Source organism: Pristiophorus japonicus, chromosome 3, assembly GCF_044704955.1.
Source record: "Pristiophorus japonicus isolate sPriJap1 chromosome 3, sPriJap1.hap1, whole genome shotgun sequence".
NCBI classification, from domain to species: domain Eukaryota; kingdom Metazoa; phylum Chordata; class Chondrichthyes; family Pristiophoridae; genus Pristiophorus; species Pristiophorus japonicus.
The window spans coordinates 274,240,587-274,312,675 of record NC_091979.1 but is presented as its reverse complement, the minus strand read 5'-3'; the positions used below and the strand labels follow the sequence as shown (position 1 = coordinate 274,312,675).

Genomic DNA, 72,089 nt, shown 5'->3' with positions numbered 1-72,089 from the left:
GGTGTTAATCCCTTTGCACTCTGAGAATAGCAATATGAGCGGCTTATGGTCAGTTTCTAGCTCAAACTTGAGACCAAACAGATACTGAGGCGGTAGGGAGCCTTTCTTTCCCTGGTGGACCGCCTCGGTACAAATGTCTGTTCTGGTGTGTTGGCTGTGCCCTCGCTGGGCTGGCGTGTTGTTGGCCCTGCAGGGCTGCTTGGTGAGCCTGGCCTTGCTGGGCTGTTGGGCGTGATGGGTTCGATTTCCTGGTCTGGCGTTGTGTCGTTGATCCTTTGGGTGTGTGTTGTGGGCTCGAAAAAGGTGGTATCTCTGTGGGTTGTTCAGGGCAGTCTGTGAACTGCAGCCTTGTTTGGTCCAGGTGCTTTCTGAAATGTGTCCATTGTCTAGTTTGACTACAAACACCCTACTCCCTTCTTTAGCTATCACCGTGTCTGCGATCCACTTGGGACCATGTGCATAGTTTAGCACATACACTGGGTCATTCAGATCAATTTCCCGTGACAAAGTGGCGCGACCATCGTTTACATTTTGTTGCTGCCGCATGCTCTCTACCTGATCATGCAGGTTGGGGTGAACCAGTGAGAGTCTAGTTTTAAGTGTCCTTTTCATGAGTAGCTCAGCCGTGGGCACCCCTGTGAGTGAGTGGGGTCTTGTGCGGTAGCTGAGCAGTACTCGGGACAGGCGGGTTTGGAGTGAGCCTTCTGTGACTTGTTTAAGGCTCTGTTTGTACTGCCCTCTCATTGGAGGCTGGTTTAAACGGGGCTGAGGTGACATGTTTGATCCCATTGCGGGTCATGAATTCTTTAAATTCGGCACTGGTGAAACATACCCGTTGTCACCGACCCTTATCTCAGGCAGGTCGTGGGTGGCAAACATGGCCCTCAGGCTTTCAATGGTGGCGGTGGCGGTGCCTTCCCGACATTATTTCACATTCAATCCATTTTGAAAAAGCATCCACCACCACCAGGAGTATTTTACCGAGAAACGGGCCCGTATAGTCGACATGGATCCTCGACCATGGTCTGGAGGGCCAGGACCACAAACTTAGTGGTGCCTCTCTGGGCGCGTTGCTCAACTGAGCACGTACGCTGCATTGCCGTACACAGGACTCGAATTCAGAGTCGATACCGGGCCACCACACGTGGGATCTGGCTATCGCTTTCATCATTACTATACTCGGGTGTGTGCTGTGGAGATCCGAGATGAACATCTCCCTGCTCTTTTTTGGTCGCACCAAGCGGTTACCCCACAACAGGCAGTCTGCCTGAATGGACAGCTCGTCCTTTCGCCGCTGGAATGGCTTGATTAGCTCCTGCATTTCAACGGGGATGCTGGCCCAGCTCCCATGCAGTACACAGTTTTTTACTAGGGACAGCAGAGGATCTTGGCTGGTCCAAGTTCGAATCTGGCGGACCATGACAGGTGATTTATCATTTTCAAACGCTTCCATGACCATCAACAAGTCTGCGGGCTGCGCCACCATCAACAAGTTTGCAGGCTGCGCCATTTCCACCCCCGTGGTGGGCAATGGTAGCCGACTGAGAGCATCCGCACAGTTCTCAGTGCCTGGCCTGTGGCGGATGGTATAGTTATACGCTGATAGCGCGAGTGCCCACCTTTGTATGCGGGCTGAGGCATTAGTATTTATCCCCTTGTTTTCGGCAAACAGGGATGTGAGGGGCTTGTGATCGGTTTCCAGCTCAAATTTGAGGCCAAACAGGTACTGATGCATTTTCATTACCCCGAACACACACGCTAATGCCTCTTTATCAATCATGCTGTAGGCCCTCGCCTTAGGCAAGCTCCTGGAAGCATAGGCGACAGGTTGCAACTTCCCCGCAACGTTAGCTTGTTGTAATACATATCCGACTCCTTACGATGACGCGTCACATGCTAGCACAAGTTTTTTTACACAGGTTATACAATACAAGCAACTTGTTGGAGCATAAAATGTTTCTGGCTTTCTCAAAAGCAATTACTTGTTTTTTTCCCCCCATACTCAGTTCTCACCTTTGCGCAATAACACATGTGGGGGCTCTAAAAGGGTGCTTAACCCCAGTCGGAAGTTACCAAAATAGTTGAGAAGTCCCAGGGACGACTGCAGCTCCGTGACGTTCTGTGGCCTGGGCGCGTTCCTGATAGCCTCTGTCTTGGCATCTGTGGGCCGAATGCCGTCCGCCGTGATCTTTCTCCCCAAAAACTCCACTTCTGTTGCCATGAAGAAGCATTTCGACCTCTTCAGCTGCAGCCCTACGTGATCCAGTCACTGGAGGACCCCCTCCAGGTTTTGTTGGTGCTCGGCGGTGTCCCGGCCCATGACCAATATGTCGTCCTGAAAGACCACCGTGTGTGGTACCGACTTGAGTAGGCTCTCCATGTTTCTCTGGAAGATCGCTGCAGCCGACCGAATTCCAAACGGGCATCTGTTGTAGATGAACAGTCCCTTGTGCGTGTTGATGCAGGTGAGGCCCTTCGAAGACTCCTCTAGCTCCTGCGCCATGTAGGCCAAAGTCAGGTCGAGCTTGGTGAACGTCTTGCCTCCTGCTAGCGTCGCAAATAGGTCGTCTGCCTTAGGTAGCAGGTATTCGTCCTGTAGCGAGAAATGATTAATAGTTTATAATAATTTATAATTGCCGCAAATCCTGACCGTGCCATCACTTTTGAGTACTGGAACAATTGGGCTGGCCAACTCGCTGAATTTCACTGGGGAGATGATGCCCTCGCGTTGCAGCCTGTTCAGCTCGATTTCCACTTGCTCCCTCATCATGTGAGGTACCGCTCGCGCCTTGTGGTGAATGGGTCGTGCCTCTGGGACCAAACGGATCCGCACCTTCGCCCCGGAAAAGTTTCCAATGCCTGGCTCAAAAAGGGAAGGAAATTTGTTCAGAACCTGGGTACATGAGGCCTCATCGACATTTGATAGCGCTCGGATGTCATCCCAGTTCCAGCGGATTTTGCCCAGCCAGCTCCTTCCAAGCAGTGTGGGGCCATCGCCTGGGACAATCCAGAGTGGCAGTTCATGCACCGTGCCCTCGTAGATGACCTTGACCATGGCGCTGCTGAGGACAGTGATCAGCTCTTTGGTGTATGTTCTCCGTTTTGTGTGGATGGTGCTCAGGGCTGGTCTGAATGCCTTGTTGCACCAGTCTCTCAAACATCTTTTTACTCATGATGGATTGGCTAGTGCCAGTGTCCAGTTCCATGGTTACGGGTAAGCCATTCAATTTCACATTTAGCATTATAGGTGGACATTGCATCGAAAATGTGTGCACCCTGTGTACTTCAGCATCTGCCTCCCCTCTCTCAGGCTCGAAATTGCTTTGATCCACCATGGACCGATCTTCCTCTGCCATGTGGTGGTTAGCAGGTTTTGCAGAGCTTGCAGCTCGTTGGAGGTGCCCCATTGTTCCACAGCTCTTGCAAACATATCCTTTGAAGCGGCATGAATAGCCTGAATGGAAGCCTCCACAATGCCAACAAGGTGTGAATTGCCTTGCATTCATCCTTTGTTGGGGACTCAGTCATCTGGGTCACCTGAGGCCTGCTGGCAGTTGCAGACTCGTGGTTTCTGCCCTGTACATTTCTGCTCGCAAACACAGTTCCAGTTAATTTATGAACACTGCTAGCACTTGTGTGCTGAAAGATTTGTTTGGTGTTATCACATGTGGACATAAACGCTTGTGCTATCGCAATGGCCTTACTGAGGGTCGGTGTCGCTACAGTCAAAAGTTTTCGTAGGATAGACTCGTGGCCTATGCCCAGTACAAAAAAGTCTCTGAGCATTTGCTCCAGGTAGCCATCAAACTCACATTGTCCTGCAAGAAGCCTTAGCTCGGTGACATAGCTCGCCACTTCCTGACCTTCAGATCGCTGGCACGTGTAGAACCGATACCTCGCCATCAGCACGCTCTCCCTCGGGTTAAGATGCTCCCGAACCAGTGTACATAGCTCCTCATATGACTTATCTGTGGGTTTCACCGGAGCCAGAAGATTCTTCATGAGGCTGTAGGTTGGTGTCCCAAGTGGTATCACTGGTCTAGCCGTTCGACATAGGCTTCCCAGTCCTCACCCTCCGAGAACTTCTCCAGGATGCCCACAGTTTGCTGCAGCTTTGCGTTGGATTCGTATTCTCGTCGCTAGTTATTGTGTTCCTAACACAGATGAGGCTGCACACAGGGAGGTTAAAGTAACAATAACCTCAGTCTTTAATAAGACACTCCAGAGTGAGGAACAGGCCTTAAGGGCCGGCTTATATACAGTGCTCCCAAGGGATGCTGGGATTCCTTGGGACTTCAGGGGATGAGCTCCCTGGTGGTGGAACATGGGAATGCATGCTTTACAGATACACAACACATTTGTTCAAGGAATCCATCGAATTCGCAATATCCTGCAAGGTGCCTTAGTTTGGTGACGTAGCTCGCCACTTCCTGGCTTTCTGACCGTTGACATGTGTAGAACCAATACCTTGCCATCAAAACGCTTTCCTTCAGATTTAGGTGCTCCCGGACCAGCGTACACAGTTCTTCATAGAATATGGTTGTGTGTTTCACCGGAGCTAGAAGATTCTTCATGAGACCATAGATTGTTGCCCTACAGACGGTAAGGAGGATCGCCCTTCGTTTGGCAATGTTCTCGTCCCCTTCCAGCTCGTTGGCCACGAAGTATTGGTCAAGTCACTCCACGAAGGCCTCCCAATCATCCCCTTCTGAGAATTTCTCCAGGATACCAACAATTCTTTGCATTTTCGCGTGGTTGTTTGTTAAGTCATCGCCAATTGTTACGCTCATAATAAAGTGATATAACTGAGTACTGTATGTAATGACCTTGGCTCCTTTAATTAAACTCCAGAGTGCCGGTACAGCATGGGAAGACTGCTTGTATACAGTGCTCCCAAGGGATGCTGGGATCCCTTGGGACTCCAACAGGTCGGCATTCTGGTGGTGGTATGATACAGGTTGTCAAGGGTTACATACATAACAGCCTCGGTCCTGAGGGTTCTGGATTCTTGACGCTGCACCTGTGCCATCATAATAATCCATAGATAGTGTGCGTGTAAGCTTGTGAGCACAGTTACTTGAACAAAAGGCATTGTACCTGGACTTTAAAAAACCTGCCAAAGAAGAGCTTTTTAGATAGTTGCCTGGAAACCAAATTGGATGTACAGCTGCAAAATGGTATGATAAGACTCCGTTTTTCACACAGAAAAGCAGCCCAATTAGGAGTTGGGAGCAGATGAGATCAGGGGCATGTTAGATGCCATGAAACTTAATTTTTAGGCTACGCTGGCTGTAATGGAAATGTACTGGAGGGGTGTGGCTACAGTCAGTCAGGTGACAGAAGGAATCAAGAGAAAAGAGGCAGATTTGAGTTCACTATAGGCACAAAATTATATAAAAATAGACATTTTGTGTTTTAAAGTTTAATACAATGTTAGGACGCATGCTTACGTCTATTGTACTTTGTCTGCTAATCTACTCCACTTGTAAATTGCTTTGCATTCTGAAAGAAGAAATAAAGTTATTGAAACTGAAGCAATGACTATTTTCATTATTGTTCAATTAAGGGACAACGTGGGTCTCTTTACCAACATCATTTTACTTCACTCTTCACTTGTCTGGATGAGTGCAGCTCGAACAACACTCAAGAAGCTCGACACCATCCTGGACAAAGCAGTCCGATTGATTGGCACCCCATCCACTACCTTAAGCATTCTCTCCCTCCACTACTGGCACAATGTGGCTACAGTGTGTACCATCTGCAAGATGCACTGCAGCAACTCGCCAAGGGTTCTTCGACAGCACCTCCAAAACCCGAGACCTCTACCATCTAGAAGGACAAGGGCAACAGGTGCACGAGAACACCACCACTTCCAAGTTCCCCTGCAAGTCACGCACCATCCTGAATTCAAAATATATTGCCGTCGCTTCAAAGTCGCTGAGCCAAAATCCTGGAACTCCTTACTTAACAGCACTGTGGGAGTAGCTTCACCACATGCACTGCAACTGTTCAAGAAGGTGGCTCATCACCACCTTCTCAAGGGGAATTACTGATGAGCAATAAATGTTAGCCTTGCTAGTGACACCCCGTCCTGAGAATTAATTAAAAAAATTTAAGTGTAGTGTCAGTTTAAATTGATTTTAGCTATTGTAAGTTGCCAGTATAAATCAGAAGTCAACACCTGGCCCGACTTCATAGGAAGTACAGCAAGACTCCCTGGAGGAGTTAGTCTCAAACTGCTTTGGTTTGACACAGCATGGACTATAACTCCAGTGCAGTATCAAACCTGATTTGCAAAGTGCTCAAGGGTCCAATGAATCTCTTGAGTATGTTGTAAAACAACTTATTTGTTTAAAGAACAGGGTTTTTTTCCTTCCTGCTTTCTAAACAATTACATTTTGCACTGTTGGAAGAAGCCTCTGCTGGAACCTGTATCTAAGCAAGTACTCTTAGATCTCTCAGAGAATATAAATGCACTCCTGCAACTTAGAACAGGGAAATGGCAGAGACTTTGTGTCCCTGACTACTATGTGTGATGGAAGTGTGTCCAGCTTCAGATCCTGACAGACCGCATTGCAGCACTGGAGCTGCACATGGATTCACTCTGGAGCATCCGCGATGCTGAGGATGTTGTGAATAGCACGTTTAGTGAGTTGGTCACACCGCAGGTAAAGGTTACACAGGCAGATAGGGAATGGGTGACTAGCAGGAAGAACAGTGGAAGGAAGGTAGTGCAGGGGTCCCCTGCGGTCATCTCCCTCCAAAACAGATATACCGTTTTGGGTACTGTTGAGGGAGATAGCTCATCAGGGGAAGGCAGCAGCAGCCAAGTTCATGGCACCATGGGTGGCTCTGCTGCATAGGAGGGCAGGAAAAAGAGTGGGAGAGCTATAGTAGTAGGGGATCCTATTGTAAGGGGAATAGATAGGCATTTCTGCAGCCGCAATTGAGACTCCAGGATGGTATGTTGACTCCCTGATGCAAGGGTCAAGGATATTTCGGAGCGGCTGCAGGGCATTCTGGAGGGGGAGGGTGAACAGCCAGTTGTCGTGGTGCATATAGGTACCAACGATATAGGTAAAAAACGGGATGAGGTCCTACAAACTGAATTTAGGGAGCTAGGAGTTCAATTAAAAAGTAGGATCTCAAAGGTAGTAATCTCAGGATTGCTACCAGTGCCACATGCTGGTCAGAGTAGAAATAGCAGGATAGTTAAGATGAATACATGGCTTGAGGAATGGCAAGAGGGAGGGATTCAAATTCCTGGGACATTGGAACTGGTTCTGGGGGAGGTGGGATCAGTACAAACTGGATGGTCTGCACCTGGACAGAACCGGAAACAATGTCCTAATGGGAGTGTTTGCTAGTGCTGTTGGGGAGGGTTTAAACTAATATGGCTGGGGAATGGGAATATATGCAGGGAGACAGAGGGAAGTAAAATGAGGGCAGAAGCAAAAGGTAGAAAGGAAATAAGGAAAAGTGGAGGGCAGAGAAATCAAAAAGGGCCACATTGCAACATAATTCGAAAAGGACAAAGAGTGTTAAAAAATAACAAGCATGAAGGCTCTGTGTCTCAATGCGAGGAGCATTCGTAATAAGGTGGATGAATTAACTGCGCAGATAGCTGTTAACGGATATGATGTAATTGGGATTACGGAGACATAGCTCCAGGGTGACCAAGGCTGGGAACTCAACATCCAGGGGTATTCAATATTCAGGAAGGATAGAGAAAAAGGAAAAGGAGGTGGGATGGCGTTGCTGGTTAAAGAAGAGAGTAACACAATAGTAAGGAAGGACATCAGCTTGGATGATCTGGAATCTGTATGGGTAGAGCTGCGGAACACCAAAGGGCAGAAAACCCTAGTGGGAGTTGTGTACAGACCACCAAACAGTAGTAGTGAGGTTGGGGATGGTATCAAACAGGAAATTAGGGATGCGTGCAATAAAGGTACAGCAGTTATCATGGATTACTTTAATCTACATATAGATTGGGCGAACCAAATTGGTAAAAATACGGTGGAGGAGGATTTCCTGGAGTGTATAAGGGATGGTTTTCGAGACCAATATGTCGAGGAACCAACTAGAAAGGTGGCCATCCTAGACTGGGTGTTGTGTAATGAGAGAGGAGTAATTAGCAATCTTGTTGTGCGAGGCCCCTTGGGGAAGAGTGACCATAATATGGTAGAATTCTTCTTTACGATGGAGAGTGACACAGTTAATTCAGAGACTAGGGTCCTGAATTTAAAGAAAGATAACTTCGATGGTATGAGATGTGAATTGGCTAGGATAGACTGGCGAATGATACTCAAAGGGTTGACGATGGATAGGCAATGGTAGACATTTAAAGATCACATGAACTTCAACAATTGTACATCCGTGTCTGGCGTAAAAATTAAACGGGGAAGGTGGCTCAACCGTGGCTAACAAGGGAAATTAGGGATAGTGTTAAATCCAAGGAAGAGGCATATAAATTGGCCAGAAAAAGCAGTAAACCTGAGGACTGGGAGAAATTTAGAATTCAGCAGAGGAGGACAAAGAGTTTAATTAGGAGGGGGAAAATAGAGTATGAGAGTAAGCTTGCAGGGAACATAAAAACTGACTGCAAAAGCTTCTATAGATATGTGAAGAGAAAAAGATTAATGAAGACTAATATAGGTCCCTTGCAGTCAGAATCAGGTGAATTTATAATGGGGAACAAAGAAATGGCAGACCAATTGAACAAATACTTTGTTTCTGTCTTCACTAAGGAAGACAAAAATAACCTTCCTGAAATACTAGGAGACCAAGGATCTAGCGAGAAGGGGGAACTGAAGGAAATCCTTATTAGTCAGAAAATTGTGTTAGGGAAATTGATGGGATTGAAGGCCGATAAATCCCCAGGGCCTGATAGTCTGCATCCCAGAGTACTTAAGGAAGTAGTCCTAGAAATAGTGGATGCGTTGGTGGTCATTTTCCAATATTCTGTAGACTCTGGATCAGTTCCTATGGATTGGAGGGTACCTAATGTAACCCCACTTTTTAAAAAAGAAGAGAGAATACAGGAAATTATAGACCGGTTAGCCAGACATCGGTAGTGGGGAAAATGTTGGAATCAATTATTAAAGATGTAACAGCAGTGCATTTGGAATGCAGTGACAGGATCGGTCCAAGTCAGCATGGATTTATGAAAGGAAAATCATGCTTGACAAATCTTCTAGAATTTTTTGAGGATGTAACTAGTAGAGTGGACAAGGGAGAACCAGTGGATGTGGTGTATTTGGATTTTCAAAAGGCTTTTGACAAGGTCCCACACAAGAGATTGGTGTGCAAAATTAAAGCACATGGTATTGGGGGTACTGTATTGACGTGGATAGAGAACTGGTTGGCAGACAGGAAGCAAAGAGTAGGAATAAACGGGTCCTTTTCAGACTGGCAGGCAGTGACTAGTGGGGTACCGCAAGGTTCAGTGCTGGGACCCCAGCTATTTACAATATGCATTAATGATTTAGACAAAGGAATTGAATGTAATATCTTCAAGTTTGCAGATGACACTAGATGAGACTGGGTGGCAGTGTGAGCTGTGAGGAGGATGCTAAGAAGCTGCAGGGTGACTTGAACAGGTTAGGTGAGTGGGCAAATGCATGGCAGATGCAGTATAATGTAGATAAATGCGAGGTTATCCACTTTGGTGGCAAAAACAGGAAGGCAGAATATTATCTGAATGGTGACAGACCAGATTAGGAAAAGGGGAGGTGCAATGAGACCTGGGTGTCATGGTACATCAATCATTGAAAGTTGGCATGCAGGTGCAGCAGGCGGTGAAGAAGGCAAATGGCATGTTGGCCTTCATAGCGAGAAGATTTGAGTATAGGAACAGGGAGGTCTTACTGCAATTGTACAGGGCCTTGGTGAGGCCACACCTTGAATATTGTGTACAGTCTTGGTCTCCTAATCTGAGGAAGGACATTCTTGCTGTTGAGGGAGAGCATCGAAGGCTCACCAAACTGATTCCTGGGATGACAGGACTGACATATGAAGAAAGACTGGATCGACTAGGCTTATATTCACTGGAATTTAGAAGAATGAGAGGGGATCTCATAGAAATGTATAAAATTCTGACGGGATTGGACAGGTTAGATGCAGGAAGAATGTTTTCGATGTTGGGGAAGTCCAGAACCAGGGGTCACAGTCGAAGGATAAGGGGTAAGCCATTTAGGACTGAGATGAGGAGAAACTTCTTCTCTGAAAATTGTGAACCTGTGGAATTCTCTACCACCGTGAGTTGTTGATGCCAGTTCGTTAGATATATTCAAAAGGGAGTTTGATGTGGCCCTTACAGCTAAAGGGATCAAGGGGTATGGAGAGAAAGCAGGAATGGGGTACTAAAGTTGCATGATCAGCCATGATCATATTGAATGGTGGTGCAGGCTCGAAGGGACGAATTTCCTACTCCTGTATCTATTTTCTATGTTTCTATAATGAGAGGTCTGGACAAGATGTTGCTGAAATTATATTTCCACTCATGGGGGAAACTAAAACTAGGGGACATAGTCTCAGAATAAGGGTCCGCCAATTTAAAGCTGAGGTGAGGAATAATCTCTTCTCCCAGAGGGTCGTAAAGCTGTGGGATTCTCTGCCTTAAAGAGCTGTGGAGATGGGGGTCATTGAATATATTTAAGGTGGAGATGGACAGATTTTTCAGCGATAAGGGAATAAAGGGTTTTGGGGAATCGGCAGGGAAATGGAATTGAGTCCATGATCAGATCAGTCATGATCTTATTAAATGGCAGAGCAGGCTCAAGGGGTTAAATGGCCTACTCCTGCTCCTATTTCTTGTGACACAAACTGTAGCTATTCGTACCTGCAGTGTGATTGTATATACAGACATTGGAGCAATACTGAAAGCAAAGTTAACGTAGCTGAATTTCTATGGTAATATTTTTGCTCTTAGATGTGCACAACGTTGTACATTACTCTCTAGTCGCTATTTATAGGGTGCAGAGCGAATTTTCCACATGATCTTTTGCTACCGATCCAAAAGTAGTAGCTGATACAAGTACATGAAGCGCTCATAAGTTGAGCCTTCCAAATTCCACATAATTCAACCTTTCATTAGTAGCAGAGAAAATAAATCAAAGCACACCACATATCACCCTCTGTTTTGAACAACAACTTGTATTTATATAGCACCTTTAACGTAGTAAAGGTCACAAGAGCGTCATCAAACAAAATTTGACACAGAGCCACATAGGAGTTATTAGGACAGATGACCTAAAGCTTGGTCAAAGCAGTAGGCTTTAAGGGGTGTCTTAAAGGAGAAAAGAGAGGTAAAGAGGCAGAGAGGTTTAGGGAGGGAATGCCAGAGCTTAGGGCCTTGGCAGCTGAATGTACGGTCATCAATGGTGGAGCGATTAAAATTGGGGATGTTCAAGAGGCCAGAATTGGAGAAGTGCAGATATTTCAGAGGGTTGTAGAGCTGGAGGAAATTACAGAAATAGGGAGGTGTGAGGTCTTGGAGTGATTTGAAAACAAGGATGTGAATTTTAAAATCAAAGCATTGCTTAACCGGGAACCAATGCAGGTCAGCAAGCACAGGGGTGATGGGTGAACAGGACTTGGTGCGAGTTAGGACACGGACAGCAGACTTTTGGATGATCTCAAGTTTATGTTAGATAGAACATGGGAGGCTAGCCAGGAGTCTGTTGGAACAGTCAAGTCTAGCGGTGCCAAAGGTATGGAAGAGTGTTTCAACAGATGAGCTGAGGCAGGGGTGGAGCCAGGTGATGTTCCGGAGGTGGAAATAGGTGTTTTTGGTGATGGCGTGGATATGTGGTCGGAAGCTCATCTCGGGGTCAGATATGACACCAAGGATGCGAACAGCCCTGGTTTAACCTCAGTTTGCTGTGGGGACCAAAAACAATGGCTTCGGTCTTCTCACTATTTAGCTGGAGGAAATTTCTGGATGTGGGTGAAGCAGTGTGACAAATCATAGACAGTGGAGCGGGTCCAGAGAGATGGTGGTGGTGGCGGGATGCAGCTGGATCTCCTCGGCGTACCTGCAAACATTGACCAGCTTACCTAAAATGTCACAAGCTGTTTTAAATTTTAGAGACGATTTGTGGGGGCGGCTATCTTTTTTGTTTCTGTGCGAGTTAGGACACGGGCACCAGAGTTTTGGATGAACATGGGGAGGTCAGCCAGGTATCTGTTGCAACAGTTGGTGCGATCATTCCCTTGCTACTTGACGCTGAAGCAGTTGGTGACATAGCTCCTTAACTTCAATCGGCGGCGCGCGCGGAGAGGCGGCCCGCGCCCGTCACGTGGACCCGACACGCGGCTATTTAAACGATCGCCGTGAGCGTGCGCGGTCCAGTTCCGTTGAGATCGGAAGGAGCAGAGGTGGCAGCGGGTGAAGGTGAGAGTAGCACAGCACAACACAACACGACACGACACGAACTAGACTAGATCGGATGGGACCGGACCCGATACCCGTGCTTTTGGTCGGGTTCCACCTCGAGTCGAACCTCACCGGCCGGGTTTATTGCAACTCGCCTGGAAATCCTGGTTGGCCCGTGGCAATTGTGAGTCGGCTGGGCCTGTGCTGCCTGTCTCTCCACCTCAGGCGTGAGCCGCAGGAATCTGCTTATTCAACACTTCCCGTGTGTTCAGCGAGTGGCCGCCGCTCTCTACACGAGTGGGAACATTGGGAGGGAAGTCCCACCCACGCCGGGGGCCGGTTGACATGTCAGTGTACATCGAAATAAAATCAGGAGAGGAAACGCGCAGACCGGTTAACGTGGGCGGCAGGCACCTGTGTTGGAGCTTTGAGTTGTTAACGAGCTGGGGAAAGTTAGGATGCGGAGAATGGCGCAGTCTGCATTTGCAGTTTATTTTAAATCTGTTTTAAGGAATTCAGTCGTGAGTTCTGGATGTATTTTGTTTTATTTTAGGGTACGTTGGGGTGGATATAGATCATGCAGCTCTTGAGAAATGTTAAGAATGCGAGATCGCAAACCCATGTAATTTTTAACTCAAATTTTGGAACATATTAAACCAAAGTGCATCTGAAATGTAGGTTTCAGGTTACAAGTTGTAAGAATTTTGCAGGAAGCTGTTGATTGGTCCGCACAGTACTTGCCCCCCAACTGCTCCACTACTAAAGATATTTGTTACAAAATACGCACCAGACTTGGTTGAGCTCCATCTACTGTTAGTAATTTGGGGAATGCTGGGGTGCATGTGAAACATTGTTGGATTAGCTGCAAGATCTCAGTTTAATGCAATCTGAAGTTTATCATTTTTTAACTGGGCCACTGAAATGCTGGTTTTCGTTTAGTTTGGTTTTGAGGAAGGTGGTGAGTTATTTCGTTTTTTTTAACGACTAATATTTTGAATGCAAGTTGTGATTGATCGAATTAATTAACGTAACAATTTGAGATTTTAAGATTATGGCTAGATAATTTTTCACTGGTTAAGCTCAAAGTAATCGCATTGGGCTTAAAGAGCCCCTCATTAATTTTAACTGGTTTGGTATTTTCAAAACTTTGTTACCAAGAATGCAGTGGTTTTGTGCAGATTAACTAACACCATTTTTAAGACGATGTCTTCATTCTCAGTTGAGGTAGATTGAATCCCAAATGCAGAATAGAAAGGATACTATTTTAAATTAGACTATGCAGCTCTCTGACTATTATAAGCTTTTATCCCCTTGTTGCAACGAATGGAAAGTTGCTCTCTGGCCATGCTATCTATCACACATGTACTGAAGGTGGCCAGTAACAAATCGTGGGATTAAATGTTCTGAATTACTTGGAGCCATAAGTATCCAGTGGCAAACAGAATAAATCTAAATCTTGGCATTATAGGCAAAACAATTTGTACCATGTTTGAAGTTTGGCATACACCCTACAGTAATTTTGTAATGTCCTTTTTCACTGGTGTTGAAGGGGGTCAGAACTTGCTGGCCAATCAGCAAACTTTAGTTGCTGAGATTGGGTTGTGACGAAAGTGAAAGTCAATCAATGCTTGATAAGTATTGGGTGGTTCTGTCTAGATGTACTTCGAAAACATAGTGTAATGAAGCAGGGTAATCAAAAGCAATTGTCCTCCCCAAATATACTATTTAGATGCAGTGTGTTTGTGATGCTGGGGATTTTAATTATTGTGCCCAAGCAATGTAATGAAAGCTTGATATAAATAAAAACAAAAAATGCTGGAGATACTTAGCAGATTAGGCAGTGTCTGTGGAGAGAGATATAGTTAACAATTCGGGTCAGTGACCTTCGTCCGCTTAATACAATCTAGTTTCAAAATATGGATGCTGTTTATTTTAGTCAACAGTTGTATGCATGTAGTGCAGAATTTAGATGATTTTGGGCGTGTGAGTTGGAGTAACAAAAGGATAGTAATTGTAACTTTCCTTTCAATTTTGGCCCTGGAGTGTTCAAGTTTCAATGAAAACACTTGACATTCTGATGAACTAATAGCCCACAATTTGTTGCAAAATGTTGACTATTTGTAGGTCACTTTGGATGTTGTTTGAAATGGAATTATAAAGTTTAGGATTAAGTATAGTTTAACATGCAAATCTGAATTTTACTGTCTAATGTTTTCAATAGGATGGACCACAAAATAAAACAGATACTTTATATTGAATAAACTATTTGTTAGAATCTTGTGATCAGCAAGTGATATTTTAAAACTTCATATCTAGGAGCTTGTTTTAATAATTGCTGCAAATCTGCAGTAGTAAGAAAGGCACAAATGGTCTATTTTGCATCAGGAAAGTGTTGCAAATTGGGAGACTGCGCAGGATCAGGGGGAGGGGGAGGGGGAGGGAGAGGTACGAGTATAAACCAGCAAATACTTTAATGCCTTCCTGTTGGTTATCTTTTATAGCCGTTTTAGTTTGTCTAGTAAAATATAACAATCAGTGTGTAAATATTTGTACATCTGTGCTTACGTCAACAGTATTCATACTTGGCTGTACAATCTAATTCTCTCTCAAGTAGAGCAATGTTTAGTGCCTATTGCATCATGGAAAAATACATGAAAGTCCTTAACCACAGACTACTGTCTGCTCCAAGCTTCACTGACACTGAAGCAAGCCTTAATGTAGTTAGGTTTAGCTTTACAGGTATCACTCTATTAACTCTGTATACACAACTAACTAAATACAACATTATAATTTAAAAAAAGGAGTTGGGATGGGAATAGGGCCACTAAGAGATGGATGGGATAAAATCACAGGCAGTGATAGTGAAATGGCAAAAATATTAAATAATGACTTTACTTCAGTATTTACTAGGGAGACTGATTGGGTGAACATGATATCAGGAGATGAGATTAGAAATTATATAACCACATTTTAAAATAAACATAAAATGTAAATAAACTAATTCAATTCAGAGGATAAAACCTCATGTATGGATGGATTGCATCAGTGCATTTTAAAAGAACCTAGAGAAAGAAAGAAGGACTTGGATTTATAAAGGGTTCTTTCATGACCACCAAATGTCTCAAAGTGCTTTATAGCCAATGAAATACTTTTGGGGTGTAGTCACTGTTGTAATGTAGGAAATGTGTGCAAATTGGCTGCCGCAAGTAAGCTCCCACAAACAGCAATGTGATAATAACCAGATAATCTCTGTGTTGATTGTGGGATAAATATTGGCCAGGCCACTGAGGAGAACTCCCCTGCTCTTCCTCGAAAGTGCCATGGGATCTTTTATGTACACTTGAGACAACAGACAGGACCTTGGTTTAACAGCTCCTCCCAACAGTACAGCACTCCCTTAGTACTGCACGAGTGTCAGCCTAGATTTTTGTGCTCGAGTCCCTGGAGTGGGACTTGAACCCACAACCTTCTGACTCTGATGAGAATTAAATAATTACTTTGCTTCACTATTTACCAGGGAGACAGGTTGGCAGAGAAGAGATTGCAGTGGCACTATTGCACACACTTAATAATTTTAGAAAAAGCTGGAGTGCCAGAGGACTGGCACATAGCTAATTTTATATTCTTTTTATAGGAAAAATAATGGAATCCCCACTAAAGGAGAAAATAGGAAAAACATCTAGAAACCAAAAATATACGAATGAATAGTCAGCAGGAATTTCAAAAGGGAAAGTCTTGCTTGACCAACCTCAATGAATTCTTTTGAAGAGGTAACTGAGAATAGACAAGTGGATGTAATTTATCTAGATTTTCAAAAGGCCCTTGGTAAGGTGCCACAAGACCATAAGACTGACTGCAGAGCCAGGGGACATCATCATAGGCGGTCCCTAGAAATGAGGATGACTTGCTTCCATGCCAGAAAAAGGATGAGTTCACAGGTGTTTTGAAAGAAGAACCCAAACTACATCCTCAAGGGTGGAAGATGCCTGTGCGTGGATTTTTTTTAACGTGGTGGCCGTTGCACACCAGCTACCATACCGGCTTGATAGAGCTAGGTCTTGGTCCAGTGGCAAGGATTAGCAAAGACAACTGGAGTCCTGCTCTGCTGCATGGACCTGCGATATGTGTCTAAATGTACTATGCAAAGAAATAAGGGTTCAAGAGCTTTTTGGTATGAGATGGAACTGGTTTTTGTCACACACACACATGGGCACCAGTGACACTGGAATCTTGAAAGGTGTGTCACTTCTTGGAGAGCTGTCTATGCAAACAGAGAGTTGGCTTGTGTTTTATGGCTCATATGAATGTCTGAATAAAATACACGATCCGGCCTTTGCTACAACTGTGTGTGTGCACGTAATTTGACGTTTAAAGCAACGAAGCAAAAAGAGCAAGACAGCCTTACAACAGTTGTAATCTACCAAAATTCCCTGGATTCTGGGGTGGACTCGGGGGAATTGGAAAACCGCAAATATAACACACCATTTAAAAAAGGAGGCAGACAAAAAGCAGGAAACTATAGACCAGTTAGCCTAACACCCGTTGGGGAAAATACTGGCTTCCATTATTAAGGAAGCAGCAGCGGGACATTTGGAAAAGCATAACTCGGTCAAGCAGAGTCAGCATGGTTTTAGGAACCAGCAATAATTTTTTGTCAAAAGTTTGACAAATTTGCTGGAGTTCTTTGAGGATGTAATGAGCAGGGTGGGTAAGGGGGGGACCAGTGGATGTGATGTATTTGGTTTTCCAGAAGCATTCGATAAGGTGCCACATAAAAGGTTACTGCACAAGATAAAGGTTCACAGGGTTGGGGGTAACATATTGGATAGAGGATTGGCTAAATAACAGAAAACAGAGTGTCAGGATAAACTGGTCATTTTCCTGATGGCAAACCGTGACTAATGGGGTGCTGCAGGGATCGGTGTTGTCCCCAACTATTTACAATCTATATTAATGACTTGGATGAAGGGAGCAAGTGTAATGTAGCCACGTTTGCTGATACAAAGATGGGTTGGAAAGAAAATTGTGAGGAGGACACAAGATCTGCAAAGCGATTATAGACAAGCTAAATGAGTGGGCAAAAATTTGGCAGATGGAGAATAATGTGTGAAAATGTGAGGTTACCCACTTTGGCAAGCAAATTATAATTTAAACTGAGAAAAATTGAAAAGTGCTGCAGTATAGAGGGACGTGGGGGTCCTTGTGCATGAAACACAAGTGAGTCTGCAGATACAGCAAGTGATCAGGAAGGCAAATGGAATGTTGGCTTTTATTGCAAGGGGGATAGAATATAAAAGCAGAGAAGTCCTGCTACAACTCTACAGGGTATTGGGGAGGCCACAACTAGTAACAGTTAATTCAGAAACTAGGGTCCTGAACTTGAGGAAAGGTAACTTTGGTTTCAGGTGTGAATTGGCTAGAGTAGACTGGCAAATGATACTTAAAGGGTTGATGGTGGATAGGCAATGGCAAACATTTGAAGATCACATGGATGAACTTCAGCAATTGTACATCCCTGTCTGGAGTAAAAATAAAATGGGGGAGGTGGCTCAACTGTGGCTGACAAAGGAAATTAAGGATAGTGTTAAATCCAAGGAAGATGCATATAAATTGGCCAGAAAAAGCAGCAAACCTGAAGACTGGGAGAAATTTTGAATTCAGCAGAGGAGGATAAAGGGTTTAATTAAGAGGGGGAAAATAGGGTATGAAGAGAAGCTTGCCGGGAACATAAAACCTGACTGCAAAAGCTTCTATAGATATGTGAAGAGAAAAAGATTAGTGAAGACAAACGTAGGTCCGTTGCAGTCGGATTCAGGTGAATTTATAATGGGGAAGAAAGAAATGGCAGACCAATTGAACAAATACTTCGGTTCTGTCTTCACGAAGGAAGACACAAATAACCTTCCAAATGTACTAGGGGACTGAGGGTCTAGTGAGAAGGAGGAACTGAAGGATATCCTTATTAGGTGGGAAATTGATGGGCTTGAAGGCTGATAAATTCCTGGGGCTTGATAGTCTGCATCCCAGAGTACTTAAGGAAGTGACCCGAGAAGTAGAGACTATTTGCACCCAGGGGCCCCAAATCCAGGGACTATTTGCACCCAGGGGCCCCAAATCCAGGGACTATTTGCACCCAGGGACCCCAAATCCAGGGACTATTTGCACCCAGGGACCCCAAATCCAGGGATCAGGTAAGTTATCCAATTTGGTAGGAAAAATAGAAATGCACAGTATTTTTTAAATAGTGAGAGATTGGGAAATGTTGGTGTTCAGAGGGACCTGGGTGTCCTTGTGGACAAATCACTGAAAGTTAACATGCAGACACAGCAAGCAATTAAGAAAGCAATTGGTATGTTGCCCATTGCAGCAGTGACTACCCTTCAAAAGTACAAGTCGTGGAATGGATGGCTAGCTGGCTGTGAGGCAGAGAGTAGAGGGGTAAAGGGTAGCTATTCAGAGTGGAGAAGGTGGAAAGTGGGGTCCCAGAAAGATAAGTGCTCGAACCACTTTGTTCACAATTTATATTAGCAATTTAGACTTTGGAATCAAAAACACAATTCTAAATTTGCAGATGACTCCCAAGTTGGGGAAGGAAGTGGGGTGGGTGGGGATGTGGTGTGATGTAGGATGACTCCACAAATTACAAGAAGGCATTAATAAACTTGCAGAATGGGCATATAATTGGTAAAATTAATTTTGGCACACCTACATTTTAAGAAAAATAAGGTCACATATTACTTGGAAAATAAGAATCTAAATGGAGTAGAGGAGCAAAGGGATCTAAGTACAAACAACTAAAAGTAGTGATGCAGGTTAATAAGGCATTTAAAAAAAAAAAAAATTTAAGCGCTAGGGTTTATTTCTAGAGGGTTAGAATTAAAAGTGGAGAAGTTATGCTAAATTGTATTGACCTTGGTTAGATCACACGGAGTACTGTGTGTAGTTCTGGCCACCATTATAAAAAGGATAGAGGCACTGGAGAGGGTGCAAAAAAGATTGACAAGGATGATGCCAATAATGTGAAGTTAAACCAATCAGGAAAGGATGTACAGGCTATCTCTCTTTTCTCTTGAATTTGCCTTCTGTCGGACATTTGGAAGGCGTTGTTGATTTGGGCTAATCTTGTGGATTGATGTAGGTTGTGTAGAAGTTCAGGCAAGGACTCCCTCGGACCTCCAGAATGGGAGATGGAGTCTGTAAATTACTCCTTTCTTTTTTAAATGGTGTTCATCTGTAATGCTTTCTAGTTCTGGTCCTTACTGAAATGTTAACTTGTCTGTTCTCTCCTCAGACTTTGCCTGAATTGCTGGGTGGTTTCAGTATTTTCTATTTTTACCATATCTCAACAATTTTGTTTAAGCAGTGATAAGTATTCAGGTGTATCCCAGAAGATTTGTTGGCTCGTGTTATCATTGCTGTTGTATGGGAATTTGGGAGTGATTTCTTTTTTCTGAATGGATAGTACCTGTACCTTCAGTTAGTTTAAAACTATTTTGAATGTTTCAGCACTGTAGCTGAAACATAACATTTAATACACAAATAATTAACTATGTTCCTTTATCTGCAGTAAAGATTGGAACATATATTTTAAAAATGCTGTCTCGATTCTCGCGTTGCATCAATTCAAGTGCTTTGATATTGAAGCGAAGACTAAAGACAGTGGCTTACTCTGCCACAGAAACGTCAGTAAAAACTGAGAAGTCACTCACTTCAGAAGAGATTTTTGCACGTGAAGAAAAGTATGGTGCTCACAACTATCATCCACTGCCTGTAGCTTTGGCCAGAGGGGAAGGTAGGCAGTTCTGAATACTTGATCTTAAATATAATAGCTGGTTCAGCAATTAACAATGCACAAACTAAGAACGAGCCAAATACCTCTCCAGCATTGCTTGTGCTTTTGAGCTAAATACAATTGATTTTATTCTTTTTTTTAAATTCAAAGTGGTTGAAATGATAGAATACAGTGTTGTATATTTTATTTTGAGCTTGTCTAAAACCATTTTGATTCAAGATATTTATCACACGATCTCTCTGGATGAGAGAAATCATTTCAGCTCATCGTCCATCCAGAAATAGCCTCCAGTCTCTCAATTAGATCTTAAATGGTATCATGATTTTTGCCTTCTCTGCTCTACCCAAAAGCCCATTCCATATATTGATCACTGGGTGAAGAACTTCCTAGTATTGGTCTGAATTTTTCTTTTTCTACTTTGAGCTTGTGTCCCCTTGCCCTACTCTTGCAATATAATTTAAAGTAATTTCTTGGATTTAACTCTTCCCTACTGTTAACTATATGTATACTTCTTTAAGATCACTTATTAGATTTCTTCTTTTAAGGCTGAAAAGCTCAAGTTCCTACAATCTTTCCTCATCTCATAGACTTCTGAAACTAGTGATCCACTTAGTGTTTTTTCTCTACATCTTCCTTGTGCTTTGGCGACCTGAACTGGACACTGTTCTGGCTAGAGCACTAAAGAGTTTTATCATGACTTCATCTGACTTGTACCAAACTGCTTCGGCTACATATAGTTCAATATTTTATTGGCTTTGCTTGGGCATGTTGAGCATAGTGTTGTCTAATACTTCTAGATTTCTTAATTTAATTCCCAGCTATTTTAACAACATTGTGGAATACGCCTCCCATTTTCCTTACTATGTGCAACACTTGTCTGCCTGAACTTTTGAGTGCCAATTTTCTGTCCCCTTACATTTTGTTCAGCTGCTTTTGTAATTTTTATGCTGCCTCCTTTAATTTCACTCCCCCTCCTAGCTTGGTATCATCTGCAAATTTAACCAATTTGCATTTATATGAAACTATAGTTGAGGGATTCGTCTTGTCATAGAATCTTGCAGCACAGAAGGAGATTTTGGTGTAATGTACATTGATGCTTTGTGGGTGTGCCAGTCAATTAGGTTTTGTATTGAAAGTAAAATAAAGTGGACTTCAAATATTTGAGCAAAGTAGAAGTATTTAACAAAGGTGGTCATAGCTTTTATCAAACTTAACTTTTCAGGAATCTATGTATGGGATATGGAAGGCAGGCGGTACTTTGACTTCCTGAGTGCTTACAGTGCTGTGAATCAGGGCCATTGTCACCCGAAGATTATTGGAGCACTTAAATCTCAAGCTGATAAATTGACTCTCACTTCACGAGCTTTCTACAATAATGTACTGGGAGAGTATGAAGAGTATGTTGCTAAGCTGTTCAACTACAAGAAGTTGCTGCCAATGAATACAGGTTAGTACACAACAATGATGGTTTAATATAGAATGTTCCCAGCACTTATAAAAATCCTATTTTTTTCTCATGGCATGATGAAAGATCATACCATTTCACTGGTATGCTTTCTATAGGGCACATGTTCTTTTTGTCCAAGTTCTCTGCAAACACAGCTATGAAAAGTTTCACAAAGTGCAGAGGGGCTACCTATGGATGATCGCAAGGACATACTTGTCTTCTCAGCATCTCATTGTGTAGAGAATGGACGATGAGTTCTACCATTTTATGATGCAGCTGTTGGTGCTCCACTGCACATGTTTATAGATTTTAACTGCTCATGCTCTGCTAAATGTGGAGATTGTTGTTTTCTAAACTCGGATTAAAGATTTTAAAGATGTTTAATTATGAAGCTCTCCGTTCATTGGTATTCTGTATCATTACTTGGTGCTCTGCAGCAGACTGCCTTATTCATATTCCAAGGAAAATACCAACAATTTTAGGAAATCAGCTCATCAAAAATTTACCTCTCTGTGTGCTTATGAAATTCTGACTGCTTTACTTAAACTTTAAACTGATCAAAATGGAGAATACCTGCTAATGCTCTGCCAGTGTAAGTGGTTTTGTACTCCAGAGCATTCCATATTCACTTATCTTCAGTTTTTTTAATCTGGGTGATGTCGCAAATCTAGCCCGCTGTCTGACGAGGCTGGCGGTCAGGCCATTGTGCAGAGAATCCTTGATTCAAATATGTGTTGCTGCTGTTCCAACCAGTCTGGCATTTGACTAACTTACTTCAACTTTTCTGTGTATTTTATTGTATGATGGGGATTTTTGAGTGCAGTATTGTTCAAATGTGCAGCTCTTAACTGGGACATAGTAAAAAAAAAAAAAATCAGAAAATGGAGATGGGTTCAAAATCATTTTTAAAATATAAGCAAATCATATCCACTAGCCACCCTTTTGTTCACTGAATTAAAAAAAAAAGAACTAAATTATTCATGGGATGTGGGTGTCACTGGCAATACCAGCATTTATTGGCTATCCATAATTGCACTTGAGAAGATGGTGAACTGCTGCAGTCTGTGTGGTGAAGGTACACCCACAGTGCTGTTGGGGAGAGTTCCAGGATTTTGACCCAGCAATGCTGAAGGAACAGTGATATACTTCCAAGTCAGGATGGTGTGTAACTTGAAGGGGAACTTGGAGGTGGTGTTCCCAGGCCCAGGTTTGAAAGGTGCTGCCGAAGAAGCTTTGGCGAGTTGCCGCAGTACATCTGGTGGATGCCACGGTACGCAGGTGGTGGAAGGAGTAAATGGCACCCCATCCACCACCGTAAACAATCAAGTGGGCTGCTTTGTCCTGGATGGCGTCGAGCTTCTTGAGTGTTGTTGGAGCTGCACTCATCCAGGCAACTGGAGAGTATTCCATCACGCTCCTGACTTGTGCCTTGTAGATGTTTGAAAAGCTTTAGGGAGTCAGGTGAGACACTTGCTGTAGGATATCAATCACCACCAACGCTGCAAATTGACTGGGAGGATAGATGCAGCAATGTCCGTGTTCTCGCTCAGGCCAACATCAAAGCACTGACCGTGCTCGACCAGCTCGACAGGCCACTTCGTTTGCATGCCCAACACGAGACTCCCTAAGCAAGTGCTCTACTCGGAACTCATACACGGCAAGCGAGCTCCAGGTGGACAGAGGAAACATTTCAAGGATACCCTCAAAGCCTCCTTGATATAATGCAACATCCCCACCGGCATCTGGGAATCCCTGGCCCAAGACTGCTCAAAATGGAGGAAGAGCATCCGGGAGGGCGCTGAGCACCTAGTCTTGTCGCCGAGTGCATGCAGAAATCAAGCACAGACAGCGGAAGGACCGTGTGGTAAACTAGGCTCCCCATTCTTTCCTTCAACCACTGTATGCCCCACCTGCGACAGAGACTGTAATTCCTGCATTGGACTGTGCAGCCACCTGAATTCACAAGTGGAAGCAAGTCTTCCTTGATTTTGAGGGACTGCCTATGATGATGATGACTCTTGCCTTATAGATGGTGGAAAGGCTTTGGGGAATTGGGAGGTGAGACCCTCACTGCAGAATAGAGCCTCTGACCTGTGCTTGTTGCCACAGTATTTGTGGCTGGCCCAGTTAAGTTTCCCAATGGTGACCCCCAGGATGTTGGTGGATTCAGTGATGGTAATGCTGTTGGATTTCAGGGGGCAGTGGTTTGACTCTCGTTCGAGATAGTCATTGCTTGGCACTTAAGTGGCAAGTAACATTCACACCACACATCAGCCGAAGCCTGAACGTTGTCCAGGTCTTGCTGCATCTGGGCATGGACTGCTTCATTTTCTCAGGTGTTGCGAATGGCATTGAACACTGCAGCCATCAATGAACAGCCCCACTTCTGACCTTTTTATGATGGAGGGAAGGTCATTGATGAAGCAGCTGAAGATGGTTGGGCCTAGGACACTGCTGTGGGGAACTCCAGCAATTGTCCTGGGCTGAGATGATTGACCTCCAACCATCTTCCTTTGTGCTAGGTATGACTCCAGGCAGTGGAGAGTTCTCCTCATTCCCCTTGATTTCAGTTTTACTAGGGCTCCTTAAAGCCACACTCTGCCCTTGACATCAAGGCAGCATTTGACAGTCACACACACCTCACCTCTGGAATTGAGTTCTTTGTCCATGTTTGGACCAAAGCTGTAATGTGATCTGGAGTGGTTGTGGTGGAACCCAAACCGGGCATTGGTGAGCAGATTATTGGTGAGTAAGTGCTGCTTGATAGCACTTTGCTGATTGAGGGTAGACTGATGGGGTGGCAATTACCAGAATGGATTTGTCCTGCTTTTTTTCTGGGCAGATTTACACATTGTCAGATGCCAGTGTTGTAGCTGCACTGGAACAGCTTGGCTAGAGGCATGGCTAGTTCTGGAGCGCAAGTCTTCAGCACGACAGTCTGGATGTTGTCTGATCCCATAGCCGTTGCTGTATCCAGTGTGCTCAGCCATTTCTTGATGCCATATGGAGCAAATCGAATTGGCTGAAGACTGGCTTCTGTGATTGTGGGGTCCTCAAATGATGCTGATATGGATCATCCATTTGGAACCTCTGGCAATGGTTGCAAATGCTTCAGTCTTGTCTTTTGAACTCATGCTGGGCTCTGCCATCATTGAGGATGGGGATATTCATGGAGCCTCCTCCTCCTGTTTGTTTAATGGCCCACCACCATTCTTGACTGGATGTGGCAGGACTGCAGAGCTTTGATCTGATCTGATTGTGAGATTGCTTAGCCCTGTCTGTGATGTGCTGCTTCTGGTTTTTAGCATGTAATCCTGTATTGCAGCTTCCCTAGAGTGGCACCTCATTTTTAGGTATGCCTGGTGCTACTCCTGGCATGCTCTTCTGCATTTCTCATTAAACCTGGTTGGTCCCCTGGCTTGATAGTAATGGTAGAGTGAGGGATATGCCAGACTGAGGTTATAGATTGTGGTGGAATGTAATTCTGCTGGCCCATAGTGCCTCATGAATGCCCAGTTTTGAGCTGCTAGATCCAGAACAGCTGGAGTCTATTACATTTATCAGTGGTGGTGCCACACTACATGATGGAGGGTGTCCTCAGTGTGAAGACAGAACTTTGTCTCCATAATGAACGTGTGGTGGTAACTGCTACCAATGCTGTCATAGACAGATGCATCTGCGACAGGTAGATTGAGACAAAGTCAAGTAGGTTTTCCCCTCTTAGTTTCTCACCTGCTGCAGGCCTCGTCTGGCAGCTATGTCCTTCAGGGTTTGGTCAGTAGTGGTACTACCGAACCACTCTTGATGGACATTGAAGTCCCCCACCCAGACTACATTCTGCGCCCTTGCTACTGTGTTTTTTCCAAGTGGTATTCAGTAGCTGAGGGAGAGTGGTAGGTGGTAATCAGCAGGAGGTTTCCTTGCCAAAGCTTGACTTGAAGCTGAGATTTCATGGGGTTCAGTGTCAATGTTGAAGATTCTCAGGGACCCTCCATGAATGAAGTAGTACTTGGTAAAATAATGGGACTAAAGGTGGACAAGTTCCCTGGACCTGATGGCTTACATCCTGGGGTCTTAAAAGAAGTGGATGCATTGCTGGTAATCTGCCAAAATTCCCTGGATTCTGGGGTGGTTCCAGTGGATTGGAAAACTGCAAATGTAACACCCCTATTTTAAAAAAAAAAAAAGGAGGCAGACATAAAGCAGGAGACTATAGAACATCTGTCGTTGGAAAAATGCTCGAGTCCATTATTAAGGAAGCTGTAGCCAGGACATTTGGAAAAGCATGATTCAATCAAGCCGAGTCAACATGGTTTTATGAAGGGGAAATTATATAAGACAAATTTGCTGGAATTCTTTGAGGATGTAACGAGCAGGGTAGATAAGGGGAACTAGTGGATGTGGTGTATTTGGATTTCCAGAAGGCATTCGATAAGATGCCATATAAGAAGTTACTGCACAAGATAAAAGCTCATAGGATTGGGGGTAATGTATTAACACAGGATTGGCTAACTAACAGAAAACAGTCGGGATAAATAAGTCATTTTCCGGTGACTAGTGGGGTGCTGCAGGGATCAGTGTTGGGTCCTCCACTATCTACAATCTATAGTAATGTATTGGATGAAGGGACTGAGTGTAATGTAGCCAAGTTTGCTGATTATACAAAGGTGGCTGGGAAAGCAAATTGTGAGGAGGACACAAATAATCTGCAAAGGGATATAGACAGGCTAAGTGAGTGGGCAAAAATTTGGCAGATGGCATTTAATGTGGGAAAATGTGAGGTTATCACTTTGGCAGAAATAATGGAAAAGCAAATTAGTATTTAAATAGAGAAAAATTGCAAGGTGCTGCAGTACAGAGGGAGCTGGGGGGGGGTCATTGTCCATGAAACACAGGTGCAGCAAGTAATCAGGAAGGCAAAGGAATGTTGGCGTATAAAAGCAGAAGTCCTGCGACAACTGTACAGGGTATTGGTAAGGCCACACCTGGAGTACTGCATATAGTTTTGGTCTCCGTATTTAAGGAAGGATATACTTGCATTCGAGGCTGTTCAGAGTGTTAGATCTCTTAATTTCCAATGAAATACGAACTCCGATTGTAGTTTTAATGTAACTTTATTCTGGCAGCAGCAACAAGCTCTTGGCTTTAAGCCAGGCCTTTGTCTTTCTGAGACCACATGGCCAAAATGGCTGTACTTGTATCTGGTTCAATTTACAGAAAATAGCTTATTGGCTCAATTGATAGTCTGTTAACCTTTTAATTGGCTCGCTACCCAAGGTCCTAAAATGTCAAGTTGGTTGATGATTTAATGCAATGTGGTCTGTGTTTTCTCTCAACTCTAGCCAGGCTGCAGAGCTTGAATTCTCTATCAGAGGGTTCACTAGGTTGATTCTGGAGTTGAGGGGGTTGACTTAAGATAGGTTGGTTCTCCACATTGGAGTACAGAAGAATGAGGTGATCTTAACGAAACATATGATCGTGAGCGGGCTCGACAGGGTGGATGCAGAGAGGATATTTCCACTCCTAGGGGAAACTAAAACTAAGGGCATAGTCTCAGAATAAGGGGCTGCCCATTTAAAACTGAGATGAGGAGGAATTTCTTCTGAGGGTTGTAAATCTATGGAATTCTCTGCCCCAGAGAGCTGTGGAGGCTGGGTCATAGAATATATTTAAGGTAGAGATGGACAGATTTTTGAGTGATTAAGGGAGTAAAGGGTTATGGGGAGTGGGGCAGGGAAGTGGAGCTGAGGCCATGATCTGATCAGCCATGATCTGATTGAATGGTGGAGCAGGCTCGAGGAACCAAATGGCCTACTCCTCCTCTTATGTTCTCCTGTATGCCACTGTCCTCACCCCTGGTGGGTCTGTCCTGCTGGAGGGACAACAAAAACAAGGGATGGTGATGGAGACTGGGGCATTGGCTGAAGGGTATGACTGTCAGGGTGTTGCTTAACTGGTTTGTGGGACAGCTCTCCCAATTTTGGCACAAGTCCCCAGATGTTGGTGAAGAAGACTTTGCAGGGTCGACTGGGCTGAGTGTGCTGTTGTCATGTCTGTAGCCAGTGCCAAGGTTGATGCTGGGTGGCCTGTCCGGTTTGTTACAACAGTGGCTTGCTAGGCCATTTCACAGGGCAGTTAAGAGTCAATCACATTGGAGTTACATGTAGGCCAGACCAGGTAAAGGCAGCAGATTTCCTTCCCTAAAGGTTAGTGAACCAGATGGGCTTTCTACAACAATCTGGTAGTTTTAGGGTCACAATTACTAATATTTATTTCATTAATTTAATTTAAATTCCACAGCTGCCTAGGTGAGCTTTAAACTTGCACCTGAATCATTAGTCCAGGCCTCTGAATTACAAGTCCAATAACATTTCTACTATGCTACCATTCCACTAAAGGTATAGCAGTGGATTTGAGGTATGACCTATTGCTTCTAAATTCATGTTGACTACTGCTTAGGTCCTCTCCTTCAGATGAAATAATATATCAAAATATTTTCAATATTGCTCATCAACAATGTTGGGCTAGCTGTTCTATAATTACTGGGTTTCTCCTCATTCGAAAATTATCACTGATTCCATGTTCACTACCCTTCAATATTGTATATGGTTTGTGTTGGAGAGTTTCATCCCATCTGGTCTAAGTTCCTTGTATACAATTAACTTGTGTATTTTACTGAACTCTACTTATGTTTATAGATCCCTAAACCAAAGTGATAAGATCCAGAATTTTGTCCAGTCTTCATTAGTGATGCTTGATGTATGACATATGAAAATGATGGGCAAGAAAAGACCAGCTGGTCCATCAAGCCTGCTTCATACCTATGATGCCTGGAACATCATGACTGGGCCCTTTCCACCCCCAACCACCACTGGGCAGGCATGTAATCTCCTGGGAGAGGTGAAAAGACAGGGTCAATAATGAACTAAAATCTGGCAAATTCCTTTGATGCCCTCTGGATCAAAACCAATCTAGGAGATCACTTTGACCATGTGTATGTTAATTGTAAATCCACTTAACCATTTATAAGATGTGATCTCTGCCCTGTCTAAGAACCGGCCCAGTTACCTTGCAAAGAGTCAGCACACACACTACTCTGGGAAAAGAACAACCACCTAACATTTAGCCTATTCCTCCTGCATAGTTGAAATGCATGTTCCCTGGTTTTCCCCAATCTATAAAAGTGAAATAATCAATGGGCACAAGTCCAGCCCTTGCATTATTTTATATATATTTCTATTGGTTCTACTGGCCCAAGTTATACCTCTCTACAGTCTTAACCTTTGCACAAGTTTTAGTATTGGCAGCAAATTTACTTATCATAGCCCAATCGCTACTGTCCAGTTCATCATTAATAAGAACAGAGGACGGCCATGATGTTCAAACAGTGATCCTTGGGGGAATAGCACTAGTAACCTGCCTCCAGGTTGATCTACAACTTATGACTACAACTTTTTGCTTGTAAGATTGGAGCCAATTTCTAATCCAACATACCAATTTCCTACTTGTACTGTAAAATTCTATCTTGTGAAATAACCTATTTAGGTCATTTATTGAAGGCTTTCTGCAAATCCAGGTAGATAATGTCAACTCAATTATCCATCAAAACTAACATAATTTGACTTTTTTTTTGAAGTATTAACTAAGTTTGTTGGATACAACCTTTTCTGGAGTTTGTGATCATAAAGAGCATCCTCCCTATGATGGATGTCAGTCCAATGGGTCTGCAGTTCCCAGAGTCTGATATATCCTTTTTAAATTTAAAAAAAAAAAGTGAAAAAAAAATCTGAACTGCATGAGCTACCTTCCAATGAAAGGGAATTATCCCTGACTCCCACTGAAGATACGGGCAAGGCTTGTCCCATCTGTCAATGGGTGCATGCCATTTGGACCTGGAGCTCTATCTATTTTGAAATGTCTTATCCAAGAAGACAGCTGTCTATTTTAAGATATATGGCATCCTACAGCTAGAACATGAGCACCATCCACAAAAGTATAGCCCTGCTGTAACCTGGGAATCTGTCCTAAGCTGTCTTTCAGTAGCCATATACGATCTTTTAATGATCTTCTGACTCCTGATGTAGTTGAAAATATTTGTCCCTGTTCTGCTGAGTTAAATTCCTTGGACTGGATTTTCGGTTGTCTATAGCCTCAGTTAGTGGCCAGAGAAGTGTTAATGCTAGCATTGGAGCTTAATGACTGGGTGCGCAGCTTTTAGTGGCCCGTTGGAAAATCCATTGGAGTCTCTCCGGGTCGCAAACCATTTGCACCTGGCTGCTGACGATCACTCCAATCATGACTTAATCCTGGTGCAATGCGCACACTTGCGCCCCAGTAGCTAAATTCGGTGCATGCGCCTCATTGAACTCCCACGAATAACGACGTCTGGAAAAACGGTCAGTACAGGCTTGGTTAACTGGTGGCTACTTAAAGGGATGAAGTGCTTCCCTTGGAAGTCAGTCAGTGCAACATTTGCAGCGGCAGACACACAGCGTTCCAATAAGTAATTTGCTAAACTTTGGGTACATTACTATACCGCCAGCATCGCATTGTACATGCTCTAGCAAGGCAGTGTCAACAGAATAGGCCTGTTGGCCATGTCTGCAGCCAAAGGAGGACCGCCCCTAAATGTCTGCAAAAGGCCATACCCCCCTACGGCTTCACCAGCGTCGATGCTCATACTCTGACCTGTCCGAGGAACAGTGTGTCAGAAGGCTGCACTTCCGAAAGGAGGAAGTTGGAGATATGCCATCTACAGGCAGACCTGCAGCCTCACATCGGCACCAGGACTGCGCTGCCCGTTGCAGTGAAGATCAGAGTGGCACTCAGCTGCTCTGGCTCCTTTCCGGCTGGTCAGGGGACATATGCAGCATCTGACAATTTGCAGCGCATCGCTCCAGATGCTGTGTACATGCAGAATGGACTTCATTATTTTCCAGAGGACCAGGGAAAAAGGATGAGCGCGCATGTGGGTTTGCCAGGATAGTGCGTTTCCCTAGGGTGCAAGGAGCAATTAACTACGTATGCGGCCTTGCAACCACCATTGGAGAATGCTGAGGCTTTCAGAAACCGAAAGGGATACCACTCCCTGAATGTGCAAATGACCACACTCAGCGCATTCTCGTGGTCATTGCTCGCTATCCTGGAAGCACACTTGATGCCTTTATCCTGTGGGAGAGCATTGCCTCAACTGTTTCAGCCACCACAGCAAGGCTGAGGCTGGCTGCTCGGGGACCAGGGATACAGCATGGACATCTGGCTAATGACCCCTCTCCCCATCCGCAACCCCACCACAGAGCCGGAGGAATGCAACAATGAGTCGCCAACCACAACATCATCGAGCAGACAATAGGGATGCTGAAGCAGTGATTCAGATGCCTGGACCGCTCTGGAAGCAACCTTCAATACTCCCTTCAACAGGTCTGGCTATTCATCGTGGTGTGCTGCATGGTGTACAACTTGGCCATCATGAGGTTCCAGGCCTTGCCAGTGGGGATTACAGCTCTACCTTGGGGAGGGAGAGGAGGTAGAGGAACAGGAGCCTGGTGACATCCCGAATCTTCAGCAGCATGATTAGGACCAGCAGCAGCGACTGAGTAGGCAGCCTGCCAATGTTGGCGGCACCATGGCTAATCAACAAAGGCTTCTAAGGGAGTGCTTCACTAAAGGACGTAACTGAGGGATGCAGCTAATTGTGCATTGTGCCACGATAATGCCACATCTCCGTCACAATTGAACATTCAGACACCAGGGGCTGAAGGAAACATTTCAACTAACGTTTTATTTGGCAAACATGTCTCAAACAACCCCAAAAACATACCCTCCAATAAAACAAAATGGAGCACCCGCTCCTTCAAAAAACACAACTGAAACTTCCCAACATATATAAATGGGTCCCATGGGGACACTTATTCAGTGCACCTTCTGGCATTTTCTACTCCCTCTGTCACCTCCTCAATGGGTCCTCCATGCTAGCAGCAAGGCTGCTGTGTCTGAGGGAGACAGGACAGATGGCCTGGCATGACATTCTGGGCCCGGAAGGCCCAGCTGCAGACAGCACTGCCTGAGTGCGCGGCACCAATATTTGATCGCTGGGGTGCAGACCACGGCAGGAGCAAAGGCGGAATGGCAGTGGTAGGACATCAAGTTCCATCTCGAATGACTGGCTGTCATTCTCCCGGGGCATAGCTTCAGCATCCAGAGCAATCTGTTGGGAGTGCTGATTGCTGGCCTACTTCGGTACCATTACCTCCCCGTTTGACTGATGGGGATCCACACATGCTGGCAGCAGTCAGTGCTTGTGGGCATCAATTTGATTGCATCAGAGCACACAGCGCATTGATGCCACCATGCCCTGATGACATGGAAGAATGTAGGTGTAGCGTAGTCTCAACCTGCCATTCGATGGCTACTGCTGCGTCAGCCATGACTCGTGCATCATGTCTGGGACCCCATGGTCACTTGTGACGTCCATCATCCGTTGGTATGTACCGAGGATAGGCTCGATGAATTTGCGTCTCAAGTCCAAATGTTGAGGTGGCCTCCACCACACTCCAAGCCAGTGCAACCGTGCTCGGAGGGATCCTCACAATGCATCCATTAGCTCGTGGTGCATCTACATTGATTCCCTGGTCATAGCCTCCAAATACAGATGCTCATCTGCCTGACTGGGCAGGATCCATGGATCGACTTACCTTCCGGAGAGCTGGCCCCCGAGCTTCCACTCTGGGCGAAGCTTCATGCAACTCTGGGAAGATAGCCTCTTCCACCAAAGTGGTCTCCCCACTCACTCCTAATGAGGATGTGACTTGCTGTGCCAGCACATTGTGTTTCACCTCATCCTTCTCATCTTCCCTGTCGTCTGAAGATGTCTGCTGACAGGCAGACTCCCACTCTTCTGGCTCATCTATGCACAAAGCAGCAGAAGTGCCTTTATCATCTGGGGAGAGGATGGGAAGGCAAGAAGTAGGGGGGCATCATTATTTTGGTTGCAATGTAAGGCATGTGGTCTCAAGGCTCCGGATTCAAACACTCCTCTCATTCACATACTGTCGCTGTCAAGCGGGGGCTCTGCCCTCAACCACCATGACTGCAGCGCCCATAAGGGCAGACATTCGCTCCTCCACCATGGTGAGGTCCTGGACTTGGGGCTCACCTCCGCCCCTATGATGTAGCTCACGTATATTGTGCGTGAGTTTGACCTGCAATGATAAAAACAAAGTTTAGTGGCTGTGTAGGTGCTGGTGTGCTACGTGTGCGCAGTAGCGTACTCATGAGTAATGTGTGCATATCTGCATTTCCTCCTGTGACAGCGCAGTGGGGGTCTGAGTACAAGCAACTACCAGTATGTATGAGGCTTGGGCCTATGACTGCAGTTAAAAGGTGCTCCGAGATGGGCTCAGGCTGAGTAAGGAGCTAGGTGGTGAGACCGCTTGGATGGGCAGGGCATGTCTGGTAAGGCGATGGAGGGGCCTCCGGCTGGCTTCAGCAAGGAGAAGCATGGCATGGTAGACAGAAGGGGTAGGCACTGCAAAAGTCTTTACATTGTGTGGGACCGTGCAAGTCACATGAAGGCATTGGAAGGTGAATGGAATGGGTACTCGCCCTGACGACCCTAGTAAAATGGTTGAATTTATTGCGACATTTTGACACTTATGGTCAATGTGTTCCAGCCTGAAATGTGCTGTGCCACCTCCCTCCACCGCCTCGTCAAAACCCCAGATGCTGGCCTTTGTCTCCCTCCAGGTTGGAGGGCATTCGTGACTCTCCACTGCCTCCAGCAAGGAATCAAGGGCCGTGGGCGAGATAGTTGGCGTCTTCCTTGCTAGTCCATTTTCACGCTCTGAAGACACTGGAGCTGCTCGTGTGCTAATTCACCATTACGGTGCAGATTTTTCTGGGATCTGAATGAATTCGGCGCATGCCGCTCCCTTTCTGCACACTGCACACCAGCACCTACACAGCGATTAGTCGTGGGAAGGCCCAGCAGTCGGAGGGAGCGGCAACGTCTGAGGAGGAGCCAGCTGGTGCAGCTGCAGCAGGGAGAGAAGGCAAAAAAAGTAAAAAGAAATTGAAGAGTGATTTCACAGCCAAGCGGGTAAGTGATTGGGTAGTTTTTCTTTTTTCTTTTATCATTCATAAACCTTTTTGGCATTGTTGCCAAATTAAATTAATTAAAGGTTAAGTCATGGCAGGAGAGCGATATGGGAAGCCAGGGATGCTTCCAGTGTCCCTGACGACTGTGCGGGAAGTGTATCCAGCTGCAGCTCCTGACGGACCGCATTGGTGAAATAAAGGTACCACAGTTATCATGGGGGACTTTAATCTAAATGTAGATTGGGCTAACCAAACTGGTAGCAATGCAGTGGAGGAGGATTTCCTGGAGTGTATTAGGGATGGTTTTCTAGACCAATATGTCGAGGAACCAACTAGAGGGCTGGCCATCCTAGACTGTGTGATGTGTAATGAGAAAGGACTAATTGGCAATCTTGTGCAAGACCCCTTGGAGAAGAGTGACCATAATATGGTAGAATTCTTTATTAAGATGGAGAGTGACACCGTTAATTCCGAGACTAGGGTGCTGAACTTAAGGAAAGGTAACTTCGATGGTATGAGACGTAAATTGGCTAGAATAGACTGGCGAATGATACTTGAGGGTTATTTGTGGATAGGCAATGGCAAACATTTAAAGATCACATGGATGAACTTCAACAATTGTACATCCCTGTCTGGAGTAAAAATAAAACTGGGAAGGTGGCTCAACTGTGGCTAACAAGGGAAATTCAGGATGGTGTTAAATCCAAGGAAGAGGCATATAAATTGGCCAGAAAACCTGAGGACTGGGAGAAATTTAGAATTCAGCAGAGGAGGACAAAGGGTTTAATTAGGAGGGGGGAAATAGAGTACGAGAGGAAGCTTGCTGGGAACATAAAAACTGACTGCAAAAGCTTCTATAGATATGTGAAGAGAAAAAGATTAGTGAAGACAAACGTAGGTCCCTTGCAGTCAGATTCAGGTGAATTTATAATGGGGAACAAAGAAATGGCAGACCAGTTGAACAAATACTTTGGTTCTGTCTTCACGAAGGAAGACACAAATAACCACCTGAAAATACTAGGAGACTGAGGGTCTAGTGAGGAGGAGGAGGAATGGAAGGAAATCCTTTAGTCGGGAAATTGTGTTAAGGAAATTGATCGGATTGAAGGCTGGCAAATCCCCAGGGCTTGATGGTCTGCACCCCAGCGTACTTAAATCGTGGATGCATTGGTGATCGATTTTCCAACAGTCTATTGACTCTGGATCAGTGCCTATGGACTGGAGGGTAGCCAATGTTGTAACAATTTTTTTTTTTTTAAAAGGGAGAGAAAATGGGGAATTATAGACCGGTCAGCCTGACCTCAGTAGTGGGGAAAATGTTGGAATCAATTAAAGATGAAATAGCAGCGCATTTGGAAAGCAGTGACAGGATCGGTGCAAGTCAGCATGGATTTATGAAGGGGAAATCATGCTTGACAAATCTTCTAGAATTTTTTGAGGATGTAACTAGTAGAGTGGACAGGGGAGAACCAGTGGATGTGGTGTATTTGGACTTTCAAAAGGCTTTTGACAAGGTCCCACACGAGATTAGTGTGCAAAATTAAAGCACATGATATTGGGGGTAATGTACTGACATGGATATGGAACTGGTTGGCAGACAGGAAGGAGAGTCGGGATAAACTGGTCATTTTCAGACTGGCAGGCAGTGACTAGTGTGGTGCCGCAGGGCTCAGTGCTGGGACCCCAGCTATTTCAATGATTTAGATGAAGGAATTGAGTGTAATATTTCCAAGTTTGCAGATGACACTAAGCTGGATGGCGGTGTGAACTGTGAGGAGGATGCTAAGAGGCTGCAGGGTGACTTGGACAGGTTAGGTGAGTGGGCAAATGCATGACAGATGCAGTATAATGTGGATAAATGTGAGGTTATCCACTTTGGTGGCAAAAACAGGAAGGCAGAATATTATCTGAATGGTGGCAGATTAGGAAAAGGGGAGGTGCAGCGAGACCTGGGTGTCATGGTACATCGGTCATTGAAAGTTGGCATGCAGGTACAGCAGGTGGTGAAGGCAAATGGTATGTTGGCCTTCATGGCTAGGGGATTTGAGTATTGGAGCAGGGAAGTCTTACTGCAGTTCCACAGGGCCTTGGTGAGGCCTCACCTGGAACATTGTGTTCAGTTTTGGTCTCCTAATCTGAGGAAGGATGTTCTTACTATTGAGGGAGTGCAGCAAAGGTTCACCAGACTGATTCCTGGGATGGCAGCACTGACCTATGAGGAGAGACTGGATCGACTGGGCCTGTATTCACGAGTTGAGATGGATGAGAGGGGATCTCATTAAAAACATGCACAATTCTGATGGGAATGGACAGGTTAGATGCAGGAAGAATGTTCCTGATGTTGGAAGTCCAGAACCAGGAGACACAGTCTAAAGATAAGAGGTAAGCCATTTAGGACTCTGATGAGGAGCAACTTCTTCACTGGTTTGTTAACCTGTGGAATTCCCTACCGCAGAGAGTTGTTGATGCCAGTTTGTTGGATATGGCCCTTATGGCTAAAGGAATCAAGGGGGTACGGAGAGAAAGCAGGAAAGGGGCACTGAGGTGAATGATCAGCCATGGTCTTATTGAATGGTGGTGCAGGCTCGAAGGGCTGAATGGCCTACTCATGCACCTAAGTTCTATGTTTCTATGGGTCCTCAAAATTTTACCGACTAAACTTTCATTATTTTCCCCCCTTACCCCCCCCCCCCCCCCAATGCTTTGGTGTGCAATGGTTGATTTAGTGCCCCTGTCAGCTCTTTGACCAATTCTGACACATTTCTGGGTGGGAAGCGCAAACTTTTTGAAAGCTGCTAAAAGTAACGCAACAGAGGCATGACAATTTCTTTCTGTTTCAGTCTACCTTGCCTTTCATTGCTACCTAGTCTTTTTATTGACTTCCTACTGCTTTTTAAATTATCAATTGGCCTTTGCATGATTCCCAGTTCTCATTACTTGTACCTTTTTCCTGTTTGATTTCAACTACCTTGTTGAGTTTGGATTTCTGCACAGATGTGCTGTTCCACATAAAGTAGTCAAACAAGAAAAATTGGCACCATGTTGTGTATATTCTTTCATGGAGCTCTTGTAATTCCAAAATTTGTTTCTAAAGTCTTGCTCATCTATATTGCTTTGGGACTTAGTTTTTACTTGCTTTCAGATTGTTGGCAGGTCCAGGGAAATCTTTTCACCTTGAGTTGACTAGTTTTGTAAGTTTTCAGTTTGTGTTCTAAAACAATGTAAAGTAAAAAGCTACTCAAATATCAGGAGTAACTATTACTGTATTTTATCTTGGGATTATTAATCAATTGAAACAAACACTTGAATTGTGCTGTTTCTTTGACCCCATTTACCTCAACTTTCTCATGTCTTTTTGAGTTTTTTTCTGTTGATCTAACTTTCTAACTCTCAAGTAACTTCCCCCTAGCTCTTAATGGCAACTTTAAAAAAAAAAACATGGATTTTCATTGGCTTTAACTTTCAAGTAATCAGAAGCTCATAATATTCAGATTGATGTGCTTCTATATAGATGGGTAATTTATATTTGCACATGAAACATTTGAACAGTAGGTTCTGCTGATGAGTTAGTTCATAGGCTCTGCATTTACGGTCGGAGGTATCTGGGAAATGCCTCCAATCTGCAAATAAAAGCCTGTGTACTTGGTCCTGGAGGTATGGAGACTCACTGTCCTGGGCCTCTCCAGGTACCCATGGGGAAAAAGCCCCTGTATCTTGGGGCATCACTTGGTTTGAAAGTGCCCCTGGGATCATGTGGGACAGCCCAACAAATGACAAGGAGATCCCCATTCATGCTTATGGGATACAGTATGTATGCATGTGTGAATCCCCATAAGTATGAATGGGAATACCCTATAAATTACACGTACACTTACAACATTTAAAATGGCATTTAATTAATTAGCCAGGTGTAAGAATGTCAGGCATTGGGCAGAAGTTGGGCGAATGGCCCAACTCTGCCAGCAAATGCCCTTTTCCCTGGGATTCGTGTGATCTGTCAAGATTCTTGACGAATCGCAAGTTTTGGGTTTTAGCACATGTGCAGTGCATGCCTAGACCCAGAACTTGTGCAAATTAAGGCCCATGATTGGCCCCAGAGCCAGATGGCACCTAAGTGAGTAAGCTCATGCTGTCGGGGTTAAGGTACCAAATTTTACTCCACAGGGGTCTCCAGGCCATGCTAAATAATAGATATGAAAGCACCTGCCCCAATTTCCTATGGTAAGTACCTTTTGTTTGCTATTGAGTCTATAATGGTTGTTTGCTGTTCTCTTTGAGCAATAGTATAAGCTTTTTCAGATGTATTTTACTGGCAGTTAAGCAATCATGTGACTGAGCTCAATTAGCCGTGTTGGATTGACTTCAGCTGCAAATCTTGGGGCTAGACTTTCCATTTCACATTGTCCAAAACTGACCTCTATTGTCCATTTTGACTTAAAAAGTGGAAACTAGGCCCAAAACATCGCTGGAAAAACAGGTGCCAAAGTTTCCACTCTGATCGCCGAAATCATCGACCACCCAAGGCCTATCCTAAGTTTCAGCACCGAGCATGCACTTCGCTGGGCCGATGCAAGTCCCAAGAGTGCTGAGAAATAGTTGCTTTTACTGGGCTTGAGAAGGAAATGGATGCCATTTGAAGATTGAAGGAAGGGTGGAGGCAGCAGAAAAGGAGGAGCTAAATTGCTGGAGCTAGAGAGTAAGATAATTCTACTCAGAATATTAGAACAGGGTTATAGTAAGTTATTTTGGAAATAGGTTTAATATATATTGACATTATTTTGGAAATAGCTTTTACGTAGGCCCCAACAATATCAGTAAATTTCACTATCAAACTGACTGGTATAGAGTAGAGATAAAATTACATTAGTGTAAGTAGATAGTGATATGGGACCTATGCTTTCCCTGCCATTAATTGCAACTACTCACACACTGGTTACTGAAAGGATCAATCGAAGAGGTGGCAGAGTAATGCGTAGATGGAGACCGAGGAAACCATACAGCCAACGAAGGTACTTGAAAAAGCCATCTTGTCTGAAAATGCTTGTCTTAGGAGGCTGTGATTCCAGGAGGAGGTCATCGATGAGATGCCAACTCGTCAAGGGTGATCATCAGCCTTCCAGCACCATCAGAACTGCACTGTCTGCTGAGGTGAAGGTTATTGCTGCCCCAGCCTTCTATGTTTTGGGATCTTTTCAGGCTTCAGCTGGCGATATCTGCCTTATCTCTCTGCTGCATTTGACAGGTGACTGAAGCCCTTTACGCTCGCAGAATGGAATTCATAAGCTTCCGAATGACCAGGGAGGCACAGACCCAGAGGGCTTTGGGTTTCTACAGGATATCAGTTCCCCAAGATACAGGGAGCAATAGACTGCATGCACATTGCCCTGAAAGCACCCTTAAAGAATGTGGAGGTGTTTCATAACAGAAAGGGGTTCCACTCTCTAAATGTGCAGCTTGTTGACCACAATCAAACAATTCTGACAGTAAAGCTACATTTCCTGGCAGCATCCATGATGCGCACATCCTACATGACAGTGCGATCCCTGACCTGTTAGTCAATCAGCCAGAAGGTCACTGTTAGACACTGGGGGATATAGGTCATGGCCTTGCCAGTTGGCTGATGACCCCTCTGCATAATTCTGTCTCTGAAGCACAGAAACGTGAATGAAAGTCACGTAGTGACTCTCAACATCTTTGAAAAGACAATTGGAGTCCTAAAGCAGTGCTTCAGACACCTGGATCATTCTGGAGGCAACCCACAGTATCACACTGACCAGGTGTGTTGCATGCTGCATAACTTAGCTATTAAAAGAAGACAAGTAATGCTATATTGGGTTGCAGGTCCACCTCTAGAAGGAGACAGAAGAACCAGCCGATGAGGAGGATGCAGGCGAGGACATGAGTGAGCGCAATCAGCCTGGTGATCTAGCACCGGGACCACCACCCCCCTCCGAAGACCAGTAGTTAGAAGCTGTTGCGTCAGCAGCTAATTAATGAATGTGTTGCATGAACTATCATTGTGGATTTTCAAATGTTCATTAACAGTTACGGTTAATCAAAATTTTTATTTTGTGTGGGGTTCTCATTGTTTTGCCTGTACTGGTCTATCATTGGCATTAATGGTTACTTTATTCTTTTCCTGTAGCAGTACTTTACTTAAACAAATAAGGATGAACAACTGTAAATTTATTAACTAATGTAACAGAGAAGGCACCAAAAAATTTGTTGAATTAAAGATTTTTTTAATTAAAGAAAACTATAAAACACTAACACCCTTCCTTTCAAATCCCAGTGAACACAATGGTAACTATAACAATGCAACAGTTCAAGTAAACTGATAACCAAACCCCCCCCACCTGCCCATTTTGGTCTATGCTATCCAACACCAAGATGTTGTGCAGTGTAGGATGGCAAGACTTCCAGCTGTAGTGGAGCTGAAGGAGAGGAAGTTGAAGCCTGAGGTTCCACTTCTGAGTCTGGAGGAACTGTGTCTTCTGTACTTGCTTGCGTGCTCGGGGTCTCGCTGCGAGCTGACACGACACTTTTGGGTGTAGCGCCGTGTGCAGCCATCAACGCATGCCAAAGGGCATTGGTTGCGGCGGTTTGCTCACAAATTGCCTCAAGTCTCCTGTGCTGTCTGTGTTTACACGGAAGACCAGTTGGAGAAGTTTGTGCTGAATTCGCTCCAGTTTGTGGAGAAACCCACGAAACCCTGGCCAAGGTCGCGACTGACTTCGACCGTTTCCCTGCACAGGGATATCAAGCTCTCTGTCTGGTCCTCCATGGTAGGTGATTGCCCACGCCGCTGACCCAACCTCGGGTCGGCGTTGGCAAAGATCACACCTTGGCGTCACCATCTGCACCCCACTTGGTCCCGGTGCCTCATCCATCTCAATTGAGATGGCTGCAGGCTGCTCTTTTTTTTTCTCCTCCCCCGCGCCCCCACAAAAACTCGATCGTCGTCTTCCTTCTCCTCTGCCTCCTCCAACGCCTCCCCTCCTGCTCTTCCTCCACATTTTGTTGGTGTTTCTCCTCTTCCTCCTGCGAGTTAGTTGACGTTCCAGATTCTAAACATTTGACCTTAAAAAGACATGACATTTCTAAACCTTTAAAGACAATTTATTAGGACATTGACGGTGCTCATTATTATTATTAAGCATATCAATACATACTAATTTTTCAATAACTCATTACATATGAATAATTTTCAATACCCCATATCCACAATGGTTCACCACGGCTGACATGACCTCATTTGTGAATCATGCTCACCGCTCAAGTATATATCATAACGCATTATCATTGCAGGACATTACATGCGTTACCAAGATATTTTAAAGATGTAGTTGATGTTTGATACATTGCACAGTTCCCATTACTCACTCGACTCGAGGGCGCACCACCGGTTGTGACCGAATGGCTGTCAGGCCCAACTAAGGCGACCGCAAGCTCCTCATATTCACTTAGTTGCTGCATTTGAGCTGAGCCGCCACCTGTTCTCCTTTGCTCGGCTCTATTCAATGAAATCTTCTGTAAATGATAAGATAACATTGCATGACATAAGCTAATTGACTTGGTAATAAACATTTCAGATTGACATAATTAAATGTTCGATTTAGAACCTTGCATTGAATTACAACAGCTCATTCTTCTGAACTCCAATGAGTATAGACTGAACCTATCTCCATAAGTCAACCTTGCATTGCATATGAACAATATTCCATAATATAAAATTCAACTTAGTGTTAGGATGCATAAATTATTTCATAATATAATTAACATTATAACAATTACATTGAAGATTCCAATTAAAATTTCCATATGCTTAAATATAAAATATGTATTGCTCTGGCTGCGACAGCAAGCTGTTCCATCTTTTACAGCACTGATTCGGTGTGTGCACTTCATTTGATGCCGATGTGGTCATGTGACCACATTGGCAATCTCTGTCCATATTCTCCTGTATGAACGGGGTGGAGGTTTCCCCTGCCCACCCAGTGTTAAATCCGCTCACTTATGCTAACCAAAGCCTCATTGGCCTCCTCGCTAAAGGGCTTAGCCCTTTTATTTTCCAATTCAGCCTCTATTAAATTATTTGGTTAAATATATTTATATTAGACAATATATTCTTTATGGATATATGGATACCTATTGGTACAATATAATTATGCAATACAGAAAAGTCTTGGATAATTAACAAAGACAATTATTCTAAACACAGACACTCGACCAGCATTTCAAACCTTTCTTTCCTCTCTCTGACCCTCCCTGTACTTTTGAGCATGTGTGATGACCCCTGACACCACAAAACGCGTCAAGCCTGCACCACCATTCAATAAGATCATGGCTGACCATTCACCTCAGTACCCCTTGATCCCTTTAGTTGTAAGGGCCATATCCAACTCCCTCTTGAATATATCCAATGAACTGGCATCAACAACTCTCTGCGGTAGGGAATTCCACAGGTTAACAACTCTTGAGTGAAGAAGTTTCTCCTCATCTCAGTCCTAAATGGCCTATCCCTTATTCTAAGACTATGTCCCCTGGCTCTGGACTTCCCCAACATCGGGAACATTCTTCCTGCATCTAACCTGTCCAGTCCCGTCAGAATTTTGTTTCTGAGATCCCCTCTCATCCTTCTAAACTCTAGTGAATACAGGCCCAGTCGATCCAGCCTCTCCTCATATGTCAGTCCTGCCATGCTGGGAATCAGTCTGGTGGACCTTCGCTGCACTCCGCAATAGCAAGAACGTCCTTTCTCAGATTAGGAGACCAAAACTGAACGCAATATTCCAGGTGAGGCCTCACTAAGGCCCTGTACAACTGCAGTAAGACCTCCCTGCTCCTATACTCAAATCCCCTAGCTATGAAGGCCAACATACCATTTGCCGCCTTCACCATCTGCTGTACCTGCATGCTAACTTTCAATGACTGATGTATCATGACACCAGGTCTCGTTGCACCTTACCCTTTTCCCAATCTGCCGCCATTCAGATAATCTGCCTTCGTGTGTTTGCCCCCAAAGTGGATAACCTCACATTTACCCACATTATACTGCATCTGCCATGCATTTGCCCACTCACCCAACCTGTCCAAGTCACCCTGCAGCCTCTTGGCATCCTCCACACAGTTCACACCGCCACCCAGCTTAGTGTCATCTGCAAACTTGGAAATATTACACTCAATTCCTTCATCTAAAACGTTGATGTATATTGTAAATAGCTGGGGTCCCAGCATTGAGGCCTGCGGCACCCCACTCGTCACTGCCTGCCAGTCTGAAAAGTACCTGTTTATCCCGACTCTCTGCTTCCTGTCTGCCAACCAGTTTTCTATCCATGTCAGTACATTACCCCCAATACCATGTGCTTTAATTTTGCACACCAATCTCGTGTGGGACCTTGTCAAAAGCTTTTTTGAAAGTCCAAAAACACCACATCCACTGAAAATCAACCACAAAAAAAATCCCACATGCGCACAATAGCGTTGCGAGGGAAGCTTTATTTTTCACTTCTGTTTTAGGTGGGCGATCGTGAGATCACCGAAAAATCACGTTGCCCATTTGACCGCTCGGGTAAGGCAGAGTGGAAAATCGCAAAAAATGTGCCGGCGGTCAGCAAGGCCAAGACGTCCCACATCGCCGGACCATCGTCTACTTTTTTGGGCGATGGCCCCCTAGTGGAAAGTCTTGTCCAAGGTCTTATGATTTTGTGTTCATGTTTTCAGAGTCCTGAAAGGAAGGAAAATAATGTCCAGCAGAATGGGAATGGAGATCATGAACTACCCACTGTCTTGTAGAGTGAGATAGACAGGTAGAACATGACTTGGAAATACAGACTTGTTCTGTTCCAACCATTTCAAAATTATTCTAGTATTTCTAATGTTCCTTCTGTTTACCATGAGAATGTAATCATTTGTGCTTGAAACCATTTATTTTGCATGTAAACCAAATTCTGTTCAGCTTCTAGTTATTTTTTTTATTTTTTGTTTTAAGAATCTTAAACTTAAAATTTTGCTTTAGGTGTGGAAGGAGGAGAAACTGCTTGCAAGTTGGCTCGCAAATGGGCATATGAAGTTAAGGGAATTCCTAAATATAAAGCAAAAATCCTTTTTGCAGGTAAGTTTTTTTTTAAACTGAGTGGGACATCTGTTCCATGCAATATTTATTAGTTATAATTTACACTAATGCTGTTACTATAAATTAAAGTCCTTATTTACTACTTCCAAAAATGTCTAGCGTCATGATTTTTTAAAACTATAAAAGGCTATGCGTAAATTTAATATTTTACTCTGGTCTGTAGGAGTGAAATGACTGAAGGTTCAAGGAGTATTTGCATTCTTTTAATACTTTATTTCCCCTTTACTTCAGCTGGTAATTTTTGGGGTAGAACTATGTCTGCCATTTCCAGTTCAACAGATGCCAGTAGTTATGATGGATTTGGACCATATATGCCTGGGTTTGAAATTGTTCCATTCAATGATCTGCCTGCAATTGAGGTATTGAAAATTATAATTGGATTTCATGTTTTGTTTCCAGTTGATGGTTTTCGTTTTATATTATTATTACTAGATAATTGAAGCGCTCTCTCTTTAGCGTGCATTCCAGGACCCTAATATGGCAGCATTTATGGTGGAACCAATCCAGGGAGAAGCTGGAGTAATTGTTCCTGACGATGGCTACCTTCAAGGAGTGAGCGAATTGTGCGCAAAATATAATGTGAGTTGTAGAAATGTAGTTGTAACATGGGTTAATAGTTCACTGAAGTTAAACAGCAAGCATCTTTAGTTATGATTCTATATGATTGAATAGGTCCTGTTCATGGCAGATGAAGTGCAGACTGGGTTGGCTAGGACTGGACGGCGATTGGCATGTGATCACGAAGATGTCAGACCAGATATTATTATTCTCGGAAAAGCCCTCTCTGGAGGAGTGTATCCTGTGAGTAATGCTACTATATGTGATTTCCAGATGTAATGCAAATACGCGAACATATCAAATTGTGAAATTTAATTCAATAAATATGGTAATTTGTGTTAATTTGTTGGATTGCTACAAAAATTCAACTAGGTCATGAATGTTTTTCAGGAAGTTGAACCTGCCACAGAGTCCTACGTGTGACTCTCAACCTACTCTGTTTATACAAACAGGGCCACCACTTTCTTAAGGCAACTAGGGATGGGAAGTAAATGACATTTCCAGTATCACTTAACCAAGAAAAAAGTCTTAGAAGCTAAATTGAATGTCCTGCATTTTAATGAAAATTTTTAACAAGTGCTTTTAAATTAATGCTTGGCAAATTTGGGTAGATGCAGATGTAAATATAGCCAGGAATTGAAAATTAAATGAGATGTGTTTACTACTAGAACTTGATATTTGGAACAAATATATAATTACTCAGTCATTAGTCAGCTGCAGAACTGCATGTTGCCATGAATTTTCTCAAATAATGGTCTTGGGGAGCAACTTGCAGATCAAATTCAGTTATGTAATTGTATGTCAGTCTTGCACTAACACATAGGTACAAAGTGTATTTGTGAAAAGCGAGACTTGAGAGGATGCTTAAAATTAAAGCAAAAATAGCTGATGCAAACCTTTGAAGAATGATTGCAAAATGGATGAGTACAAAACAATTCAAATCCTTCTCCAATAAATGTAACTTGTATAGAAAAATCAGCAGGAAAGTCTTTAGCTTTATTATATTCAAACTCTAGATCCTTTGAGGCTGCTGCTGAGGGAAAATTCGGTTACAACAGGCATACTCATCTGTGCCTCGTTTGTCTTAGTGGATTTATAAAGTTTCCAAGTTTTTAAAGATACATGGTGTGATTATTCTGTCAATTTCAATAGGATTTTTTTTGACTTGAACCTTGTGAAGGGTAGCTGTTTCAAAAATTGAAGCCTTATTTTGCAAGGTCTCCATCATTGGGGCTTCAGCTCTAGGGTATCTTGGGGAAGTTTGTTAAATTTTCTAAATGTTTATTACTCACCTGTGATGAGTGACTCTCATGTTCTATTCAGCAGTGAGAATTTGCTGTGTTCTATATTTAAAAAAAAATAGATTCTTTGCAATAACTTATATAGATTCATCACTATCACTTTCTCCACTAAACTGCCAAATTAAATGTGCTCATTCAGGAATTAATTGACAAGCACCAGGCAGGTATTTTTTTGTAACCTAGAAAATGTATACAATTAAACTTCAGTGGAGTGGCTCACCATTTGGTGTTATGGTATAGAATCATAGAAGGTTACGGCACAGGTGACTATTTGTCCCATTGTGTCTTCCTAATCTCACTTCCCAGCCCTTGGTCCGTAGCCTTGTAGGTTACGGCACTTCAGGTGCACATCCAAATACTTTTTAAATGCGATGAGTGTTTCTGGCTCTATCGCCGTAGTATATTCCACAAGTTTTCTCTACCAACATCCTAAATGGAAAAGAAAACTGTTGTGCATTCCTATATATGCAAGACTGAACACATCCAAATATCAAAATGACTATGCATTCTCTGCTTTTGTTTTCATTCATGTTGAGATGGGAATTGTAATCTTAATTAAATGGTAAATCATGCTGCTTTACCCCGTTCCTTGCTTCTTCAGAACAGCTTGTGCGTATGTGACCATTTTCCTGGGTAGGCAGCTAAAAGTGTGCATTGATTTTGGTCGCACTTTGTTCCAAAGAAAATGTAGCTGATAATTTAATTCCTCATGAAGATACAATTAACAACATTTCTCTTTACAGGTTTCAGCAGTGTTGTGCAATGATGAAATTATGTTAACCATTAAACCAGGTCAGCATGGGTCCACATATGGTGGCAATCCATTGGCTTGTCGTGTTGCTATTGCTGCCCTTGAGGTATGTGTAAGAGATGCAGACTGGGGAAGTTGGTTACATGAGTGAGTTCTAAAAAGCTATATCAAATTCATTTGATTTTTCAGATGTAATAAATTCCTCCACCTTGGTGGAAGTACTCTTATTCATTATTGGCTACCAGAATGTAAAGTGAATGTGGGTAAAAATAACAGCTTATATTTATACAGCACTCATCTAGATCATCTGTACCCAGCAAGTAGGAGGATAATATACAGTTAACGGATGGGAATTTATTTGGGGTGTGGGAGGAGAATTAAAGGATGACCGAAGATCTGGGTTTATAAGCTTTAGAAGGAAGGAATGGGATAACAAGGTAGTTAGCTTTGGGCAAAGTTCCACAGCACCCTACTACCAAAGATTGCTCTCTGGTAGCTCAGGGTGTAAGTAGTAATACAAAACTGGGGGAACCTAGTGGATGAGACGTGTGACTGAAGTACTTTTTTCAAACGGTGGTAAGAGCCTGGAGGAATTTGAAAACTAAGACCTTGTGGTTGATGAGCTGAGGGAAAAGTAGCTTATGGAACTTGGTAAGCACAGAAGTATTTGGTGCGTCGAACTGTGCTTGAGGAGACATGACAGTTTTGGATTAACCAAAGGCTGAAGGAAGGGAAACTAACCACAAGAAATCAATCCTTGGGGTGATGAAGGCATGGATTAGGATTTTTCAGCAGAGAATGGTTGCACAAAATTCTGGAGGGGGAAAATGAAGTTTGACAGCTGCCCAGAACTGGGATTAAAAAGCTCAGCTCGGTTGAACAGTGTGCTGAGGTTGATGGAGCTGCAGCTTGTGCTAATAGGAACTGAAAACAATAACTTTGATTTTGCCAATGTGAATTGAAGGAAATTTCAACTCGACCATGACTTGGAAGTTGGACAAGCAACCTGATTATGTAGCCACAGCTTTGGATAGTCATGGCACAAAGGTAGAGTTGGGTATCATTGGTATATACAAAGCTTATCCCATGCTTTCAAATAATGTCTAGAGGGATAGCATATAAGTGATAAAAGGGGAGGAAGGATGGAGCATGTTGCAGATGTAATTGTGCATTGGAGGAGAGGGTGGCTATATTAAAAGATGTAGGAATTGAACATACTGAAGGCAGGCCACACACACTAGGAGGAGAATGTAGTGAAAACAATGGGCTCACAGTTGCAGGCACATAGGATGTTGATGACTTTGACCAGTGTGGATAGATCAGATTTTGGGTTGGAGGGTGTTCAGGCAAATCATGGGGACATTCTGCAAAGTTGGGTGGCATCATGTTCAGCGACCTTGGCAATAAAGAACATGTTGGAAATAAGGAAGTAGTTTGATAGATTCTAGAGATTTAAATTGTATTGGAAGTTTTTCTTTGGGAATGTGAAGAAGGCTATTGAGGAAAATCATTCAGTTTGAAGGTTTCAGACCAGGTACATCGTTTTTAAAATTAAGTTTGAGGTAAAGGTATGTTTGGTAAAACATTTTTGCCCAAAAGATGGAGTTGTGGACTAAGTCATCAGGAAAGGCCTCTGAAGCAGACCATGTAAATGGCTTCAAGACAGATGATTTTCTGGTTGAGGGATGTCGGCAGATAGGTGGTATGTGAAAAGGGGAAAGCTTGTTTAAGCCTATTGGCCTTCTCCTTTTGCTAAACCTTTTTATAACTGGACAAAATTAAAAAAAATTTCTTTGTAATAACCCTTTAACTGTAATATCCAGGTTCTTGAAGAAGAAAACTTGGCAGAAAATTCAGAAGAAATGGGAATGCTCCTCCGAAGTGAGCTGATGAAACTGCCATCGGATATTGTAACTGCTGTAAGAGGAAAAGGATTATTGAATGCCATTGTTATTAAAGAAACAAAAGGTATAAAAACAGTCTGGCAATTTTTCATCAACTCCTTGCTGTTACACTCCATACTATAGAAATTCCAGTCAAACAACAGATGATCACGAAAGAGACCATTTAAATTTAAGTTTTGTTGGTGACATAACAATGCAGCTAGAGATAACTAGGGCTAGAACAGGTGTCAAATTTGTTTTGGATGATTACAACAAACGGCAGTCATCAGGAACTTCTTTGTAAATCGCGGTATTGTGAATTCTTCTTTCTGGAGGGAGAAAGATATAATTGGTTAGAAACCAGTTTGACTGCCTTCCACCTTTTCTTGAAGCATTGCTGAGAAGTGATCAAATTAGAATTAATCTACCTGAGTGAATCATGGGATTTTGACAAGTAGGGATTTATAGCCCCTTGTCTTTTTGGTTGCATTATTTTTTTCTAGTTTTTTTAGGATTCTAGCAGGATCTGTTAATTAATGCTTTTGTATTCAGGTCAGTGAGTTGGCCAATGTTGTATGTAGATATTACTTCTGGTAAGGGAGTAAACCTGCATGATAAGGCAACTTGTTGCAAAAGGAGGGCTGTGTGTATTTGCACCACGTGGTGGAAGGAGCAGAATTAGTATTGCTACCGACACAGGCTTTGGGAGAAATGTGTAATTTGATGCTGTCTGCTGTGGAGTAATTCAAGTTCTCGGCAATATATAATTTGATCTAGTCATTGTCTCGAGTTCAGACAAGGCACAGCGCTTGCACTTCTGATTTCAGGGAATGCATAGTGCTGGCACGTGCGAGTTCTGGGAATGCACAGCTTTGGCATGAGAGTTTTCCGGATGGAAGGGGTGAGGCCTTGGAGGGATTTCAACTTGATGAGAAATTTAAAATTGTGGTGTTAGTGGACCAGGAGCCAATGTAGGTCAGCGAGCACACAGGGGTAATGGGTGAATGGGATTTATGGTGAGTTAGGATACGTGCAGGAGAGCTTTGGATGAGCTCAAGTTCATTGAGGGTGGGAAATGAGAGGCCAGCCAGGAGAGCATTGGAACAGTAAACTCTGGTGATAAAGGCATGGATTAGGCCTGTTGCAGTGCACGGTCTGGAAAGGCATCTCGAGCAGCAGCAGGTGTACCTTTTTGAATGGCTGCCAATCCAAGTGAAATTGCTATGAAAGCCTGCCTGCATGCTAAACGCTGCAATGGCAAATAACACACAAATGTAGTATCTTACATTTTTTATTTGTTCATGTGATATGGGCATTGCTGACAAGGCTAGCATTTATTGCCCATCCCTAATGCCCTTGAGAAGGTGGTGAGCTGCCGCCTTGAACTGCTGCTGTCCATGTGGTGAAGGTACTCCCACATCGCACTTGGGGAGGGAGTTCCAGGATTTTGACCCAGCAACAATGAAGCAACAGCAATATACTTCCAAGTCAGGATGGTGTGTGACTTGGAGGTGGTGGTGTTCCCATGTCTTTCAAGGTGGTAGATGTCGCGGATTTGAGGTGCTGCCGTAGAAGTCTGAGTTGCTGCATTGCATCTTGTAGATGGTGTACACTGCAGCTACAGTACGCCGGTGGTGGAGGGAGTGAATGTTTAAGGTGGTGATGGGATGCCAATCAAGCGGGCTGCTTCGTCCTGGATGGTATCCAGCTTCTGATGTGGTGTTGGAGCTACACTCATCCAGGCAAATGGAGAGTATTCCATCACACTTCTGGCTTGTGCCTTTTTATAGGTTGTGGAAAGGCTTTGGGGAGTTGGGTGAGGCACTCGCTGCAGAATACCCAGCCTCTGACTTGTTCTTGTTGCCACAGTATTTGTGGCTGGTCAGTGGTGATCCCCGGGATGTTGATGGGGGCTTCGGTGATGCTAATGCTGTTGAATGTCAAGGGGCGGTGGTTTGACTCTCGCTTGTTGGAGATAGTCATTGTCTGGCACTTATGTGGTGCGAATGTTACTTGCCACTTATCAGCCCAAGCCTGAATGTCGTCCAAGTCTTGCTGCATGTGGGCATGGACTGCTTCATTTTCTCAGGAGTTGTGAATGGCATTGCAGTTATCAGCGAACATCCCCACTTCTGACCTTTATGATGGAGGGAAGGTCATTGATGAAGCAGCTGAAGGTGGTTGGGCCTAGGACACTGCCCTGAGGAGCTCCTGCAGCAATGTCCTGGGGCTGTGATGATTGACCTCCAACCACTACACCCATTTTCCTTTGTGCTATGTATAACTCCAGCCAGTGGAGAGTTTTCCCCAATTCCCATTGACTTCAGTTTTACTATGGCTCCTTGATGCCACACTTGGTCAAATACTGCCTTGACGCTCACCTCACCTGGAATTCAGCTCTTTTGTGCACATTTGGACCAAGGCTGTAATAAGGTCTGGAGCCGAGTGGTCCTGGCGGAACCCAAACTGGGCATCGGTGAGCAAGTGCCGCTTGATAGCACTGTCGACAACACCTTCATCACTTTGCTGATTGAGAGTAGACTGATGGGGTGGTAATTGGCCGGATTGGATTTGTCCTGCTTTTTGTGGACAGGACATACCTGGGCAGTTTTCCCACATTGCCAGATAGATGCCAGTGTTGTAGCTGTACTGGAACAGTGTAGCTAGAGGCACAGCTAGTTCTGGAGCACAAGTCTTCAGCACGACAGTCGGGATGTTGTCGGGGCCCTTTGTCTTTGCTGTATCCAGTGTGCTCAGCTGTTTATCATGTGGAGTGAATCAAATTGGCTGAAGAATGGCTTCTGTGATGGTGGGGACCTCAGGAGGAGGCAGATATGGGTCATCCACTCGACACTTCTGGTTGAAGATGGTTGCAAATGCATCAGCTTTGTCTTTTTACACTAGTGCTGGACTTCGCCATCATTTGAGGATGGGAATATTCATGGAGCCGCCTCCTCCCGTTAGTTGTTTGGTCCACCACCATTCACGACTGGACGTGGCAGGACTGCAGAACTTTGATCTGATCTGTTGATTGTGGGATCGCTTAGTCCTGTCTATAGCATGCAGCTTCCCCAGGTTGGCACCTCATAGGTACACCTGGTGCTTCTCCTGGCATGCTCTTCTACACTCATTGAACCAGGGTTGGTCCCCTGGCTTGATGGTAATGGTAGAGTAAGGGATATGCTGGTCTGAGGTTACATATTGTGGTGGAATACAATTCTGTTGCTGCTGATGGCCAACAGCGCCTCCTGGATGCCCAGTTTTGAGCTGCTAGATCTGTTCTGAATTTATCTCATTTAGCACTGTGATAGTGCCACACATGATGGTGTCCCCAATGTATGGATTGTGCGGTGGTCACTCCTACCATATGGAGTGGATAGCTGCATCTGTAACTGGTAGATTGATGAGGACATGGTCAAGTAGATTTTTCCCTCGTGTTTGTTATATCTCCACCTGCCGCAGGCCCAATCTGGCTGCTTATGTCCTTCAGGACTTGGCCAGCTTGGTCAGTGGTGGTATGACTGAGCCACTCTTGGTAATGGAATTAAACTCTCCAAACTGGATCACGTTCTCCCTCTTGTCCCCTTTCCCTGCTTCGACCTAGATCACATTCTCTTCTCTCCAATCTTCACCCCACCCCCATTGTTATCTCTGCTTTCTCCCTTCCCCTGCCCCTTGTATGATCTCCAGACCTCCCCCTCTGATCTCCTGTCCTATTCTGGCCCCACCACCCCCCCCCCCCCCCCCCCATGCCCCCTGATCTGACTTTCTCTCCCACCCACATCCAGGGTCACCTTTCTGGCTCCAGTTGATTTGTAGTGACCCCCATTACAGCTTTGCTCAAACCAAAGTGGTTTTTATGCTGCACTTGCTGAAAAGAAGTTTAAATAGTGAAAAATGGTCACAAAATACAAACAAAGTACTAAGATTTGTTTTGGACAAGAACAAAAATATTAATCTCCACAGCTTCTGTTTTTTTTAATTGAAATTTTTATTCCCCGTTTCAGCTTTTGATGCAATGGACGTTTGCCTTCGTCTACGTGATAATGGTCTGCTAGCTAAACCAACCCACGGGGACATCATTAGACTTGCACCACCTCTTGTGATCAAAGAAGATGAAATAAGAGAATCTGTGGACATCATTCAGAAGACTATTTTGTCTTTTTGAAGTAGATTGAAGCTGTTAATACTATATTTTCAGTAGGTACTTGCATCCATGGTATCTTTACAGCTAGATTGTATTTGCACATTTACCTAGGGTTTTATTTGAAGCAGCTTATATCTAAGCATTTCTCAAATCTTCACATTTTAAGAAATTACACTTCACTTCAGTCACAGACCAAAGACTTGAAATAGTCCATGCTTGACAAACTAGTGGCAATTTGTACTGTATTACAAACCTGATTAAAGTCTGGAATTAAATCCTAGGTGGAATTAAAGTCCACTTAAGGTCTACAAATTAACTTTTAAACAGTTATATACATCCATCACTGTGGAAATTGTTTAGCTGAAAAGATTTCACTTTTCGAATGTTGTAGTTCTAATGTGGATACTCCATTGTCTGAAATACAATATATTTATCTTGTATGGACACAAAATGTGGTGGTTTAAATCCTTCTATAGAGAATTTTCTACATTATAAAATTTTGCTTTGTGTTCATGCCGGTAAAGAATGATGCTGGAGAAATGAAACACTTTCCTATCTCTGACAGAGGCCGGTTTTCCACTTCTATACTCCCAGCTTGTGATTTCTCAATTAAATTGAATAACAACTTGCATTTATATAGCGCCTTTAATATAGTGAAAACGTCCTAAGGTGTTTCACAGGAGGGTTATCAAACACAATTTGGCACAGAGCTATTGACAGTTGATCAAAAGCTTGGTCAAAAAAAAGTTTTATGGAGGAACAACTTAAGTAAAATAGCTGGCTGGTGAGTGCAGAAACTGAAAATCCAGTCCTGCATGTCATCAAACACTCAGTTAGCTCAGTTAGTGGGTTAGATGAACAATGGAGCTCTCTCATGCACCAACCTCTCTGTATTCTATTTGTTCCAATGTGACACTTTTTGTCTCCACATCCACCAGCATGTAACCTGTAGTGCAAATACAGATGTCTGTAGACTTGATCCCAGGTCCCAGATGTGACAGATCAATGTGCTTGCCTCAAGGTTCCACCTAGTTGTATTTTTCTAAAATCTCTGTTGCAACAGATCTGTTGCTTTGGGTGGAAAAAGGCCATTAGAAAATGTTGAATGATTACTAAATTCTAGTGATACTGAAAAATTGGACAGCAAACATGGCATATGTTAAATTAATAGATACTAAATGTAAGGATTTTTTTTTAGATATGTGAAGTCCTTGATTCCATTTTTAAGTATTGGGTGACAAGAATCACAATTCATAAAGCATTGCTCACAACTCACACCTTGTACGGTGCTTCTAGGAGAATTCTGTTGCATTCTTCAGTATAATTATTTGCTACAGTAAATGCAATTATGTTGCTTCTATTGAATTGTACTTTTATATTTAGTAGAAAATGCTATGGATATCAGTATGAGCTTTGTTATGGCAGTTTTTTTCCCTCAACTGCAGGAACACATTCTGTTCTGATAGGATACCCATCGTTATGAAGTATCCTTGGTTTAATACAGTAATGAGGGTACAGTAGGTGCAGGTAACATTTTACAGTACAACATTTAATTGGTGATCGGACAAACTCTGTTCCATGCAAGCCTGTCATTGGTTAATATCCTGTGTACTGGCATACCTTTTGATAACTGGAAAGAGAATCTGTAGGAAAAGGCTCATGGAATTCTGTGGATCTCCTGATTTTTTTTTAAAACTTTGTTGTGTTTTAACAAAAAAATCCATGGTCTTTTTGGTTAAGGTAAATAGTTTGTCCACTGAAGATATTTGATGGGAATAATTTTGTTCTAAGTGTGAAGTTTGAATTGTTAGCATTTTTGTGAAAAGAAGCATTGTTTAGACTAAGTTTGAGATTCAACATTTTATAATATATTATTGTATTCATCAAAATAAGAATTTAATTGGGCTTCAGTGTTGCTTCAGACATGGTTAGAGATCTTTTGAATCTTCAAAATGAGATGGATTGTGCAGTGTAACAATGCTCAATTGGGCAGCTTTTCTTCACCTTTTTTGATTTGAAATATTCAGCTTTTGGTGTGCGCACACCAGTATTACTATTTTTGTTCTTTCAAGTGGCTTGTGTTGACGTGTGTATGCCCTCTTGATGCAGCTTTAAAAAAGCTTGAACAATGTAGTTGGGAGTGTTCCACGTACTGTGGAACTACAGCAGGTATCAATGTAATTTTCAGGCAGTGCCATCATATGTATGATTCTGATCATTTGGTTTAAGTACATTACTCTGCAGTGTAATGAGACATTAAGTGATTATGTATAAAAGCATAATGTTGGATAGTACATTGCAATTAGTACTAATGCCTAAAGATTGTATTTGGAGACTACTTACAGTTGTCGATTTTAATGTCAATGTCCAAAGCAAATTTTAAGAGCCTGAAAACTCCAAAATGTCATCACACTTGCCTGGGAATAGGAGGGCAGAAACTGACACTCCATATTTCAATTTCTAATCTGTGCATTTCCCTTGGGAGTCAAGTTATCAGGAATGTACTCGGCATCAAATCCTGGGAAGCACTTGGAGTATTTATTTTAAAAATAGAATTTTTAATTTGTTACTAGTATGAGCAGATTTGAAATATTAGGTTGATCTTTGGGCATTTTACTCAAGACTTGATTAGAAGTGGTTGATAGGAAACCAAGTATTCCAAATTGATGCTGAAATTGGGGAAGTGTTTGAGGCCTTGATGCTGAAAGGCATGGATGATGTGATCATAAGCAGGTTACTCTGGATAAGTTGGGACACAAGTTTAGAATTGGGAAGCCTTTAAGCAATACTTAACAATTATTTTCTTGGAGAGTAGTAGATAATGTGAACTAGGTTAATCAAAAAACAGAAAATATTGCTTATCTTAAATTTTAGTTATGAAAGGGTATTATAAATTTTGGGTCTGCTATAGAATATTCTCTGCTTCAGTACTACTGGCTTCTCCCATAAGCGTATCTGACATCAGAGTTTTCTGCCCAGTAACTTTTGAAAGCTAGACTGGTTAACACTTTAGTGAGATGCAGCCAAATATAAATCAACAAAGTGGTTTATTTTACAACTGTTAAGCAAACAATCAGTGAAATTAATAAATCTCTCCATACTTGGACTTGATTCAGTATCACTCCTTGTAACAAAATGCACCATGCTGTTGCTTGTAGTGGATTTAATACAGAACTCTGACCAGGGCTTTGTCTGAACCTAGTCAACTCTTTCTTTGGAGCTGCTTATTCAGTATCTCCCTTACCATATCTTCTCGAACACTCTCTAATCCATAAGTTTGTTTGTCATTTTACTCCCCAGCTAGAGGAAGCCAGCAGCTTGCTTTCTGACCTCCCCAGCTCACTATGCCTGGGGATTGGCCATTGGAGCTACCAATTAAGCTGGCTATTGCCATCCCTCCACCTTTTGGTAGGCGTTTCCCTGTAACATTCCTTGCTGAGCTCACTGGAAAGAAACCATACCAGCAGTCATCCAATCTCCTGTCTGGGGTGGGTTAATGTATCTTACTGTTTCAACCTGATATGGTTATGCATGAAATATCTTAAACATAATAGGTAAGGAAGTACACTAGAATGTTTGGGCATCTATTGTAAGGTTGAAGTGATAGGTGAGGAGCACCATTCCACAAATTGTTTCACGTGGCTCTAATACATATCTCCCAGGACCCCTGTTTATAGACTTGACTATCTTTATGATCTAAATTTAAGGCAATAGCATTTTAATATAAATCATACAAAGATCTTTCTGTGGAAAAATAGTCAAATTCCAAAACATAAAGTGCTTTGAGTAAGTTATAAGCGTAGGTTTAAAAATAGTCTACTACATAATGTGTTTCTAGTCCTGTTGAGGCCAATTACTGTGAAAATAAGGTTTGAATAATAAGTGCAATCCTAAGGCTTTTACTAATTTGGCTGCTGGAGGAAATTGAAAGATCTTATTCTGGCAAGAAGAATACATGACTGCAAATTGTATCGTAGTTTGGTGCTGAACAGAAAAGAATCATTGATTTTTTTAAAAAGTCCATTTTATGACCATTTCCCTCTGACACAACTCTCCCTCCCCCCAAAATGCATCTAGTTGGCTCTTGAACAATTTATACTGTGTACTTTTTGATAACTTAAGTTCTTTACAACTTTTAACTTGTGTCTTTGGCATTTGCAACACTTTCAATGGTGAGTGCTTTGTATGCATTACTTTTGTAACAGTTTTAATGAATCAGTGCCCCTGTCTTAAGACCAGCCCAATGTGTTCAGCTGTTCCTTGTCTCTCTAGCATCGGGCAATAAGTCTTTCTGCGATTTTTAGACCAGAAATTGCATACATTATTCTTGATTTGTACTGTTCTTATAGTGTACCTTAGTGCTATATTTGTGAAGTGTTTGGTTTCATAGATTTGTATACACAATAATCTGTAGATATTTTTTCTCAGTAGAATGTATGTGTTGTATTTAACACACAATCACTCTGTTTCTTGCAGATGTACATAATGACACTTATTTACATTGCACTACATTTGACACTAACTAGTCCAAATACCCCAAAAATTTTTATCTTGAACCTGGCTGTACTGTTGTTATTTACACATTCTTAGTTTATCTAGTGTGACATAGCATTTTGAGAGCACAGTACATGTATCCCAAGTATCAGGTATTGAGTGGAGGCTCAGCTAGTTTATAAAAATCTGAATGCAGCTTGAGGCAGAGTCTATTGAGCATCTTCAGATTTTTGGAATGCGGTGGTGGGGGACTACATGCCCATCAATCTTTTTTAAAATCGTGGACAACAAGATAAGCCATTCACCGAGACTATATTGTAAATAAATCTTAGTTGCAGCTTGAATGTAATGGTCGGATAGCACAGTATTTACTGGCTTTTAGAGTAGACAGACAGTTGGTAAATCTTCATTCTCTCTGGTAATGGAAAATGCCTTGTTTGAAATTGTATTTTTTGTTACAAGACTTATATTTATACAGTACCATCACAACATTGGGACGTCCTTAAGTACTTTTGACATGTTACTGTTGTAATGAAGTCATATTAAAACTTTTGAACTTGGATGATGCAGAAAAAAATAGCCAAAAAAGTAACAGGTTTGTCTTGTATAATCATTAATGTAAACATGCACAGACATGATCCTGCTGCACTGTAGTTCTTTGCCTTGACCTCAACTGCAGGAAAGCTTCTGATTGTATTGTCTGGCACTTCGACTGCAACAGTAACCACTATTCTCTAACCTGCCTCTCGGCTGTTGCTTCAGATCCAGCTTGGACTGCCTCCTAACTTTCCCCTCTGTCCTTGACCTATCGTGCGTGTGTGTGTACACAAACCTATTCTACAATGTTTATTTATCATTTGGGCTTTCTCCAAACACAAAGGAGAGTCATTTCCATAAGCAGATTGGTCAAAAGTGATTAAAAATATAGGGTTGGAATTTTTGGGGGGGCTATATTTGGGAAGCTTCTTTGAATGCAATTTTATGGCATCAGTATAAATCACATTAAAATGCAGGTGGAGAAGTTCCATGATTGAAACATAGATTGCATATACTTAAACATGATGTAATGTGTATCAATAAATGGCTTGAAACTTTATTTACTTTCATACTTAAAGAAGGAACATATGGTGTTCGTTCAGCACTTTCCTCTGGCGATTAAATGATTGCAGTTTCCTTAACTGTGCAGGTATTGTAACCTTGTCCCAGCTGCTAAAGGATTTGCAGTTTGGCAGGAATGCACTTTAAGCTCTTGGTAAATTCAAATTTATCCAAATATATAGCACTGCTATGGAGTACAATAGATTGGACAGTTAGGAAAAGTTGACTGTTATATTCTGATAAATCTTGAGTAGGTTACCTTTGCTGTGTGGAGTATGTGAAAAATAGTTAGACTTTCTATAATGGAAGTAATCGCAAACCATACTTTCCAACTTGCTTCTCATTCATCTCCTAATTGACAATGTGGTGTGATACATTTTCTCTATGCAGGTTCTCAGATTAACCATATGCTTTAGAAACTTTTATAAAGTTGCATTTATATAGCAGCTTTCGTAACCTCAACATTCCAAAGCATGCCAGTGAATGAAATAGCTTTGAAATGTAATCATGGTTGGAATTTAGGGAAATGTGGCAGCGAATTTGAACACTGCAAACTCCCCACAAACTGCAATGAGATAATTGAGCGGATAATCTTGATCAGATTTTAAAGGGGGGGGGGGGGGGACCTGGGAGAACTGTGTGGTCTGCGTGAGCCCCAAAGCGGATGGAATGTGGAGGCCGGGCTTGTACGGGGAGGCCTCATTATCACAACTCATTGGAGTCCAGCCTGAACCTGGCCAGATGCATGAACTGGTTGGCAGGTGTGAGCAGAAGATCGCTGGTAGGACGCCGTAGCTGGGGCTCCCCGGGATTGGCCTTTGGCAGTCAGATAAGTGATATGGGATGGGTCAGGGACATGTGGGAGCTTGGGGAGGGGGAGGGGCAGAAGTAAGGGAGGTTGAAGGCTTGAGGCTGAGGAGCACTCCAGCTTCTGGCCTACGATCCACCTCCAGGTTTGCCTAATATGGAAGCCGTAACTGCTCCCCTGCTTAGGCCTCCAACAAAAATTGAAGATTAGGTCCCTACTGTCTTCTGGCCCCAAACTACATATTTAAGTAAGACCCAGCTACCGTCTTATTGGTGTCCTGCTCACCTGCTTGAAACAAGCTGCATTTATATAGCTCCTTTTAACATAGTAAGAAGTCCCAAGGTGCTTCACAGGACTGTTGTCAAACAGCATTTGACAGAGTCACATAAGGATGTTATGACAGTGGACAAAAAACTTGGCCAAAAAGGTAGGTTTTAAGGAGCGTCTTAAAGTAGAGACTTAGGGAGGGAATTCTGGGCAGCTGAAGGCACAGCTGCCAATGGTGAAACTTAAAATTGGGGATGCCCAATAGGCCAGAATTGGAAGAGTGCAGAGATCTTGGAAGAGTGTAGGACTGGTGGAGGGGATGGGGCCGTCTGAGACCATGGAGGGATTTGAAAACTAGGACGAGAAGTTTAAAATTGAGGCGTTGCTGGAATAGGAGCCAATGTCAGCGAGCACAAGTGATGGGTGGATGGGATTTGGGGTGAGGATACGGGCAGCAGAGTTTTGAATGAAGTTCAGTTTCTGGCAGTTGGAAAATGGCAGGCTGGCCTTAAGAGTATTTGAATAGTCAAATCAACAGGCAAGAATTATGTGGATGAGGGTTTCAGCAGCAGATGAGCTGAGGCAGGATCGGAGACGGGCGATTGTTAGAGTTGGAAGTAGGCGGTCTTGGATTTGGAATGGATATGTAGTCGGTAGCTCAACTCTGTCAAATAGGATGTCAAGTTTGCAAACAGTTTGATTCAGACTGACTGTCCAGGGAGAAGGATGGAGTCGATGGCTAGGGACAAGATAATGGCTTAATATCGGGCGCCGATGAAAAGTTGGTGGGATAACGACGGAAGTTGCTGCCCTCATTTAACTACCCCCTCCTGTCCCAGTTTCCACCAGGCAGAGTGTTAAAATCGGGTCTCTGTTTTAGTAGTATTGGTTAGAAACATAGAAAATAGGTGCAGGAGTAGGCCATTCGGCCTTCTAGCCTGCACCGCCATTCAATGAGTTCATGGCTGAACATTCAACTTCAGTACCCCATTCCTGCTTTCTCGCCATACCCCTTGATCCCCCTAGTAGTAAGGACCTCATCTAACTCCTTTTTGAATATATTTAGTGAATTGGCCTCAACAACTTTCTGTGGTAGAGAATTCCACAGGTTCACCACTCTCTGGGTGAAGAAGTTCCTCCGCATCTCAGTCCTAAATGGCTTACCCCTTATCCTTAGACTGTGACCTCTGGTTCTGGACTTCCCCAACATTGGGAACATTCTTCCTGCATCTAACCTGTCTAACCCCGTCAGAATTGTAAATGTTTCTGAGGTCCCCTCTCATTCTTCTGAACTCCAGTGAATACAAGCCCAGTTGATCCAGTCTTTCTTGATAGGTCAGTCCCGCCATCCCGGGAATCAGTCTGGTGAACCTTCGCTGCATTCCCTCAATAGCAAGAATATCCTTCCTCAGGTTAGGAGACCAAAACTGTACACAATACTCCAGGTGTGGCCTCACCAATGCCCTGTACAACTGTGGTAACACCTCCCTGCCCCTGTACTCAAATCCCCTTGCTATGAAGGCCAACATGCCATTTGCTTTCTTAACCGCCTGCTGCACCTGCATGCCAACCTTCAATGACTGATGTACCATGACACCCAGGTCTCTTTGCACCTCCCCTTTTCCTAATCTGTCACCATTCAGATAATAGTCTGTCTCTCTGTTTTTACCACCAAAGTGGATAACCTCACATTTATCCACATTATACTTCATCTGCCATGCATTTGCCCACTCACCTAACCTATCCAAGTCGCTCTGCAGCCTCACAGCATCCTCCTCGCAGCTCACACTGCCACCCAACTTAGTGTCATCTGCAAATTTGGAGATACTACATTTAATCCCCTCATCTAAATCATTAATGTACAGTGTAAACAGCTGGGGCCCCAGCACAGAACCTTGCGGTACCCCACTAGTCACTGCCTGCCATTCTGAAAAGTACCCATTTACTCCTACTCTTTGCTTCCTGTCTGACAACCAGTTCTCAATCCATGTCAGTACACTACCCCCAATCCCATGTGCTCTAACTTTGCACATCAATCTCTTGTGTGGGACCTTGTCGAACGCCTTCTGAAAGTCCAAATATACCACATCAACTGGTTCTCCCTTGTCCACTCTACTGGAAACATCCTCAAAAAATTCCAGAAGATTTGTCAAGCATGATTTCCCTTTCACAAATCCATGCTGACTTGGACCTATCATGTCACCTCTTTCCAAATGCACTGCTATGACATCCTTAATAATTGATTCCATCATTTTACCCACTACCGATGTCAGGCTGACCGGTCTATAATTCCCTGTTTTCTCTCTTCCCTCCTTTTTTAAAAAGTGGGGTTACATTGGCTACCCTCCACTCCATAGGAACTGATCCAGAGTTAATGGAATGTTGAGCGATAAGTTTGGCCAGGACACCAGCCAGAATTCTTGCTCTTCAAACAGTGCTGTGGGATCCTATTGTCAACCCGAGGGCAGACATCACATCCAAAAGATACGGCTTTCAAAATACATCACTCCTTTGGTAAGGCCCTGAAACCTCCGCCTCGATTAAGCGTTCAAGTGACTTAAGTGTCCCTCATCCCTATCCTTGTTGGCCTACTTTTAACTCCCATCCCCACATCGTATCAAATGTATTATTCTCACCCTCGTTAAAATCCATGCATAGCCCCTGCCCCCGACACCTTTCTGTGTCCCTCTCCCCTGAAAGCTCTGCATTCCTCCGATTCTGGCCTCTTGTGTATAACCGCCTCCTTCTCCTTTGCCCCACCATTGGTGGTGCCTTTCAAGCCCTGCAATCAGGAGTTACCTCCCTAAACCCACTTTGACCACGTTTTTAGTCTCTGCAGGTGCAGAATGGGATGTATTGATTTGGATGAGTTCAAGTTTATGGAGGGTGAAGGATGGGAGACCAACCAGCAGAGCATTGGTATACTTGCGTGTGGATGGGCTTAGGCAAGGGCAAATGAAGACACTGTTTGAGGGTTAGAGGTGGAAGTCGACGGTCTTTGTGATAACTTGTCAATGTTTTCATAATGTGCAGAGTATCTACATGAAGACATTTGATAGAGTCTCAAGTCCAAAGAAAAAGTGAGAAATGTAGACTATTTCCTGGTGGTTTATTTTTCCATAACTGTTGTCACATTGACAGAATCGTCCTCATTGTTTATTACATATCTAAGTTCTGTGTCCTCTGCAAATTTTGAAATTATGCCCTGGATACCCAAGTCCAGGTTATTAATATATATCAAAAAGAGCAGTGGTCCTAATACCCCTGGGGAACAGCATTGTATACTACCTGCAGTCTGAGACAAAACCATTTACAACTATTCTGCTTTCTGGCCCATAGCCAATTTTGTACTCATGCTGCCACTGTCCCTTTTAATCCCATGGGCTTTACTTCTGCTAGAAAGTCTATTGTGTGGTACTTCGTCAAACGCCTTTTTTGAAAGTCCATATACATATCAACCGCACTGCATTCATCAACCCTTTCTGTAACTTCAAAGAACTCGATCAAGTTAGTCAAACATGATTTGCCTTTAACAAATCTGTGCTGACTTTCAATTTATTAGCCCATACTTTTTCAAGTGCCAATTAAATTTATCCAGTATTATATTGTCTCAAAGTTCTCCCATCACTGACATTGGACTGACTGTCCTGTAATTGCTGAGTTTATCCCTCTTTTTTTTGAACAGGAGAGTAATATTTGCAATCCTCCAGTCCTCTGGCACCACCCCGCATATCTAAGGAGCATTGGAAGATTGTGGCCAGATCCTCCACAATTTCCATCCTTAGTAAGCTAGGCTCCATCCCATCCAGACCGCGTGACTTTTCTACTTTTAGTTCAGCATAGCTGAACCTAATTAATTCTCAGCCAACATCCACAGATGCAGGGGCCCTGGATAGCAATTTGGAAGCAGGATGCTTTTTCAATCACCACTCCTCATCATAGGCAGTCCCTCTGGATCGAGGAAGACTTGCTTCCACTCTTAGCATAAGTTTTTAGGTGACTGTACAGTCCAATATGAGAACCACAGTTTGTCACAGGTGGGACAGATAGTCGTTGAGGGAACGGGTGGGCAGGGAGCCTGGTTTGCCACACGCTCCTTCCGCTGCCTGCACTTGATTTATGCATGCTCTCGGCGATGATACTCTGAGCTCAGCGCCCTCCCGAATGCACGTCCTCCACATAGGGCAGTCTATGGTCAAGGACTCCCAGGTGTCAGTGGGGATGTCGCACTTTATCCAGGAGGCTTTGAGGGTGTCCTTGTAACATTTTCTCTGCCTGCCTTTGGCTCGTTTGCCATGGACGAGTTCCGAGTAGAGCGCCTGCTTTGGGAGTCTCGTGTCTGGCATGTGAACTATGTGGCCTGTCCAGCAGAGCTGGTCATGTGAGGTCAGTGCTTCAATGCTGGGGATGTTGGCCTGGACAAAGGATGCTTATGTTTGTGCGTCAGTCCTCCCAGGGATTTGCAGAATCTTGCGGAGACATCGCTGGTGGTATTTCTCCAGCGACTTGTGTCTACATGGTCCATGTCCCTGAGCCATACAAGAAGGTGAATATTACTACGGCCCTGTAGACCATGAGCTTGGTGACAGTTTTGAGGGACTGATCTTCAACCACTCTTTTCCTCAGGTGGCCGAAGGCTGCAGTGGAACGCTGGAGGCGGTGTTGGATCTCATCAATGCCTGCTCTTGTTGATGGGAGGCTCCCGAGGGGAAGTGGTCCACATTGTCCAGGACCACGCCGTGGATCTTGATGTTTGGGGGGGCAGTGCTGTATGGCGAGGTCAGGCTGGTGTAGGACCTTTTTGTCTTACTAATATTTAGTGTAAGGCTCATGCTTTCATACACCTCGGTAAATACGTCAACTAAGTCCTGGAGTTCAGCCTTTGTGTGTGCACAGACGCAGGTGTCCGCGTACTTTAGCTCGACAACAGAGGTTGGAGTGGTCTTGGACCTGGCCTGGAGACGGCAAAGGTTGAACAGCTTCCCGCTAGTTCTGTAGTTTAGCTCCCCGCTGGAGTGGAGCTAATCAACTGAGGTGGAACATGGCAGCGAGGAAGATTGATAAGAGGGTTGGGGCAATGACGCAGCCCTGCTTGACCCCGGTCCGGACATGAATTGGGTCTGTGATGGATCCGTTGGTAAGGATCACGGCTTGCATGTCGTGGAGCAGGCGGAGTATGGTGACGTACTTTTGGGGGCATCTGAAACGGAGGAAGATGCTCCATAGACTCTCGCAGTTGACCGTGTCAAAGGCCTTTTGTAAGGTCGAAGAAGGCCATATATAAAGGCTGGCGCTGTTCCCTGCATTTTTCCTGCAGCTATCGCGCTGCAAAAATCATGTCTGCTGTGCCCCAGAGGGGACGAAATCCACACTGCAACTCTGGGAGGAGTTCCCCGACCACTGGGAGAAGACGATTGAGGACGACTCTAGCGACGACTTTCCCAGTGGTTGATAACTGCCGCAGTCAGACTTGTCCCCTTTTTTAAAGATGGTCATGATCACTGCATCTCTAAGGTCTCCCGGCATGCTCTCCTCTCTCCAGATGAGATGAGGTTGTGTATTCGCGCCTCAGCCATACTTCAGTGCCTCAGCAGGGATTCCATCCGCTCCCGTAGCCTTGTTTTTTTAGCTGCCTTATGGCCTTTTCTACTTCATGCAGTGTTGGGGTCTCGCTGAAGTGGTGGTGGGTAGAATGCTGCAGAATGGAGTCGAGAACACTCGAGTCAAAGGCAGAGTCTCAGTTGAGGAGAACTTCGAAGTGTTCCTTCCAGCGGGCCCTGACTGCCTCGGTGTCGTTGATGAGTGTTTCCCTGTTCTTGGCCAGCAGTGGGGTGGGGCCTTGGGAGTTTGGTCTGTATGTGGCCTTGACTGCGGTGAAAAATCCTCGCACATCACGGCTGTCGGCCAGCTGCTGTATCTCCTGTGTTGTCTCCACCAGCTCAGGAACACCGATGCTAATTACTGTACCCACATCGCTGCCCTACCTGAGACTCCCTATAGACCAGGGGTTGAACCATGAGTCTTCCCATAGTGTATGACTCCATACAAGTGTGTGTATCCCACAGAACCATGGAGCCATTTTTATTTTTGTTAAATTGAGACACCGTAAATATATCTAGTAAAGATCTACTAATGTAGAAGGCTGCTATATGGCTCAAAGAAATGCTGTACTGAGATGTCGTCTTGATTATTTTAGTATTCAGGCAAGATGTGATGTGCACATCAAAGAATAATTCTCTTATAATTGCACACTTCTGATATGAATCTATAGCAAAGATTAAATAATTGTAGTTGGTATCATCATAGGCAGTCCCTCGAAATCGAGGAAGACTTACTTCTACTCTAAAAGTGAGTTCTTGGGTGACTGAACAGTCCAATATGGTAATTATAGTCTCTAACAGGTGGGATAGACAGTCGTTGAAGGAAAGGATGGATGGGACTGGTTTGCCGCACGCTCCTTCCACTGCCTGCACTTGTTTTCTGCATGCTCTCGACAATGAGACTCTGTGCTCAGCGCCCTCCCCGGATGCACTTCCTCCACTTAGGGTGGTCTTTGGCCAGGGACTCCCAGGTGGGAATGTTGCATTTTATCAAGGAGGCTTTGAGCTGTCCTTGAAACATTTCCTCTGCCCACTTGTGGCTTGCTTGCCATATAAGAGTTCCGAGTAGAGCATTTGCTTTGGGAGTCTTGTCAGGCATGCAAACAATGTGGCCTGCCCAACGGAGCTGGTTGAGTGTGGTCAGTGCTTCGATGCTGGGGATGTAGGCCTGATCAAGGGCACTGACATTAGTGCGCCTATCCACCCAGGGGATTTGCAGGATCTTGCAGAGACATCGTTGGTATTTCTCCAGCTATTTTGAGGCATCTACTATATATTGTCCACGTCTCTGAGCCATACCGGAGGGCGGGAAACACTGCAGCCCTGTAGGCCATGAGCTTGGTGGCAGATTTGAGGGCCTGATCTTTGAACATCACCTTCCTCAGGCTCTCTGAGGTCCCAACCTCTGTCATCAAACTACAGAATACAGACGACGCTTGCATCTGTGCACATTCAGAGACTGAACTCCAAGTCATAGTCAACATCTTAACTGAGGCGTACGAAAGCATAGTTCTTACACTAAACATCCGTAAGACAAAGGTCCTCCACCAACCTGACCCCGCCACACAGCACTACACCCCCCCCCCCCCCCACCAAATCAAGGTCCACAGCGTGGCCCTGGACAACGTGGACCACTTTCCATACCTCGAGAGCCTATTACCAGCAAGGGCAGACATTGACGACGAGGTACAACATGGCCTCCAGTGCACCAGCGCAGCCTTCAGCCACCTGAGGAAGAGTTGTTAGAAGATCAGGCCCTCAGATCTGTAGTTGGTATAAAACATTGACATCAGATATTTATCCCATTTTTAGTTCATACATCCTGAAGGGTCCTACAGTCCCCTGCTGCAGAATCCAATTGTTAAATAGTTCTAGGGTTTTCATCCCCACCACTCTGTCCAGAAGTCTGTTGCTTGTTGATTACTCTTTGTGAAGAAATATTTCCTGACATCAGTCTTAAAATTGTCTTTTACAAGTTTGAACTGCTGAACCATCCTATACTTGCAATTTAGTTTGACATTATTTCTACGATCTGCCTTTTACATACTGTTTACTTTGTCCAAGGTCACATCTAACTTACTTCCTTTCATGGTTGAAAAGCTCTGCAGTCTTTCATCATCCCTTAAAACTCTGATTGGGATTAGTCTCCTGGCTCTAGTATTTGAATATCTCCCTTGTGTTTGAGTGATCAAAAATGTACACAGTGCTCAAGGGGGTAACATTGGTCGTGGTAGTGAAGTCGCAGCCCGTTCTATGCCAGTTAGATTTTCTTTTATATTGGGCTCTATTGAACGACCAATTTCAGCCCTATCAAAGGGGTGGTCTGATTTTAAAGATCTCCCTTTTCCCTATGTCATTTACCCCTACAGAGATTAAAACCATTGGGTCTCTTCCTGTCCTCTTCAGTTGCCTTTTGGCATTTCCTCAATGTGCACTGATAGCTTCAGGTAGATAACCCACCATACTATAGTTATTATTCTTACAGCACACATTGCTATCCATTTTCCTGAGCAAAGAGGGTCATATGATCACAATCTTCCTGTGCCTTACTGTTTGCAGTTTTCTCAGTGTTTAGCAACTTTATGACTTGCTTTCCTTCTGGACTATTGGACAGTGCATCTTATCTGTTCATTATTATAATCTTCTGAATAGTAGCACAGGTTTCCTTGCCTTGCTATTTTTCCCGGATTTAATATATCCAGTAACCTTGCTTTCTATGGTTCCCTCAGCACTTGTTTCTTGCAACCTATGAATTGATGTAATGATCTCTAGCTCCCAATCTTCAATGACTCGCTTTCAAGATCAATTTCCACTCATATTTTATTTGATGTCTCATACCAGCAATTCAGTCTTAATGATCCCTTCACTTTTGCCTCAGCTGAAGTTCATGTATCATCTAGGAACAGGAGAATGCCATTGAGCCCCTCAAGCCTGTTTTGCCATTCAATGAGATCATGGTTGATCTGTGATCTAACTCCATATACTCCCCCTTTGCCCCATATCCCTTAATACTTTTTTGGTTAGCAAATTCTATCAATTCCAGATTTATAATTATCAATTGGTTTAGCATCAATTGCCTTTTGCGGAAGACAGTGCTAAGCTTCAACCACTCTGTGTAGTAGTGTTTCCTAACTTCACTCCTGAAAGGCCTGGCACTAACTATTAGGCTTTGTCCCCTAGTCCTAGACTCCCCAACCAGCAGAAATAGTTTCTCTCTTTATACTCTTCCCTTTTAATATCTTATACTTCAATCAAATGACCCCTTAACCTGTGAAATTCCAGAGAATACAACCCTAGTTTGTGTAATATCTCCTCATAATTTAACCCTTGGAGTCCATATATCATTCTGGTAAATCTGCGCTGCACTCCCTCCAAGGCAATATATCCTTCCTAAGATGTGGTGCCCTGAACTGAACACTCTGTATTCCAGGTGTAGTCTATGTATAGCTGTAGCATAACTTCTACCTCTGCATTTTAGTCCTCCTAGATATGAAAGCATTCCATTTGCCTTTGATTATTTTCTATACATGTCTGACATTTTAACGATCTGTGTAGATCCCTAAGTTTCTTTGGACCGCCACTGTTTCTAGCTTTTCACTATTTAGAAAGTGCTTTTAATTTATCCTTTTAGATCCAAAGTGGATGGCCTCACATATTGAAAACCATTTGCCACAGTTTTTCCCATTCACAATTTATTAAAAGCTTTGTAATTTTATGCTTCCATCTACACTTTATCATAATAAATATGATGAATAGTTGTGACCTGTCATGTATTTAACTGTCAATGTAACCCAAGTATAAACTGACCGAAGTTGTACACTGAGAACATTGACCACTAGGTGGTGAACTTGTGGGAGACACTCCTAAACTGGACTTTCAGGTACAAAAGGAGAAGCTTTGTCCACTTTCATCACTTCAGTGCTGGCTAATAAAGGTTACTGGTCACAGAGTGACCGTCTCTCTAGTATGGGCCTCGTGTGCATTTATACTGTATAGTAAGGCCATATCATTGGCGACGTGGATAGGATTTATACCATGCGAGCATGGTTACTAGCAGCACAGACGAGAGGTACTGTGTTGGTGGTGATTGGGACGATTTTATTGAGAAATTACAGCAAAGTTTCGTCACTAAGGAATGGCTGGGACAGGATTCAGCCGACAAATGCAGAGCTCATCTGACAGTTTGTGGATCCAGAACGTACTCCCTGATGAAGGACCTTCTAGCGCCAGAGAAGCTGGCGGACAAGACCTTTTTGACGAGCTCAGTAAGTTGATCGGGGAACACTTTAAACCGGCGAGCAGCATGCACAGGGCGAGACACCGGTTTTATATGCACCGGCAGCGAGAAGGGCAAAGCGTTCCAGACTTCGTGGCAGACCTCCGGTGACTGGCGAGCCTATAAGTTCCCAGATGCATACGGAGATGCTGCGAGACACTTTTATTGAGGGCATTGGGCACGCTGGAGTTTTCAGGAAACTGATTGAGACCAAAGACTTGACCCTGGAAATGGCGGCTTTGATGGCCCAGACATTTATCGGGAGGAAGAGACCAGAATGATTGACAAAAATCTTGGTTTAAATGCAGTAAATGGACAGGGAGTCAACATTGTTCGCGGCACACAGTTCTCCAGGCAGACAGCAGCAATCGGACATGCCCGAGCATGTAGTCAAACCCAAAGGGGGAATTCAACAGAGACAATGGCTAGCTGAACGGCGATTCATGCCATTGTAAGGGACAATGCGACCAGTAATGGGGCCATCAATACCTCTCAATGGTGCGCTTCAGGACAGTTAAGAGACGGTCAGAGATGATCGACTGGTAATGGACCTTTTGTTTCCAACAACGGCTCATGTCGGAGGTGTGGAGGCAAACACACAGCCAGAGCTTACAGGTATCAGCAATAAACCTGCAGAAACCGCAACGTCAGCAGTCACTTGGTGCGTATGTGCAGGAAGCCTGCAGCAGGTTGATGTACGAGGAGGACGGGGGCGATGTAAGCCCTATGAGGCCAAATGGACACTGGGGGAAATCGCTGGAAGCTGAAGTTCAGTGAGTTCATGTGGAGCACATATACAATTCATACACCAGGACGCCACCGATAATGAAAGTGCTCCTCAATGGCATCCCAGTATCAAAGGAGCTAGACGCAGGGGCCAGCCAGTCTCTGATGAGTATCAAACAGTTTGACAAGTTGTGGGCATCCAAGGCCAGGACGCACAGCTATAGACATATACAAAGGGGATCATTCCGGTGCTAGGCAGCGTCATGGTAGTCGTAACCCACAAAGATTCTGAGAACAGGTTGCCACTCTGGATTGTCCTGGGGAATGCTCCCGCACTACTGGGGAGGAGTTGGTTGGCTGTTATGAACTGGAAATGGGGCGATGTCAATGCAATTTCTTCTGTGGAGCAAGTATCATGCTTACAGGTCCTGGACAAATTTGACTCCCTTTCAACTCGGCATCGGCACTTTTCATGGGGACCAAGGTAGGGATTCACATAAACCCGGATGCGAGGCCAGTACACCACACGTTAGTGGGAGTTGTGTACAGACCTCCAAACAGTAGTAGTGATGTTCGGGAGGGCATCAAACAGGAAATTAGGGGTGCATGCAATAAAGGTGCAGCAGTTATAATGGGTGACTTTAATATGCACATAGATTGGGCTAACCAAACTGGAAGCAATACGGTGGAGGAGGATTTCCTGGAGTGCATAAGGGATGGTTTTTTAGACCAAAATATGTCGAGGAACCAACTAGGGGGGAGGCCATCTTAGACTGGGTGTTATGTAATGAGAGAGGATTAATTAGCAATCTCATTGTGCGAGGCCCCTTGGGGAAGAGTGACCATAATATGGTGGAATTCTGCATTAGGATGGAGAATGAAACAGTTAATTCAGAGACCATGGTCCAGAACTTAAAGAAGGGTAACTTTGAAGGTATGAGGCGTGAATTGGTTGGGATGGATTGGCGCATGATACTTAAGGGGTTGACTGTGGATGGGCAATGGCAGACATTTAGAGACCGCATGGATGAACTACAACAATTGTACATTCCTGTCTGGCATAAAAATAAAAAAGGGAAGGTGGCTCAACCGTGGCTATCAAGGGAAATCAGGGATAGTATTAAAGCCAAGGAAGTGGCATACAAATTGGCCAGAAATAGCAGCGAACCTGGGGACTGGGAGAAATTTAGAACTCAGCAGAGGAGGACAAAGGGTTTGATTAGGGCAGGGAAAATAGAGTATGAGAAGAAGCTTGCAGGGAACATTAAGACGGATTGCAAAACTTTCTATAGATATGTAAAGAGAAAAAGGTTAGTAAAAACAAACGTAGGTCCCCTGCAGTCAGAATCAGAGGAAGTCATAACGGGGAACAAAGAAATGGTGGACCAATTGAACAAGTACTTTGGTTCGGTATTCACGAAGGAGGACACAAACAACCTTCCGGTTATAAAAGGGGTCGGGGGGTCTAGTAAGGAGGAGGAACTGAGGGAAATCCTTATTAGCCGGGAAATTGTGTTGGGGAAATTGATGGGATCGAAGGCCGATAAATCCCCAGGGCCTGATGGACTGCATCCCAGAGTACTTAAGGAGGTGGCCTTGGAAATAGCGGATGCATTGACAGTCATTTTCCAACATTCCATTGACTCTGGATCAGTTCCTATGGAGTGGAGGGTAGCCAATGTAACCCCACTTTTTAAAAAAGGAGGGAGAGAGAAAACAGGGAATTATAGACCGGTCAGCCTGACATCGGTAGTGGGTAAAATGATGGAATCAATTATTAAGGATGTCATAGCAGTGCATTTGGAAAGAGGTGACATGATAGGTCCAAGTCAGCATGGATTTGTGAAAGGGAAATCATGCTTGACAAATCTTCTGGAATTTTTTGAGGATGTTTCCAGTAGAGTGGACAAGGGAGAACCAGTTGATGTGGTATATTTGGACTTTCAGAAGGCGTTCGACAAGGTCCCACACAAGAGATTGATGTGCAAAGTTAGAGCACATGGGATTGGGGGTAGTGTGCTGACATGGATTGAGAACTGGTTGTCAGACAGGAAGCAAAGAGTAGGAGTAAATGGGTACTTTTCAGAATGGCAGGCAGTGACTAGTGGGGTGCCGCAAGGTTCTGTGCTGGGGCCCCAGCTGTTTACACTGTACATTAATGATTTAGATGAGGGGATTAAATGTAGTATCTCCAAATATGCGGATGACACTAAGTTGGGTGGCAGTGTGAGCTGCGAGGAGGATGCTGTGAGGCTGCAGAGCGGCTTGGATAGGTTAGGTGAGTGGGCAAATGCATGGCAGATGAAGTATAATGTGGATAAATGTGAGGTTATC

General features: G+C 43.8%; 1 protein-coding gene across 4 annotated transcripts; it reads left to right on the top strand.

The window, feature by feature from the left end:
• The first annotated feature begins 12,309 nt into the window (after positions 1-12,309).
• On the top strand, positions 12,310-55,592 carry oat (ornithine aminotransferase). 4 transcript variants are annotated; one of them, XM_070876719.1, is made up of 10 exons: positions 12,310-12,394; positions 19,944-20,168; positions 21,391-21,615; positions 43,730-43,825; positions 44,078-44,205; positions 44,303-44,425; positions 44,519-44,647; positions 46,449-46,562; positions 48,280-48,424; positions 52,347-55,592. In XM_070876719.1, exons 2-10 carry the CDS (start codon positions 19,970-19,972, stop codon positions 52,505-52,507), a joined length of 1,320 nt encoding a protein of 439 aa, XP_070732820.1. In that variant the 5' UTR covers positions 12,310-12,394; positions 19,944-19,969; the 3' UTR covers positions 52,508-55,592. The 4 variants fall into 4 exon arrangements, with proteins under 4 accessions (XP_070732820.1, XP_070732823.1, XP_070732821.1 ...); XM_070876722.1 differs by having other exon boundaries at positions 12,358-12,394; positions 19,949-20,168; XM_070876720.1 differs by lacking the exon at positions 12,310-12,394 and adding an exon at positions 12,421-12,560.
• The last annotated feature ends 16,497 nt before the right edge of the window (positions 55,593-72,089 follow it).

Bases quoted from the DNA above. Each gene is read 5' to 3' on its own strand.
- oat (XM_070876719.1), top strand. From the start codon at position 19,970: ATGCTGTCTCGATTCTCGCGTTGCATCAATTCAAGTGCTTTGATATTG. The intron at 44,426-44,518 runs GTGAGTTGTAGA...ATGATTGAATAG, and splicing joins AATTGTGCGCAAAATATAAT to GTCCTGTTCATGGCAGATGA. The intron at 48,425-52,346 runs GTATAAAAACAG...TCCCCGTTTCAG, and splicing joins TGTTATTAAAGAAACAAAAG to CTTTTGATGCAATGGACGTT.